This window comes from Dermacentor silvarum, chromosome 7 (genome assembly GCF_013339745.2).
Source record: "Dermacentor silvarum isolate Dsil-2018 chromosome 7, BIME_Dsil_1.4, whole genome shotgun sequence".
NCBI classification, from domain to species: Eukaryota; Metazoa; Arthropoda; class Arachnida; order Ixodida; family Ixodidae; genus Dermacentor; species Dermacentor silvarum.
Window position 1 is genome coordinate 130,269,935 of NC_051160.1, and position 72,089 is coordinate 130,342,023.

Genomic DNA, 72,089 nt, shown 5'->3' on the forward strand with positions numbered 1-72,089 from the left:
GGGTTTAACGTGCCAAAACCACGTTTTTATTACGAGGCCAGCCCGTAGTGGGGGATTTAAAGTTAGCGTTGACCATCTGGGATTCTTGAGCTTGTACTCAATGCAAGGGTACACGAGCGCTCTTGCGTTCCACCTCCTTCGGAATGCGGCCGCCGCAGCCGGGATTGAACGCACGACCTGGTGCCCGACAGCACAGCGTCGCAGTCGCACATATTGGGGGCGAGGACTTACGCAGTCGCCATCTGTCGGAAGCCCCTCGCTTGCGTAGTATCAGGGATAACACGGCGCGCTCCTCATATGTTTGGCTGTCTGCGTAGGAATAAAAAAAAGATGTCGCAGTTTCGCCCGAAAGGCGAAGCATCAATTGCGATAGCAAATTAGCAGAGAGCTATTCGGAGTAGGGATAGTAGTTTTATCGGCTGCATAAACTTGGACACATTCGCTTTCTAACTGAATTGACAAGCGTGGCGTCATCGCGCACAAGCAAACATGAATAGATCACACTGAATGACAGCAGACAACGACTGTCAAAACGCTGGCAGCAAGAGCAGCCGCCGCAGCGGGCGTAAGTATCGTGCGGTCTATCGCTTCAACGGAAACTGATCGGCGAATGCACAGTGCATACAAAGGTCAGAACCGTGTGGAGATAAGAGACGGTGCGGGCGACCGCCACCACAGCCAGTGCGAGCGTATTTGTTGGCAGAGTAGAAGCTGCTCCCCCCCCCCCCTCCCTCCCGCGCTGCCTACCTTCTTTTTTGCTTTCGCGTGGGAGATTGTGTTGCCAGTTCCCCTTGCGCCCGGTTGCAAGATATGCATTTGGTGCCGTAGCACAACGTCGCCCCGCCTCCCTCCCCCCATAACCCCACGGCCTTTCGCGCGACGGTGCCTTTGCTTTCCGCCGTGCGTTCGCTCTCCGTGATAGCGCGCGTACCGCGCGCGCTTTCACTCGCGCATACTGCACGCGGCGACGATTTTATCGCCCTTGGAATCTATACGGAACCTCACGGCGACGGCGACGACGACGGCGACGACGACGGCTGAAATCCGGTTGAACTGTCCATATAATTGCTATCGCAATAAAACACCAAGCGGCAGCCATCCTGGCCATTTCTGTAAGTACCCTACAAACGAGGGAAGTTTCTTAATGTCAAACTGACAATCTTGAGCAAACGTTTTGAATTAGCCGTTCCCTTTCAATTATGGTGACATTGCCAATATCTAGCATCAACGTGTTCATACACGAAATTTTCATGGCATTAACCGGGCAGCTCGCGCGGGCAAGCTTCTGAGTGCGCGCTTTCTGCTACTCGCCGAACATCGCAGCCCTAACACCGCAGCAGAAATAATCCTCGCGGAAGTTCTTGCTACACACCCGAGTTGTAGCCGATGGCTGCTTGACGGTTCCAAGTTGCGCAATCCAAGCCACATGCAGCTTCTTGGCCTGCGGGTACGTGTGGAGGCTGACACCGGACTCCGGTACGTACGCGTCCGGCAGGTGCAGTACCGAGCAATAGCCTACCATGTCGGACGCCCTCAAAGGCAGCTAGTACCTATTATAGTGCTTTCAAGTGCTGTCACGCAGACACGCGAAGCGGGAAAACATCCCCACTTAATCAGAACCGTAGCGCTGGTGGGACGAAACTTTCGTTTTCAGCTCGCTTAGGCGCTTCCGAAGCAGACGATGCGGCCGCTGTGTCCACGTGATCCCTCATACCACTTCACGCCGACGGTGGCGCCAGCTTTTCCAGTGGTGGAGCTCGCCCCCAATATATGAACAAAAAAAACGTAGCACGCGTCTTTCATTGTCCTCTGTTAAAACACTAGCTTATCTAACCCAGGCACATCCCAAGCTCAAGTACGTTCGCGCAATATGGGGCCCACATTTTTCTCACCTGTATGAAGCTCTTGAATCATTTCAGAACCCTGCGGCTACGTTTATTTATTCGCATTTTTTCTTTCTGATTGGCGTAACAAAACTTAAATCACGTGCTAACCCTGTCAGCTTAGAATTTAAGCTTAACACTGTTGGCTTTGTTTGTTCCACAAGTTTTATTACTCACAGTTGGGCCGTTCAGTCATTACGCATACTCATCGCAGTTTCTGTTGCAGAAGTCACTCCAAGCCTGTTTATCTCCAGAGCGCTCGCACTTCTGCCACTCTCCGATCCTTCTTCGTAAAAACAGATAGGGCCTGGAACGACCTGGTTTCCCACGTCGTCCTGCGTTGCCCTTACACTATTTTCAAGAATTGTATGAAAAGTGTTAATTTGTTGAATTGACCCACACCACATGTAATACCCTTGACTTGGGGCCTTTGAGGTAGCAAATAAATAAATAAAATAAATAAATAAACAAATAAATAAATAAATAAATAACTAAATAAATAAATAAATAAATAAATAAATAAATAAATAAATAAATCAAGCTCGCATATATATGTCTCGCACAGCCATGAACGCACTGATAAAATCAGCAACGATATTGATAGTGCTATACTGTCAGAAGTCTTATGTAGAACACTCGGTAACACAGTATAGTATTTCGAAGCTGAGGTCAATCAAGCATAAGAAACAGTACGAGGTGGTGTCTTGCCTTTCCTCATTCTTTTCCCGCAATATAGGTTTGCTTGTTCACAAATATGCGGAAACTAGCACGCTTATTACGGTAATGCGCGCATCAAGACTTCGCAAATTAAGCTTACATTACGCGCTACCACAAAGAAATTACTGCGTTCGAGAAAAAATTCCGTTCAATTAGACGCAGTGTACATTCACTATCTTTTACAAGCTCTTTAGGCAACCTGCTGTATCTTGTATATAGGGAGAATCGTGGAGCATTAAGCGATCTCAAGCCGTAGTCAGGACTGTATCGACAGTAAAAAATTTTTGACCTACCTAATTTATCCTTCCGTATCTTCAGCCTGTAAATCCTCGACAAGCTCAACTCATCAACCATACCTGAATGACTATAACGATGTGAGCAGGAGGGATGGAGGACAATTAAAAGCATCGTGAATAACCGGAGGACATCTCCGGTTGGCTACCCTGTTTTAGGGAAAGGAATGAGGGGTACAGAACATGATAGAAAAGATGAAAAAAAAATACTGTCCCGTTGTAGTGACCATGAAGAACCAGACGTGTAGAATGGCTTAAGACGCAACACGTGGACGACTTCAGGTCATGCGCAGGGCCACTGTGACTGCTAATGCTGTCCGGCACGACGTAACTACCCAGTGGGCCAATACGTCGGATGATCTCGTATGATCCGAAATATTGTGGCAGTAGCTTTTCAATCAGCCCAAGTCAACGAATTATAGTAAAAATTCATACACGGCCGCCGGGCTGGTACTCCACATAGCGTCGTCGAAGGTTGTAGTGTCGGCTGTCCAATATTGGCTGGTTCTTGATATGCAGTCGGGCGAGCTGTCAGCAGTGTTGCCAGGTTTGGCTATATATAGCTAAATTGGGCTACAGGAAAGATATTTTGGCGTCGACTTGGACCAGTTGGCTATGTGGCTATATTTGGGCTACCGAAAATCTGGGACTTGGCTTTGTTTGGGCTATAAGTGGCGCCCTATTCCACGCTCCAGAAGTGGCTCTGATCGGGTAGAAGCAAATCTCGTAGGCTATGCTTTAGCTGGATGAAGCCGACCGCGTGGCTGGGCGTGTGTGCGTGCGCGAAATGACCCTCCCCCCTCCCCTACCCTTCACTCTCTGCGCCCTTATCTGAACCGGTGGCTTTGATCTTTGATGCATATAACTTACACCCCATTTGACCGTTATGCACTTTGTCCCCGGGCAACGGGATGAACCTAGGAGTTGTGGGTTTTTCACAGTACACTGTACTAACATGGCTATGCTCAGCAAGGGAGAGCAATAACATAGGGTCGGGGCCGTCGGGCGATCGTGGCGCCGACATGAAAGAAGGGAAGCACGGGTGGATGACACGCTCCTGTATGTTCATGGTCATGTCTTCTCGGTGAAGTATCGCACCGGGCACAGCTTTCGACCTACTCCACGTTTCTCGCGCGAAGCTTTACTGCCATTTCCCATCTCCTGCTAGATGAATTTTTGTTCGAGATGTATTTCGATAGGTTGGACGTAAGATCGGATCCTCCTCAGAGAGGAGAATCCAAACATGGGGAAGTGGGCAAAGTATGCGAGAACGTATAAAATAAAATTACACCATCTTCCCGAGAGGAACCATGGGCTAATGCGGAGCATCGCGGTCGTTATAACGGCGTTAATTACGTTGTTATTAACGTTGTTAACTTGGTGTTATTACGTTTTTATTACGTGTTAAACTTGCGCTGGTCACCATCACATCGCGTGAACACCGTTATAACGACCGCGATGCTCCGCATCAGCCCATGGATCCTCTCGGGAAGATGGTGTAATTTTATTTGAAGAAGAGTAATGAAATTGCGTAGACGAAGGTGAAACGGTAAACGAATGTCTTTATTGAGCAGCGTCAATTTGAAGTGTGCACTTGCTTTGAGTATGATGGCTTTGTGGTCGGTGAAATGAACTGTGAGTGGATCTCGTAGCAGTGGTTGTATCTTGAAATTGCTGAAGACGTGATCGATGCATGTTCCGTGAATGGTAGTTGGCTGTTGTTTGCGGTCGTCGTGTGATGCGTGTTGTAGCGAGTGGTGTGATGGCATGTACTCAACCATCCAGTCGTTCTGCATGATGTCGACATTAAAGGAGCATGAAAGGTTGTGTGCCTGCGTATTGTTGCTTTCGGTATTCACCCATGGCCTCGTCGATGTTCTCCACGGCTGTGCGTGAGAGGTTGGGTGCGAGGTACATTGTCATGACGTTAACGCCGTAAACGCTAGCGGCACAATGCTCGCCGTTGCTACGTTGGTCAACAGTGGGGCGCAGTTCTACGTCCAGCGCGTTGACGGAACGTTTGTCGGAACGCTTGACGTAGATTTCCACACTGCCCGCAGGTCGTCCAAACCCCTGCGTACGCGCGACCGTACGCGCGACCCGCAATGTCGACGTTCACGCGTTCCACGTCGCCGTAAAGCAGAGCACGTCCACTTTGCTGAGCACCGGATCTCGCTCCATGTCTAACGCATGAGCGCTGAGCGATCTGGTGTTTAGGAGTACTGGCTGCTGCTGTTTGAAGATGTGCCAGACAGTTCGTTGACAGATTCGTTGGCGTCCATTCAGCGCATCGGACGGCGCAGCGTGACTAAACGGAAGCAGCAACTGAGGCAGCGGCGCATGCACCGGGTTTATATAAGCAGCTGGCGCGGAGAGGAGGAGGAGAGAGAGAGGCGCGCATGCGCGCGCTATCGCACAGGTGGCGGATGAAGACACGGAGGGACAAGCGGGTTATTGAACAGATGGCGTGGAGAGGGGGAGAGGAGGAGAGAGGCGTTATCGCACAGCTGGCGTGAAGAGAATGAGGAGAGGTGCGGACGGACGCCGACGCCGACGCCAACGACACCGCGGGACAGGCAGTCGCAATAAGATGCTCCGCATCTAAAAGAATGGGAGCAAGACCCCGAGCCAAAGGTGGGTTCTGGTGCTTTTACTTCTAGATGGTTTGCCCGTAACGTCACGGATGGAGATACTCATTCTGCTATTATCGAAACATGTTTGCCACGATGACATCAGTGCACCACGTCGCATGAACTTCACCCTAGCTTGTGAGGTGTCGCGCTGCTGGCTCGAGGACGCGGGTTTGATTCCCGGCCACGGCGGCCGCATTTCGATCAAGGCGAAATGCAGGAACTACAGTGTAGTTAGATTTAGGTGTACGTTAATGAACCCGAGGTGGCTAAAATTAATCCGGAGTCCCCCATTGCGTCATGCCTGCCTATCATATCGTGGTTTTAGCACGTAAAACCCCAGCAATTATTAGAGAGATTTAGAATAGGGGCCTCAAACGTTTTGGGGCCCCAAAGAGCCCTTTTGCCATTTCGAGCGAGTTACGTTCGGAACGTGCTGGTCGCCGCATACGACCGCGTGCTTCTTACACTGGTGTGCCGTTTTGCGCAGTAATCTTTTAAAGCTTCGCTTGCACGGATTCAGACATCGAGGAGCATCTGTTGTCTGACACTTTATTTTAACGCATGTTCTTGGCGTGATAGAGAGCTAAGATGGCGGCCAGGTCGATGTTAATGGAGAGTACATAGGGTCTAGAGTATATAGAGTCTAGAGTACAGGGTCTATAGGGTATAGAGTATATAGGACCAGCTAACCCGGGCCAAGCTAATTGAAAAAAAATGAGAAAACAAGATAGGACGATGAGACAAATAACACGAGGCATCATAGCGCGAAAGATTTGTTTTAGCTTATAAAAAAGGAAGCCGTGAGCACGTCGCAGATCGCTGGACAGCTGAACTTCTACGCCGTAGGCAGAGATGACGGGAGAGATCGATGATGCTAAACATTATTTTGCGTTCACAAGAGCTAAAAAGTAGAGTTCGTAGTTCATATTACTGTAAATAACTAAAAGTAATGACTCAATACTATCTCTCATAATATAAAAGCACTGATCTCGCCCTCTGCAGCGATTCGCTGGAACTTAAGAGCTTCCGGGCCCAACCAAAAAGCGTTCTGTGCAAGCATTATGTCGCTGTTGGTGATGCCAAGGGTCGACAGTCACTGCGGCACGGACATTTTGTTACGACGGGCTGTGCAAAAGTCGAATGTGAAAATGTATACAAAAATAAAACTGCAAATATTGCCACATGGTGTCGCACAGCGAGGGGACTGAGAAAAGAAGCGAACGAGGCTCTTCTCGGCATCGCGCGTCGACGCTTAGGCTTGCCTGGATTTTTATTCAGCGTGTTTTCTATACGCGACAATTTGGTGGAGGTGCTGGGTAACGATCCCAGTACCTCGCGCTATATATGGCTATATTTGGCTACGACATTTTTTGCACGTTTTTTTTGTGTTTGGCTACATTTGGGCTACAACTTCTCTAGCTTTTGGCTACGCCGCCTCGTCGGACCTGGCAACACTGGCTGTCAGGCTTCTTCGGCGGGCTAGAAATGGGTGGCGACGTCGAGATAGTCTTCGTGGGGGACGAGAAAGATGAGACCTAGGTCCCAAGGGCACAGAAAGTGCTATCTGTGTTAACAAGCACCTGACACGGCAGAACAAGCAGCTCCTTGACGCAGCCATAGCAAAAAAGAAATCCACAACATAAAAAATATGTATGGACGAGTGGAGGAAAAATTCTTGCTCACAAAGGTAAAACTTCTGATGTAATCCGCATAACAAGCACCACTGACTTAGACCTCATCAAGCGAAAAAATGGAGGACAAAATCGTATTCCTTGTCAATGGAAAAAACAGCACCGATGATTAGTGATGCTTGTTCTAGATCTGGTTTTACGAAGGACCTTGGGTTTTAGCAAGGAGTTTTACCTTACTGCATCAGAATATAAAGTCTTAAAAATAAGAAGGAAGAGGTTGATATAATTTTGAGTTCTCTTCATGCTGACCTTGAAGTAATATCGTTCACAGCGACATGGCTGTGTAATATTGACATGTCTCCCGTATTCACCAATTATTCTGCAGTGCAATTGGATCGCGCGGGCAGAGGCGGAGGGTTAGCTATATATCTGAAGCAGCAATATTCCTTTCAAGTACTTGATGATGTTTCTATGAGTAATGGCGACATAGAAGGCCTAGCAATAGAAACGAACTCGTTTCTGCTTACTGTAGTATAGAAACGCCTAACTGGATGCAAGCGCCGCTTTCTAAGCCATTTAAAACAACTTATGCATTATTTTAATGACATAAAACATATTTCATCATGGGATGATGTGAACATTATTATGACTAGGGGAGATTTATATGCGCTTGATATGATAAACCTTGTAGCATCCTATGGATATGAAAATGCCATTTTAGAGCCTACCCGTGATACAACAGTTCCATATCTATCGATGTCTGTATAACAAGCCTAAACAAATACGACTACAACGCCGGCATATTGTGCTGAGGCCTTAGTGATCACCTACCTATTTATATTTGTGCACAAAACGTATTCATTAAAGAAAACCTCCAAATCTCCCGCGATATAGAAGTATTATAGACAAAACTCTACTTAAGTTTAGCGAATTAATTAAACGAGCTGAATGGTCACGTTTGTAAGTGCAAAAAAATCCAGACAAAGCACATGACACTTTTTTAGAGATCTTCGTTGAATGCTACAACACTGCGTTTCCGCTACAACAGTTCAAAATGAGAAAGGGCAAAAATAGAAATCCATGGATAAATAGCGACCTCTTGAAAAGAATCAAGCAAGAAAACACACTTTTTCACAGATTTATAGCTACCAGACATATTACGATATTGCGAGAGTTCAAACAATTTTGGAACATGTTAAATAGCCACACTAGAAAAGCAAAAATATCCTATTATGAAGTAATGTTCTCGCGCATAAAGTCAGATACTGCAAAAATATGGAAGCGAGTTAATTCTTTCACCGGAAGAACAGTGCCATGCAATACATCTAAAGAAATAAAAGTTAATGCTATTATTTTAGAAGGCACGGATCTTGCTAATGCAATTAATCATAACTTCGTGAAGTTGGCGAGGCGTTCATTGAAAAGACACCCATACCCACTGCAATTTTGGTGCAGCCTGCAAATGCATCTGGTTTCTGTACTCGAGAAACCCTTGTGACGTAGGTTCGGTGTCACTCAGAGCATGAGTTTAACTCCAAGTTGAGTTAGCAAACTGTCTGGAATAATTAGAACTAATTAGTTGAGACGAAATTCAAAATAAATCAGACAAAATAGAAAAAATAGTACAGTAAAGAAATTAATGGGTTTCGTTGTGGATATGATATCCCAAAATAAATTTAGTCACAACTTCAGTTACTTAAGAGATTGGAATAATTAGAATTAATTAACTTCTTTGTCCGCATCCTGAGACGTCTGGGGGCGAAATTCAAGATGAATCAGAAAAAAGTACAGTACAAAATTCATGGGTTTCGTTACAGATATGATACCATAGCAAAGTTTAGTTACAGGTTGACTTACTGAACTGTCAGGAACAATTATAATTAATTAAATCACTGAATACGGCACACCAATGCACACAACACCAACATCGAGGTGCGAGTGCCACTAAAGTCAAAGATTAGAGTCGCCTACAATTTTTTTTTACCAGGAAGCTGTTAAGGGCTAGGTTCCAGGAGATCGCGTCCGTGTACACCGGAAGTAGGCAACAATTTTGTCACGTCTCGTTTTGTGTCGTCTTGTTCACTTGGTATATACCAAAATTAGCATGGAAAGGTATGAATGTATGACTAACATGACGGATAGGTCATGACATGAATAACACCACATGCTCGTCAGTTACGTCACAAATAACGCTAATAAAATCATGTGGTACGCAAACCTGCATTGGATATGCCAGTATGAGCCAGGGACAAGAAAGAAAGAAAGAAACAGAGAAAGAAAGAAGGAAATGAAAAAAGAGAGAAAAAAGAAGGAAGGCAAGAAATAATTCAGGTGTAGCTCATACCCGCATTGGATATGTGGGTATTAGCCGCCGAGAGCAGGAGCGGGAGAGATCTCGTCAGCGTCGCGGGTGGACTTGGCGCGGCAAACGCCCTACTTGGCCATCGCGACGGGCGAAAACAAGACGCCGGTGTCCTTGCTCTTTGACGAACATGCCAAAGAAGCTCAATATGGTCAATAATGATAATATATAAATTCGCTATAGCAACATTCACTTCAGCAGACCCAGCATAGAAACATCGTCGCTGGCTTCCATCTTCACAGTAGTGGAAGGGCTCTGAATTTTTTATTGAGTGTTGTGCGTGTATTGGCGACCATTTTTGCTTTCTCTGGAAGACCGACGAATAGGAAACTTCGTAACCATCCACCGTAGTGGGGTGTCTTAAACGAGTGAGAAACAACTGCAATGACGAACTCGGATCTGATGACTAGATGACTATGTAGGGGAATCACGACACTTCAGCGGCTCTGTTGTGTACGCCAGCTTCTTCTGATTCCCCAAATACAGCACGTAAGCAATATTCTGTTGTGCAAGCGATTGATTTTTCTCATTCAAGCACTTTTGCGTGGTTGGAGCAAGCACAAACGAACTACAGTAGCTTTGTGCCTCTGCTTGATGCAAGCTTAGCTTAAAGTAGGGTACGTTCGAAGAATTTGCGGTGATATTATTCTTGATACGCGTTTCAATAATAATTTTTGCAAACTCTCAAAGTCCGGTGTTATACCAGTAACCGGTAACAGAAAACCTGGATGCTCACGAGACCTTGTGCGTCCGGATGTCGAGGTAGGCAGTCAACGGAGGACAACATTCTTACGCTTCTTGGGGCATTTACGAAATCTTCTCGACTGATTGACGCTTGGGCAACAGAGTTATTCTGGTGAACTGTACCAAAGAAGCCATGTCTGTGTTCGTGCCTCAGCGCACCCCTTTCCAGAACCCAGAACCCACCTCCCTACCAAAATTATTTTTCGCTGCTGACCCGAAGTGTTCGGCCGCCCTGCTACCAACAGAGGTTACCTTTGTAACCATCCGCCCGAATAACCTTTCAAAGTGCATTGGCGCGAATTGCACTACCAAATGCCGCTGCTCCATCCTGGTTATACGTTCGTTTTGCACGTCCCATTTAACGAGTAACAACACAACAGGGGGACGGAAGGACGTTCTGTCATGTCTGGTTGTTTTCTCACGTGTTATGGGCTCTTTTACAGCGCAAGAAGTACGATCCAACTAGCCCAGCAACAAGCAGCAATACGCAATTGGGACTCAAATTTGGGATCACAAAGTGACAATGGATGCTTGACAACATTCCAGAAGACGTGCGACATCGGCACTGCAGAGTGTGCATATTAGACGCACAATATAGCGAACCGAAGCCATAAATGTGCGGCAGAGAAGGAATGCCTTCACAAAATTGGGTTTGGCTTACAAGGATACCGCTCATGGCGGAGTAATTTGCGAGTCATTTTTGAACAGAAAAGTGTGCGTCCGTTCTTTGGTCAGAAAGAGCAATTACTAAACCTTCGAACAAAGACTTAGAAGTACGATGTACATTTTGCAGGGATGCCGTAAGAATCGCTAAAGCGCGGGAGTCATCAGCTTTTCTTACGTCGGACTTAATGCTAACTTTGTGGGCTATTTTGCAAATTATGAAAAAGAGACTCAAGGTCCAGCCATAGAAATCTTTAAAGGTAACCTCTCTTGAGCGGAAGGTATTGAGTCGTTCCACAACTTTGCGCTTGAATTTTAAAGAAGTTAAAAGAGAAGTGCTACTGGTGAATGTTGCCTATATCGGTGCCGATATTGTGATGAGGTCGTTTAGCTTGGTTAATTGCGCGTGCTTTAGCGCCTCTTTAGCATCCTTGTCAAGAAGCGTTTTTGAATTGTCCTTATGCCCAGAGACAATGATTTTGCGAACAATCGTTTCGCAATATCTGAGTTCGAAGAGAACTTTCGTAGCGTATTTCTGATCGTGTCCTTCTTTCTTTCTTTGCATGTATATACGCTCTCACAGTGGGCAGGCAGCGTTGTAAATTTTGCAGCTGGGAAAAACGTGAAGAGTTCGCTACAATAGCGGCAACAATAGTACTACATATGTGCTCTATAACTCGCTCTTGACGTGTTTCCTACAGTGCAGACGTATGCTACGAACTCTGGCATAGACGTTTCGCTCCTTTTCTGCAGGCATTGTATGTAAAATATTCCCTTTACTTCGGTGCTCTTGATGTTCTTATAACCGAAGTGTGCTGTCGTCACATCTGCTTCCCGCACCCAGGATGCTGGCTACGTGACATCAAAAACACAGAATACGCAGCCTATATATTTTCATTTACACCATCGTTCTAGCGCCATACCTCTACCTTACAGCGGAGTCTTTCAGGTGAGTATAACGTAATGTTATAACAAATTTCAAAGTGTGAACTTTTTTCTTTGCTACGAAACAGTTTCATAATCTAGAGATGAACCGAACTGTCCGTCTGTTTCTTTTCCAAAATTTCGAATGATTCTTATGAAACAAAATAATGTGTGCATTGATGTGACAACTGAAGAAGTGCTTAGGCACATTCAAGCCTTGAGTTCTAGTCGCTACTGCCCGTCCATCCATTCTACGGCAATCGAGTGCTATGGGCTAGGAAGTGGCATACACGGCTGACAGCGTTCTTGACACTGCGGCAAGCTCACTAGCTTTGCACAGTGGCAGGAACGCTGTCGGTTGTATACTTCGAAGTGTTCGGTGTCGAGTCAGGCGAAATGTTGCGAAGTTGATCATGGGCTCTACTCTCGAAACACATGGTGGTTGCACGGCCGCCTTTATCCGCCATGTTAGCTGTCTAATTGGCGTTCGAGAGGTCACGTGTTTTGACATTTGTGCCGAGAAGTGGAAGGTAAGCAAAACGCAGTTTTGAGTTTCCATCTAGATGACGAAACGTGACGTGGAGCTGCAGACTTTTTCAAGGCAATCTTTTTTTTCGTCCTTGGCAGGTGTATTGCGATGTTAGCGCTTTAAAAATAAGGTGAAAGGTAGTGTGCAGAAGCCTGGGTAATGCCTCTGCAATTTCACGAATGGTGGTGGCGAGCAAAGAAAGCTGCCATGTCAGCTTGCTGATTGGCTGAAGGAATATCCCGTGAGAAGTGTCAAAAGAGGGGCCGTTTCATAAGCGTTAATTTGACGTTGCGTTATGTTATGCTGGGCCGCCATTGCAGATATTTTCCACCACAATGTTTAGGCGATGAGTCGCTCAAGTTATGCTAATGAGCGGCCATATGCAATGGTGACTGAGCGGCATGTGATCGTCGCATTTTGACCGTCGTTTGTGGCGATAAAAATATTTTGTTCACAGCGCGAGCTCATAGCAGTTGCATCCCTCTAGGATGGTGTTGGCGTTTTGGACCATCATTTTTGTAAACGCGTTTACTCTAAATAATATTGGTTGAACATTACAAGCCTTGTTCGACTTATAGCCCTTTATCATTGCTGCGTCCGTATTTTTATCAAGATTGTGGACTTCCTCAAAGGTTATGACAAGGGCGGCTTTTAACTTAGGAAAAAAAATTGGAGGACGCTTAAGCTTCACCTTCAAGAGTGGAACGCGATAGCGTTAATGGGACCCGTTCGTATCGCATTGTTCTTTTAGTCGGTTTCACTGCAACACTGAACGTGGGAAAGCCAGCTTACAAAGACTAAGCTTACACCGATCCCCTTAAGGTCGGTTTCACTTTTAAACAGAAATGAATTGCTGGGAAGAACTTTTTCAAGGGGCAGCATAAGTCGTCTTATATTAAAATGTGAAGGCCCTAGGACCTTTTTATATTATTTTATAAATTGTTTGCTATTGTCCCGACGCGCGCGCGTGACATAAACGCATTAGGCAGGCAAAGTCCCAATTTAACCTGCCGAGGATGCGAGCGCCATCTGGACAAGATTTTCGCAAGTAGCATACCCGAGCGTGCATGGTAGAAATGCTGGCAAAAGGAGTTTGTGTTTGAGTTTCCTCGTAACAGAATTATGTTTTCTCGCACAATCAAATAACAGTCCGACGCCACCATGTCTGTAGGTTGTGGTTAAGTCGTACTTTACCATTTTTTCGACGGATTTCACTGTGAGAAATTCTTTTTTTTTTCACTAACACCTTGCGCCACGCGGAGGGCCTGCGCGGTCGGGGTGGTTCGGTATGATTTTGTCCGCCACGTACGCCGACATCCACGCCGACGTCTTCACCGACACCGGATTTTCTGCGACACGGGGCCCTTAATGCTATCGCGTAAAAGATGTGCCCAAGGCGGCGCCTTGAAGTTTCCTCAGGCGGTGCGAGTAAGCATTGAAGTGGGCGAGAGATTGCAGCACCAGCGCTTGCACCGCGCAAGTGGCTACCCGTGGTGCGCGCAACGCTAACGGAGATATTCGGCCGCTTCTCAGCCAGCCCAGTCGGACTGAGTCACTTGCGTTTCACTAGTTACCGATAATGCGGCGTAGAACGTGCGCTCATCGCCGCTAGTTGGTCGCGTATGCGGTCTGCAGGTAGAAAACAAGCGCACGCATTCCGTTTATCGGAGACAGACATCCTCGCCAATGAAGCGGACGACGGAAGCGAGATACGCTTTTGACGGAATAATCGTACGCTTTGAGCTAGCAGCTTTACAAAGGCGAAGCTTTCTCGCCGAGTTCGAGGGACTTTATTGTGCGTATTCGCCTCTAACGCTGAGCGCGTGTGGCACGGTCTAGGAATGGTGCAGCGAAGTAGTTTAGCGTTTCAAGCTTGGAATTTCTTAAAATAATTACTAGAGGAAATTGTGGCGCTATATGTCTACCGTAGCTGCAAGCAGGGCCATTCAGCCAGCATGGGAATGCTGGTTAGTATATGGATTTGGCCTGAATTTTGTCCGTTTAGCTACAAATGGCTTTGCGCATATTGCAGATTCGCAAGTACGGCGCTGTAAGTAATGAAACAAACAATAACAACATTGTCCAGTGGCCGGATTCGAACACACGCCTCTGATATATGAGTGGCCGGATTCGAACAGAAGCCTGTGATATTGAAACCATTTCGCCGTGGACGCAGGTGGCGACCAGCGACATAGAACACCCTTTTTCGCGGTCAAGCCAGCGTGTTGCAATTTGGCCCCCTCGACAGGCGTTGCCACTCCAATATGTAGCGATTATGTGTATTCGCAGTGTTTATTGCTGTGTGAATTTAGAAACGTATAGAGGGCGTTAGTATTACACGCACACGCACACGCACACACACACACACACACACACACACACACACACACACACACACACACACACACACACGTACGCACGCTTCATGAGGCAATTACACCAAGAATGCTTCGCTTTACGTAGATTTCAACAGGCGTTGAGTCTCCCTGCATTTAAATTTTTAATTGAAGTTGGAAAACTGTTTTTCTTTACAAAGAACGTTAGGTTCAGTGTCTCCATTTAGTTTCGTAGGCATAACGTAAAGTTTGCATCAAGGTACGCAAGCAAAGCGGGGCCATCCCAAGACCCACTAAATGGCACAAGGCCTGCTCATTCCAATCCATGACATCATACTACCTGGCCCGAAATTTCCATTGCCAAGCCTGGCGTTACGCAAGCGGTGACGTCGAAATCACCGCTGCTTATACCCGTGCCACACGGGCGAGGTAAAGCGCACTTTGAGCGAGTGCACTTCGCGGCTAGTGTCATTCGCAGGCTGCCACACGGGAATGTTTAGTGACACTCACTGCAGAGCGCACTCGCCGGCGAGTGCGTTCGGCGAACTCACTTCGCGGCGGCGAAGTGTGTAGCCTCGTTAGCAATGGGTAAAAAATAAGTAGAGTATTATTGAAAGAAGAGTTGGGAGTAATTTTTAATAACATTGTTTTGAACTGCTAACATTACAAGATAATAAAATGTGCCGCCCCGCAGATAACCAACAAGAACAGCAAAAGACTACTCTCGCTCTCGGGCTTTTCACGACCACGCCGGGCAATGGTTGCGCAGTTGTTTGGCGGATCGAGTCGTTCTGACTGTTGCCGGTCAAGTTGCCGTCGTTTCCGGCGCTTGTAAAGGTGGATTGTAAGTGTTGTTTCTAACAATAATAAACTGTTTCGGGGCACACATTTTTATATTAACAAATATATGCTTTCACGTCTGACTCCCGATTGCCATGACCATCAATTTGAAAGCACACTTTTCTTTCTCGTTTAGCAGAGCGCCGTCAAAGTGACACTCAACGCGCTGAAGTGCACTCGCTCAAAGTGCACTTTGCGTTGCCCGTGTGGCACGGGTATTGTTAGGAGCGTCCCCGTTAGATTCTATGCCAGTGGGGCCAGGTAGAATGATGTCATCGGTTGGAGGGAGCGTGCATTGCGCTATCTAGGCCATCCGCATCATTTTGTACGCGTCGCACCTACGTCATGCCTCGAGGAAAATGCCGGAATGCCCAGAACCGAGCCCCGTATTCCGAAAAATGACTATCCGACAACCCAGCTCTAGATTTGCCTGACTGCGCGGAACGACGAGCAATAAGAAGGAAAGGGCTTCGGTACATTGGTTGTGAGGCCAGACATTGGTATCAGACAGCTTCCCGCCAGCTTCTGCTATCGTCTCGGCTTGCCGCTGCTGATAAAGGAGATGCTCGAGATCGGAACGACCGTTGGAGAGCCGAAACAGGAGTGACCGAGACGCAGAAAAAGCTGAAGCCAGAAAAGAGGCAACCGAGAACGGACGCGCGCTGTTCGAGAACGCCATGGCAAAGTTGGTGCAGCCGCTCGAGAAATAGTGCACCGGAAATGGAAAATAACCGTATGAAAACTCCTCATAGCTTCTGTTCGCCGGGTTTGAGCTGAGGGAATGAGAGAATCACTAGACTACGTCAATTTTAAAGCCAGGCTTTCTTCATACTGTGTTGCTAAAGGGGGTAGCTGGTTGCGAGATTTTTCATCCATTTTACCAACGGGAAGAAACGAGACACAAAAAGGAGACGCACACGCCACTTGACTGGGACCATTAACACAAGTACTATAAATGAAAACATTCGCATCACATGTTGTTGAACCGTTATTGCATCGTTACCTGGAGGAAACAAGTACGGATTTTGATGTATTCCCAAAAAATGCGCAGTTTCGCCCGTGAGGCAAAGCATGGATTGTGATATCCACTGAGTAGACAGCTATACGAAGTAAGGATAGTAGTTTTATCGTCCGTATAAACTTGTAAACCTAGGCTTACTAACTAAATTAACAAGCATGGTGCGGCGCGCGCACGAGCAAGCATGAAGAGATAGCTCACTCGATGATCTCGGAAACTCGCTCTCATAAGGCTAGAGTGACGAAGCGCGGCAGGAACAGCAAGCGAATTGACCTTCGCGAACTAAGTGAACCAAGCAGCGAAAACAGCGCATGGCGGGCAGATGGCTTTCAAGACAGGCCCTGGCTAGCGCAGCCGTGCCTACGCAGCAGACGCCGGAGTAGAACGCACCCCCATCAGCGCACTCACACATAGAGCATACGACGCGCTGCGACAATGTTATCGCCCCAGGAATCTATACATAACCTCACGGCGACGGCTACAGCAGAAATGCGCCTGGAGTGTCCTTATAATTGCTATTGCAATAAAATCATAACATTCCGCAGATTATCTAGAACAAAACGGTGCCTCACATTGATGGATGGGGAGATCTTCTATAAGTATAGTGCAATATCGTTAACCTCACTCGGCATGACAGGCTCGACTCGTGCAAAGGCAACTCGACAATTCAAGTTTCTTAGATCACCACCAGAAGCACAAACGGTGGCGAGAAATAAAGTGTGACTCGACAAAGCACTATTTACCGTCAGGGTGAACTGACATGCCTGAAAATGGAACGAAAAAAATTAAGCAAGTATTACACGTTTGTAAAACCTTAAATCGAAAGCCTGATTGCAATCTTGGTATACTCTTTGTCACGATTTAAGATAGGTTTATGAGGAATTGTGTCAACTGTGTGCCAAGTGTGCAAACAGGATTTCGCCTTCGCGTTTCACAAACGTGCAACACTTACTTTTTTTTTGCACCAGCTCCGTCGAAGGTTCGTCCATCAGAGCGCACGACAGAACTCACTGAAATCGCCGCACCAACTGGTAGTCGGCCAGTGCCATCAGCGCTGTCGCAGAGGAAGGGGCAGTATTGGAAAAGTGGCATGAGGAGCTGCATCGTAGTCAGCTGTGGAAGAAGACGACGACGAACGCGCGTGCAGTGGCAAGAGAGCGTCTCTGTGAAGTGTGCAATCCCGCACACACTAGGCACACGTTTGGTTAGGCAGAACCGTAGAGAAGCCGTGTCATCAGGGAAGTCTGCTAGTCTTGCATCACGGGGGTTCGGGTTCGATTCTCACCCAGATCAAAATGCACCACATTTTCTTTTCGGAGCCACTAATTTACTTTGTTTACAGGATCTTCTCTAAGAAATAAGACGTCAATCCGAGCATTTGTTGACGTGTTTCTACTCATGGCGGCGTCGCACGCTAATGCCCCAACATTTTTTTAAGAAGCGCTGATGTTTGCTATATCCTCTTTGCATTTCACTAAGGTCTCAATATCGTTGTCGGTGTCATCACTACTCGCCATGTACAGATCAATGTTGTCCCTGGAGGTATCAATGCAATGACTGTTGCTATTCCTCGAAGTCGTCGCCCCAGTTTATGCCAAGTCAAGAGTACATTCAACGTAATGTGGACCTATGGAGACCTGCAGAAGAACGATGACACCATGTAAACGAGAACATTTGTCAGAAAGTCGAAAGAAAGCAAGAGCAGCGTCCTGCAGAAGAAGGGATTTGTCGTCAAAATCAGCCCGATACTCTGCACCACGTCAGGCAAAAAGGAGAACTAATGATGCCGGTGGCTCACAAGGTTAACATGAGAAGACTTGCCTCCTTTAACTCGATGACCACACCTCGTTCACGCTAGTGGGACGATTGAGTCGATGGTTACTTCTGCAGTGTCTTACTTCACGAACAATGTGAATATCGATAATCCATGGCGTGTCGCGCTGCAACATGTGAGCTTTTAATAAACTTTGCTTTTTTTAGCCACCTGAGATATTGCTTGACAAAGACGTCTTGTCATCATAATTTTCAAGGAACATTTCTTCCACACAAATGGTGTAGGATCCGTGTGAATCTTAGTACATATAGAGGCAAGAAAATGGCAGGGAGACATTGTGCGCGCCAACAGCACGGGTTCAGTTTTTGTGGAAGAAGGAGATGTATGTTATTGCAGATAAACTGCGCTTTGGTTTTGCTTTCAAGCGTTTTAATCCGGAATGCGTGCATTACCGGCTATCAGTTATCTGTTTTGCTTTCTCGAAGCCATCGCAGCAGGTTATGGCAACTCAGGAGTACCTAGAGGCGATGCCTTCCCACCGATGGTTCACTGCATAGAGAGTGTTTCCCATTTTGCAGCCTCGATGCCTAGAAGTCCCATAAGAAGGTTGGTTGGCCAATTGTGTATTTCTCTATTCAAGCAACATGATGCTTGCCGTTGAAAGAGGTTCCCGCAGCCAACGCCATGGTGGTCGAGTGGCGCTGGCTAAGGCTTCCAGGGCTAGATATAATAGACATGCGTAAACAGCTTAGAATGTGTGTGATAGAACGGCCGCCCATTGTCAGTGTTGTGTTAAATGCTAGCTGCTTCGTGTCAGTAAATACCGCTCCTGCTCTTTTCGGCCCTCATAATGCAGTGGCCTGTCTGGATCACATATACTTTACCACATGTGAAGCAAAATTGATCAATTACTTTTACAGCACATTGTTCAAAAATGACAAGTGCCCTTCCACAATCTATTTTTTAATCCTCTGTGATACATGTCGGCAGAAGCTTGACCGTTTTAGAGGAGCGACATGACATTTGGTTGCCATGTTATTAAAATTATGAGCAACCCACTCGGCGCCTTTTCTTTACGTGACTGAAGTACTGTTGCGCGGTTTGCCGGTTTTCCATTCAGTTTCTGATGCATCATAAAAATTATGATACATCGGTGGTAATTATTTGTCTTGATCAGTGGACAGTTGGTGTTTGCGGCCCACCGGCGCTCATTGCACTCTCCCACCTGTTATCGTTGTTGCTCTTCATAGGCGCATCCCTCCTCGGTACTCCGGGCTAGCAGCGAACGCGCTAGCAGTGGCACGAGCGCGTTCGAGCGGGGCCTGAGGTTTTGCCTTACGCACACGAAAACTCCGCGGAACCCTAGCCATAAACAGCTTCGCCGCAATAAATGCCAGTACTTAACTTAGGTAGCCCACCGCCTGCAGCCTACCAACTGCGCAACAAATCTATCATTTGCGGAATGTGTGTACGATTACATTAAGGACGTTCGAAGCAGATCAACGCTATGGTGCGTTTTACAGTTTTTAAGAGAGCAGATGCATTCGGCAGTAAATAGATCCAACAGGCGTGACCATCTTCTAAAGATATCTGCAAATCTAAAAGCTGAAATTTACCACCCTTCGTAAGTTCGTGTGTAAAGGTGGCGTTGTCTCTAAAAGTGTTTAAAACTTAAGCCACTAAAAAGGAAGCCTCTTTGTTAGGCTATGTTATCAGAACACCAACATCATCTACATATGTATAAATCTGAAACAGGTTGTCAATATACAAAACACCCTAAAACCGGAACCAGATCGCATTAGCCACAAAACTGCAACATTTGTACATGCCAAGTTCTTCTCAACGGGACCCTGATATTAAAAAGGAGGCGAATACCACTGCTCGGAAATTATGGGATGCATTTTATGCAAGATACCTTGGATGAGAATGTGTTGCTTCTATTGCTCTATAGTAGCGTCAACTTCATCAACGGGAGGCCTCATCCGCCATTGTCTTCACGTCCTCCTTATACAATCTGTACAACACAGAATTTGATTTTTTAGAATGTTGTGCACGAATATCTCTCTTGATCTGTTTGTAATGATATCATGATGCCTCTGCGCATGCTCCTTATTTTTGGTTGCGTTATGAGTTGGGCTGTGACGTAATAAATATGTCATTTGAGGGTAGAGCACATTCCTTTCTCCATCTTGTTCTGTCTTATTTGCGCAAAAGTTTATTATAAATACGCGCACACTAGGCCGTCAACGTGAAATGGTAAGCTTTAATTTCTATTTTCCTTATGATTTCGTAAATTAAAATTTAACAAAACAGTCAATTTGTTCTATGCTTTCCCTATTTCATTGTCTCTTATCTTCATGCCAAAACGAAAGAATTAAGGGCGAAGAGAAGCTCGAGCGAGAATTTCACACTGCTTTGCTTCTTATTTTCTCCTAAAAATGCGCACCATATGAACTCAATTCATAATTGTGCTCTTCGTAAAGAAATATGCGAGGACTGTTCTTCGGGCAGAGGTGAAACTTCGTACAGCAGTACAAAAAATTTTATAGGCTCTTATAATGTCACCAGGAGCAGAAAAAGTTTTGTGAAGCTGTTCGGCGAAAGCGATAAAACAGACCCTTTCGAACTCTGAGGACAGATGGTTTTTTAAATAAAATGCTTTAAGCTTCTGTCGTTAGCAGTTCTCGCTTTTGTGTTAGACAATGTTAGACAATGTTAGCTGGGGCTATTTTGCATTGTTTAGCTTCGCTCAATGGTAGCAATCTGTTTTAAAAAAGCAAGTCCGTGCTTTAAAGCTGTGAAGCACACAACCTGTAAGAAATATGTTGCGAGTGCTTCGGCCATATTTTAACAAGGACTAACCACATTATAGACAGCTGTTTTTCTGTGAGTTTAGACGAGGACCATCGAAGGGACAAGCAGTCCCTTCGGGCAACGCAGTATTCAGAAAAAAGCAAGTGGTAAGGTTATATGGTGCAGTGTTCCGTCGGATAAATCTGTGAATCAGAGTAAGATATACTAGAGAAAATGAATAAGTATGTTTAGGCAAATAGGATTCTTTTTAAACATTAGAGAGTTTTAGAATAGGGGCCCCAAACGTTTTGGGGCCCCAAAGAAATTGCGTCGACACCACTGCGCATACGCGAGACGCTAAGTGCATTTGAGTTTTGCGTTGGGCACGCTATTTCGAAGATTTAGCGGGAGCCCCAAAAGCAGCCCCAAAAGCTTTGCGTCAACAAACATGGCGGCACCCATCGAAGCGACGGCTCTCCGAGTACCAAATTCTGCTTGATTCGTGGTAACGCGTGAATTTCGTAAGCTAGGAGAAGTGACTGCTGTTATCGCTTTCCCTCAACTAAGGTGGGTAATGAAGATTGATTCATTTGACGCCGCTGATTCCGAATTCGATTGTCGATTTCATGACTCGTAGGCCTAACGTGGATTAGCTTGGCTGATGAAGGTACACGTCAAGTTGTTTACTGAAAATTAGGCGCAACAAATCGCTTGCAGCTAATAGAATAACCTCTCAATTGTAATTTAACGCAAAACTACGAAAGTCAAAATTACTCTTTCTATCATAAAATGGTACAGTTTATTTTAATATTTATAATAGTTTTTCTTTGACACCGTAGTGGCGCTGCAAGCGCAAGGCGCTATTCGGAAATGCAAAGCCTGATCATAAAACTCTTCACTTTTGCATGCCCCAACGCTAACATCCGCAAAGCTCTTTGGGGCACCAAACATTTGGGGCCCCTACTCTATTGTGTGCGTGCTCGTTATGGGGAAACTTTGTTTATTAAAGATAGGTCTAAACTTACTTCTTTCACAAATTTAGCACCCGTGATATTAAGAATTTCATACTATTTTACTGTATTTCTGTATTTGGGCGTCTTGTAGACAGAGAAGACCCAAACTGCCAACCAGAATGCTTGCTTAATTCAATATTCAGTATAACCCTTAACTATTATTAAAGAGCTAACTAATCCTTACAGAATGATCTTAAAATCCACGACACCACAAAGAGCACGTGCAAGAATGTCAAGGTGCCGCTGCCACCCGCACTTCTTTATCCCGTGGTTGCGTTATTTATACTGCACCGCAGGTACGACAGCACTAGTTGTTGTTACAGAAGGCGATTATACCGATCTAGCTTACATAAACACCTTTAATTATCATCCCTTGAATGTGCACGAGGGGTTGATGCTCTATCACGAAATATAGGATGTCCATTTACTGCTGCGAACACGGACTCTCTCACAGATTGTGCTGTTTACATAGTGATGAATTCGAAAGTTTCGTTCCTGACTCTGCCACCACTGCAAAGAAGCAACTTTGTACGCCGAGAAAAAGGTGAAACTGAACAAAAGTTAGCGTTTCGCATATGCTCTACAAAAAAGCGCCAAATGTCACTTGCTTCCTATTCACTTTTCTAGTTCCCTAAACTGAAGTGTGTGGCGCAATATACATAGACCTAGCAGTAGCAGCTTATCAACGCCAAAATGCAGAAACGTGGTATTAATAAATGTATAACATACAGCGTGAATGTTTTATAATGTCCCAGACTCTACGTTCTAATTCTTGTCAATGCTGCGGCAAAACTCTAAACTGCTTCATACATTGCTTCATACATACAACTGCTTCATACATACAAACAATGCATTCGGCACAAAATTGAAGTTTCGACTAATGACAGCACGTCGGTGGCTATGAATTTTCGCGAGCTGATGAATAAATATTTCAAATCAAAATTTATTATCAGTTGTTCTCCCCTTAACACCGTGTTTCTTGTGTAGTCAAGGCGTTGTGGTGTTGTATTTCTTCCCTATTTTGAGGAATGTATATGTTCCACTCGTGGAAAATGTATTTGACTCGCCATGGTTGTTTCGTTGCTATGGTGTTGGGATGCTATGGAATTTCGATGCGAGCGCAATGCGAAAACACCCGTGTACTTAGATTTAGGTGCATGTTAAAAAAACCCAGGTGGCCCAAATTGTCCCGGAGGCCACAACGGCACGTAAAACCCCATTTTAATCGTAATTTTAATATTTAGTTAGGACATCTTCAGGAGAAGTCTGAAATAATTGAGTAGTTTTGTAATCTCTGTTTGTTTACCTCTACCGCAAACGGTAAAAGATACTTATGCATGGGTTCGAAACTTATCCTCTAAAAGAAGTAGCCGCATTAAAAAAATAAAGATTACGTACGCTAGAATTGGCTACCTAATGAACAATTGTAATGCAGGCCGTATTATCGACTGATACAGTTTGCCAGTACGAAACTGCACTTGGGAACGAAAACCTGTGTGAATTTGGCTGTGGAGCTAACGATTTTTATGCCTTTCAAAAAATTTACGGCCTGGAAGCATTCAAGCAAGATGTAGTTTTTATTGAGTTCAGGGAAATGTGATCTAACCAGAGATTGTCAAAGTTCAAAGTGAGAAATTTGCGGTACTCATCGTAGTCAAAACATACTAGGCAAGTAACATACCCGTTGAACATTTTTGTTTCATTTCCAGCGCTTCTAGGTCTAAGCGAGATTTCTTCACATGTTATGGCTTGAATGCCTAAAATCAAAATAGGCGTAGAGTATCTTTTATTAAAAAAACACAGCGGAGAGGAACGGGATGTAAGCAAGGGACCGACATTGGTGTTGTTTCTGCTCAAGTCACGAACTAACCAGCCAAAATGCGGACGCTTCTGTAGGCGACCTTTGGCAGATAAACTAAACAAGTTTAAAACGCAATAAACGGGTCCTTCTATTCGAAATGCCGAGGGCAAGATAATAACCTCTACAGCAAGAGTCATGATCGGGAATATAGACTGTGTGACCGCTATCATAATTTTACCAGATTGGTGCATATCGCTCATACTGGGCTTCGACTGCATACAAGAATACGGCGCCGTGGTTTACATACATGATAGCGTGGTAACTTTCTGCTCTAGTAAGCGCACGACCCAAAGTGCGGATTGACAACGCAGATCCTTACGTGCCGCAGACGAGGTCGTCTGCCTACCGCCGCTGTCATGCAGTCTTGCTTGTGTTAGTTGCGACGCACAGTACAACGAAGATGGAGTAGCCGAACAAATAACTTCGCTTCTGCTCCGTCAAGGTGCTGCCATCCCTCTTGCCATCGTAAGCTTAATAGGTGAACGTCCGGAGTTTCTGGTGACAAATTTCACAAACGAACGAGGGTGCATCATTAAAGGTACCGCCGTAGCATGCCTTGATGAAACAGACCACACTCAAGTCAGCTTTGTCGTTAAAGGGGATGCAATAGCTAATATTGCACGACCTGCAACCGTCATCGATGGCGGTCAAAGTTTAACGCCGATAGAGAGACAAGATCTTCTAGAACTCCTCAACGTCTCGAGTAGGTCAAACGCCGCTGCCTCAGCACCGTATAATCACAGTGGAGAAAGCAAGGCCCATTAGACCGTGTGGCTCAGACAGAACGTGAGGCAATGCAACAGCAGGTCAAGAGGATGCTACACTATGACGTAATATAAGCGTCAAAAAGCTGTTTGACAGCGCCGGTGTTGCTCGCACAGGAGAATGAGGGTAACTTGCGGCTCTGTATTGACTATCCCAAGCTCAATCATGTCACATAGAAAGAGAGAAGTTTATCCGCTGCTGCACATAGGTGATTCTCTCTTCAGGCTACAGCATGCCTGTTACTGCTCGCCAATGGACCTAAAAATGCTTTTATAAAACCGACGAAAGAGTTTGGGCTTGGACACCTGTACGTCGCCAAGGCTTCTCGGAGCCTTGGCAACGTACGTTATACCGCCCCTGCTTCGGATGGTATCAAGTGATGCGGCACCTTAGCGACGTGACCTACGAAGAAATTGCTGACACCTAATCTCGCTCGAACCACCGTCACCATTTGCCTAACAAGGTACAGTGCTCAGCGATTGAAACGCGATAATAAGACAGCATGGCAGCCGGCGTTTTTTTGCGTCACCGGCGATCTCTGGGTGACTGCTGAGGGGGCCGAACGCAGTTACTGTGCATCAAAAAGATCCTCGCTTTAATGTGACACAAATTCGATCATCTCAATGTCACTAAGACCACCGGTGGCGCAACAAAGTGCCGGCCGCCGCGCTGTCCAAGTATCGCGTTTCAATCGCTGAGCGCTGTAGACGTGGTGCGCATGAATCCCTATCTTTCCGAATGAAGTGGACACCCTCTACTGATCAATAGATTTATATTGGGTGCGCATCGTTACGATGCTCGCTCTGGAGGGAGGCCATTGCCGCGTCCTTATCAGCATCGAGCCTCAGTGGCGACGATGAAGACGACGACCCGCTTGAGAGTGCGAGCTGGATACTGCCTTCCTTTATTTTATCTTCTTGTAGAGTAACACGGCACTTCTCGCAAATAAAGCTGCTGGGCTCAGTGAACCGCGACAATATTTTACCAACGCTGGAACATGAAAGGACTAAGAGGCATAAACATAAACATAAAGGACAGCCTCGAAGAGAAAACCATGAGTTTAAAAATGAACTGCAAGGCTACTTGCTTGTGAGCGTGAACGAACCGAGGGAAACACATTTTGAATCATAAATGTCTCCACATGACCGCTGCATTTCTGTCATTTATTATCCGTTGGCACCACATTCATTCCCATTCCCTTCAACAAGTAGTTGAGGTTTATGAAGAAATTTACTTTTCCATCATTGAGCCAAGAGTGTTCCAGGGCTGGCAAACGGGCCGAAGTGTCGGCGAATATCACCGCATCTACTTTTCTTCTATTACCTGTGTTTTGGATTGCATGAAACTTATGACTCAAGCGCTTTGCAAGGCATGCGCAAATTTGCGCGTCTATAGACCCTTTTTTCATCTGCGGTACCCCGATGATGATAATAATGATTTATTGGCATCCCCCTTTGAAACGGGGCGGTGACAAATGGTCACCTAGCCTGCTTGATTTCATCAGGTACGCTACCTATTTTGCTACAACCTCTGTTGGTTTGTTTTGTAGCATCGGGATGCATACAGGTGGATGATCATTTATTCATTCAGGCTTGTTCTTTGGCTCTAATATTATATGAATACCAAGTGCCCCATCGACAAAATTGACGATCGATTCAAGCGCACATCAGTGCTCACTGCTCTTACGTGTGGTCGTTTCTTTTTGCTTATCACATCCTATCGTTCCTGACTAGTTATTTCACCAAGTACTGTGCAAAATATGGCGATGGAATTTGCAACGATTAGCCAGTATTATCACATCAAGTAAATCAATATAATCATCTCTTTCTAACATCTCCCTCACAGAACACGAAAGAAAGATGCTGAACAGCCTTCACAGTTCATTTCTTGCCTTTCGGGAATGCCAAATAGGGAGTACCGAAGTTCCTCTCCATGATGAGCATTTATTAATTGGTTTCGGTATTCTGTAGAAAAGTAAGATGTGCCACGAACGTGCCGAAAGCCCCCGATTGACGAAATAGTCTTTTTTCAGAAAACTTTAGCGTACGTACTTATCACGTACGTGGCTCAAAAGCCATAGTCTGGATCCCATAGAGTAAATCATGAGTTCTAATAATGGCCGGAAAAAACGTTTTAAGCGAAGATTTATAGGCTCACAAGTTTCGGCCGTGATGGTGGTGGCGGTGGTGGTGTCACGCTGTAAAGTTGGTCGATCCTGGCGATAGGACAGAAAGGGTCCAACCTCAATGGCACATACCCCTGGTGTGTGGGCCTTTCCTGGCGATAATACAGAGCGGTTCCCAGCTCAATGGCAGATACCTTTGTGGGCTCAGGGACCTGTAATGCGCCCTTGAACTACCTTTGTCCCACGTGGGAACCAAAATGACAAAATCACCAGCTCTTCCCCTGTCGAGAAAATGGGGGTAAACGAAGCTCATCGTCGGATTCTAGCGTGAGGCCTTCCGAAGCCTGACGAAACGTCACCCTGAGTTTAGGGCAAACAAAGCGGAATGCCTGCGACAGTGTCGTCTTGCCACAAGCTTCGCTGACCCCCATTTTCTCTACAGGAGAGTGCTCTGACTTTTTTGCCTACCATCCCATGGTTTGGCCTGGGCCCGTCTGGGTTTTTCTGCTCACGTGCATTTTGATGACAAGTAAACCAACGAACACCCTCAGCGAGCACCGTGAGGACCGTGATCATGTGTTTATAGAAAAGGTTATCGCTCTTAGGACAGGTAATGTCCGCTTGCAGCTGTAAAAATGTAACAGAGTTGTAATGTGCCGCTCACTTGCCTAGCCCATTTTCATCAACATGCGGTAAAGCATAAGCTCTATTGCAATAATCGAATTTCTAAAGCTCTTCTATTGCATATGTGCAAGAATATATGAAAATAGATTACAAGATCATTCAGTGCTTAAACATGCCAGCACAGTCCGGTTGCACATATTCTCTGTGCATGCGTGCTGTTAGTTTACCGTAAGCACAAACTAACTGCAACCGACATTGCACTTCTTTTCAGACCTGATGTCGGCCCCTGGAGCTTGTTTGATCTTGTGCGTCCTGGCTCGTTTGCTTGAGGACGTGTATAGCGTCGGGAATATTCAAGAGACGTCCGAGAGGCTGAGTCCGGTTCCTTCGAGTGCGGCGTCTGTTACTCCAAACCAGTAAGCTTTCTTTTATTGATCTTATTACCCAGAAATAGTAGCGAGGAAGCAAAAGTAAAGGGGTATTCTGTTATCTTATGAACCATCAGAAAGTTAGCAACACTGATTCCTACTATAGAGGGGCTGTATCAGGTGGGCGCGACTGAAGCCACCAGAAGTTAGCCGCCCTACACCAGAAGTCGGGCGTTAGCGACCTTACAGCTGCACTAGCATCCCCGAGCCCTCGGCGTTCCTTGTGTTTTCGGCATAAACGAGAAACGTGCAATATACCTACTTCACATGTCTGATACCAGGAGGGTAAATAAACTGAGCTTGTTGCTGCACATTTACACGAGAATACTTATGGACAGCGCGCGAAGACGGGAGAAGTCTAGAGAACACGAGCATGTAGCTGCAACAAGGACGCCGCCAAAATAGAGAACTCCGGCTCACGCTAGAACACCGGTTGAAATTGGGCAAAGCTTTAGACATGCGCATTTGACTTGCACAAATTCAGATGTGGGTTGTGGACGAACTTGGTGTCGCAGTAATAAATTTAAGAAAAACGCGGGAGATTCTCTCAACTTTGCTCGTCTTTCTGAATAAACCGTACTGAAGGTGAAACTGAGTCTTCCATTTTGACTCTCAGATGTTGTATGTGCTGCAGAATAAGACTTAAGTAAATTCTGGCGTTTTACATGCCAACACTATGACCTTATTATGACGCACACCACAGTGTGGTGCACCGGATTATAATGGTCAGGTTGGGTTCAGAGAATGACATGACATGACAAGAACTTTATATGAGTCTTGAGGAACTGAGATCTAGGTGAGCCGAAGGCTCCCCTAGATTAATCGGTGACTCCGCCCACGATGGGACCGGGAGACCAAGTCCCGTCGCGATGTCGAGGGCCCTCTGGACAGCCTGGAGATTGATGCTCTTGATGCAATTTGAAGATTGATGCTCTTGAGGGATTCCTCCCATTGCTCTATCGTGATGGGTGGAGAGGCGTTAAGGGCTGGGCTAAACCAGAGCATGTGATCAAAAGAGCATGAGTCATGACCATATTTGGAGCACGACTGTGAGTGGTCAGGGCCTATCCTGTTAAGGGACAGGGGAGTGGGATACGAACGGGTTTGCAGAAGTCGAAGTGTGCTAGCCTGAGGTTTGTTCAGTTTGGGCTGGGGGGGGGGGGTGGAAATGTCCACCTGCCGAGACGATAATGGGAAACAATTTCGTGGTAAGTACATAATAGATCTTTGTGGATGTTGACCTCATTCCAAGCCGGGCTACCCCGACTGCGCGGTACGTGAAATCGCGCGCTATCCGGTGGGCCATGCTCGTTAGGATTACATCCTAGCGTGTTGACTGAGGTATCTATATGGGCTGGGAACCACGAGATGTGGTATCCTCCTTCGCTGCTCTCCCGAGTTCTTTGAAGTGCTTTGTTCACAATATTGTTCGCCCGTTCAGACACGAGTGCGGCCGAGAAGAATTTAAATGCTGTGCGTGAGTCCGAGAAGATGATAGGGGAAACTTTTGCGCTGTGAAAAGCCAGAGCGATCGCCGCTTCCTCCGCCACATGAACAAACTTAGTATAGACAGAAGCTGCATTAAGCAGGTTGCCCTCCGCGTCTACAACCGAGACAGCGAACTTATCCCCACTGTCATATCTGGCAGCATCGACAAAGAGGGCCCCTAGTTTGTTCTGATTCATCTTTTTAAGGATCGACTTGGCTCTCGCGAGTCTTCTACCCTGGTTATATACTGGGTAGATGTTTCGTGGGACGGAGTCAGCCATGATGCGAGTTGCCCCAAATATACGATAAACGAGTGTTTTTGCACACCAACCCCGTTAAAATGCAGCCACCTCAGGCAGGATAGAACCTGAATATATGTAGTATAACGCCATACCCACTCAGTTACTGCGCTGGGTAGTACTATTTAAATACAGAAATACGCAGCGAGAACCACTTCTATCTCGCGCTTCTCACTGACACTCAGCGCCATCTAACCTAGTGATCGTAAAGTCCACGCATGGTGTGCGTTTCATTCTGTTGAGCATCGGAAAAATGTAATGAATGTTTTTTTTTGCGTTGTAGAGCGACACATATCCAGTAGCGCATGCCCAGCTATACAAGTTGGCGTCAAAGAGGTTTATTTGATTGAGGAACATGCCTACTGGCACACTCCCAGTGACTTATCATCATCATCATTATCATCATCAGCCTATATTTTATGTCCACTGCAGGACGAAGGCCTCTCCCTGCGATCTCCAATTACCCCTGTCTTGCGCTAGCTGATTCCAACTTGCGCCTGGAAATTTCCTAACTTCATCAACCCATCTGGTTTTCTGCCGACCTCGACTGCGCTTCCCTTCTCTTGGTATCCATTCTGTAACCCCAATGGTCCACCGGTTATCCATCCTACGCATTACATGGCCTGCGCAGTTCCATTTCTTCCGCTTAATGTCAACTAGAATATCGGCTATCCCCGTTTGTTCTCTGATCCACACCGCTCTCTTCCTGTCTCTTAACGTTAGTCCTAAGATTTTTCGTTCCATCACTTTGTGCGGCCCTTAACTTGTTCTCGAGCTTCTTTGTTAACCTCCAAGTTTCTGCCCCATATGTTAGCACCGGTAGAATGCAATGATTGTACACTTTTCTTTTCAACGACAGTGGTAAGCTCCCAGTCAGGATTTGGTAATGCCTGCCGTATGCACTCCAACCCAATTTTATTCTTCTGTAATTTCTTTCTCGTGATCAGGGTCCCCTGTGAGTAATTGACCTAGATAAACGTACTCCTTTAGAGACTCTAGAGGCTGACTGGCGATCCTGAATTCTTGTTCCCTTGCCAGGCTATTGAACATTATCTTTGTCTTCTGCCCAGTGACTTAGGTTGGTATCAAAGAGGATCACTGCAGAGCAGAACACACCGAGTTGCACATAAGCAGTGCTCCAAGTCGGTGTGAAATGCGCTCATTGAACAGCGGTACATGTGCAGCGCCGCATACCCAGTGACCTAAGTCTGTGCGACGGTAAGTTTTGAACCCTGTTCCCTTCGCACAGCTGCCCGATGTGCTACCCCTTGAACCATGGAGGAGGAAGGAGGAGGAGAGAAAGAGAGAAGGCAGGCGTGCTAACCAGAAGTCTATTTCACAGCCAGAGCGTAAGCGAGTAACCAGCTCTGAATGATCAAGTCTTGCGGTGATCTGGGGAAATATATAAACGTGTACTATAATTGGTAAACGCCTATAGACATGCGGCAGTCATCTGTTATTCTTTAAAGAAACAGATTACACCCATACTCGCAAAGTAGCCTCCAGTTGAAGCTATTCTTGTATTTTACCTAGTGGAGTGTAGCGCTGTCCTTCAACTAAATACACTGCGCCTCAAGTCGATAATTCCGACTATCAATTTTTGAGCGATAGTTACTCCTTCACTGCCACGCATTCAAGCAAGTTAATGCCGACGCAGTTTCGTTACAAAGATTTTCAGTAAGATTCGCACCTGATTCTCATTTAAATGCATTGGCTTTAGATGAGACATGCTGCCATCCACTATCTTTGTCATTCATTTCGTCAGCATTAAGCCGTGTCTCGGAAGTCAGTTTTGTTGTGAATTGGCCTGGTTGGCTACCCTCCTCTGGGGGACGAGACCCTGGACTACCCAGTTACCCAAGGTGGTGGGGAAATGGTGACAGACAGACAGACAGACAGACAGACAGACAGACAGACAGACAGACAGACAGACAGACAGACAGACAGACAGACAGACAGACAGACAGACAGACAGACAGACAGACAGACAGACAGACAGACAGACAGACAGACAGACAGACAGACAGACAGACAGACAGACAGACACAGACAGACAGACAGACAGACAGACAGACAGACAGAGCGACAGACAGACAGACAGACAGACAGACAGACAGACAGACAGACAGACAGACAGACAGACAGACAGACAGACAGACAGACAGACAGACCAGACCGACCGACCGACCGACAGACCGACCGACCGACCGACCGACCGACCGACCGACCGACCGACCGACCGACCGACCGACGGACCGACCGACCGACCGACCGACCGACCGACCGACGGACGGACGGACGGACGGACGGACGGACTTACAGAATTACTTACAAAGTTTCTTACTTAGAGACTTACTTCCCGGTCATGGCGGCCGCATTCGTTCGGATAGGGGCGAAATGCGAAAACACCTCTGTACTTAGATTTAGGTGCACGTTAAACAACCACAGGTGGTCGAAATTGTTCCGGAGTGCTCCACTACGGCGTGCGTCATAATCAGATAGTGCTTTTGGCAAGTAAAACTTCTCAATTTTATTTTGACAGACTTACTTACACACTTACAAGCTTACAGACAGACTTACAGTCTTACTTACAGATAGACTTAGACTTACTTAGAGACAGACTTACGTACCTACGGACAGGCTTACAGACTTATATACTTACAGACAGACTTGCAGATAGACTTAGACTTACTTAGAGACAGACTTACGTACCTACGGACAGGCTTACAGACTTATATACTTACAGACAGACTTGCAGACTTACAGCCTTACTTAAATATACTTAAAGACTTACAGAGTTGCAGACCAACTTACATACTTGCCGACAGGCTTACAGACAGACCTCGGGAAAACGCGTCAAGTACCCCAAGAATGCTAATTGTATTTTAAGTGCGTAGATTGTTCATGGGTAGATTTGGATATCTCATACTAGGGTATTGGGCCCTTGCTAAGATTACCACAGTATTTCGAAGGGTTGTATTATTTGCAGTAGGATATGAGGTTTTACAACGAATCTTCATACCTACAAAAAACTGAATTCGCCGTTTTAATGTTGTATTTATTTCACAGCCAGAGTGTAAGCGAGTAACCAGCTCTGAATGTTATCAAGTCTTGCGGTGATCTGGGTAAATATATAAACGTATCCTATAATTGGTAAACGCCTACATGCGGCAGTCATCTGTTATTCTTTAAAGAAACAGATTACACCCATACTCGCAAAGTAGCCTCCACTTGAAGCTATTCTTATATTTTACCTAGTGGAGTGTAGCGCTGTCCTTCAACTAAATACACTGCGCCTCAAGTCGATAATTCCGACTATCAATATTTGAGCGATAGATACTCCTTCACTGCCACGCATTCAAGCAAGTAAATGCCGACGCAGTTTCGTTACAAAGATTTTCAATAAGATTCGCACCTGATTCTCATTTAAATGCATTGGCTTTAGATGAGAGATGCTGCCATCCACTATCTTTGTCATTCATTTCGTCAGCATTAAGTCCGTGTCTCGGAAGTCAGTTTTGTTGTGAATTGGCCCTAAATAAACCAAAAGGACGAATGAAAAAGGAGAATTAAAAGGGGGTTGTCGAGCGGAGATATGTTTTAAAATATACATTTTATTCGATCAGACTGGCAAGTAAAATGTTATGCGACTGCAAAACGCCAAACGTTACCAGAAGCAAGCGAAACATTTTAGTGCTGCAAAAAATGACTCTGCAGACACTTCGACTTGAATTTATCTTCACAGCCACTCACTAGTTACCGCTCACTAGTTACCACTAGTGCCTATTTTGGTCCCTTTCGCCGCTGTACCTCATATCTCTACATGCTTTACATGCGGGCAGCTTCTTAATTTGACCACATGTCTGACGAGTAGGGAGACGGCGAGGCCCATGCCTAAGAAATTTCTTCTAAGCAAATGCGGTCCGAGTTTGGTCATGCTGTGTGAATTACGCCCCTATATAGACTATCTCTGTCGCGAATGTCGCGGACGCCCGAACACCGGCTAATGAAAAAAAAAACGATTTATAAGTGTTTTATGAATATGTACGGCCCCAGCTTATCTTGAAAAACCTGTTCCCGGCATGAAGATACGAGCAGTATACTGCAATACGGGTTAGGCCACTAAAAGAAATTATACGGCATCATAGATTTCCAGTTGCGTTGACTTGTAAGCGGAGGAGCTTGTCTACATGCTGGACTAGCAGCGGGCGATGCCACACTTACGATGACTTCACCTGCGGCCAGCTCGTTTATCGGTGCAAAGGCACCCAGAAAAATGTGGTGGAAATATTATATTGGGAAACAATAACAGTAAATGTCCTCATTGTTGTTTATGGGCACGCACAATTGCCCATTTAACCGTTGTCGAAGCTCTTGTATGCAACTTGCTGGAAGGAAGAAGTTAGGGCCGGATAAAATATTTTTTTTCAGAGCACAAGGATATTGCAAGGGTATTATATATATATATATATATATATATATATATATTGATAGTGTCACATGGTTTTACCTGCAGTGTCGTCGATTCCCTGCTGTCGCAGTTCCGCAATCATGCAAGTTGCGCACCAAATGCACGTCATCACTCGTGCATTTTTTTATCGTGTTCCTTTTCTACAGAAAGACTAGGCAATGACATTTGCACTGTTCCGGCACGGAATGATTTTTGTGGAATTTTCTTGAAGTTACTAGAATTTGCGATTCCTTTCGCTTGATTCCATTCCTTTCTAGTTAGCAACAACATTTAAAGAGTTACCAATGGGCTGATGACACAGGCGGAGCGCCGTTGATGCTCCGACGAAGCGTGAAAAGGAATGACATTGAAATCGAATTGATACAATATATTGGCCCTGATCACCACGAGCGCATCTGGGCGTCGATTACCCAACCACGTAACCAACGCCTCGTTCTGAAACTCAAGTGCACTCTACGTAGTCTCGTTTTTACAGATGCCTACTCAGGGGGTCACCGGCTTGCAGAAGTATTTAAGGGCAGCGTAGATCACTTCCTATCCTGCAACATGGTCGGTGACAGGTGAGTGCATTTTAGCAGCATTACTATGCCTATGGTACGCTAAGAAAAAACAAATGAAAGTGTGACCGAACGATGAAGTATCTCTATTGCTTTACATAATTTTGAAACATTTCTTTTTCACAATGGCAGAGTTTGCCTGTTTAAATGAATGAAGCAGTGTGGTCCTCTTTTCAAAAATATAATGTACTCAGACAGCCTCAAGGATGCTTAGCCATGCTTTTGCAATAGTATCGTAGAAAACTCCACATCTCACCAAATTTGTTGACAGCCTCGATCTCTGTCAATATTCTTTATCTCCTTCAGGTGACAAAACACCTATTGCATAGAAAATTTTGCACAACGGGCCTAGAAGTCATCTAAAACGAGAACGCATTGATGTCGAAACCGGAGTTTTGTTGCAGGCCAACTTCGAGTGGCATACGTTGTGGCATGCGCTGGTGGCGTCGTTCCTACGCAACGGGTTCAATACTCCCGAATGAGAAGGATGGAAGCTCGTCACAATAATTTTATTCCTCGTACGTGGCTGTTAGGAACGGGTGAGGGCGTCGAATGCGAAAGTGCATTTCTGTTTTAAAAGTGTGTTGAAACAGCGCGAAGCAATGAGGTTAAGACTACAACTACAAGAGGACTAGTGCTACCTTTTGTGGCTATTTTCTAGTCCTCGTTCTTTGGCTTTGCTTCAATGTACCTTCACGATGAAACGACTAACCGAAATCAGGGTCATTACGTGTGCTGAAAACGAATTGAAAAAGCCAACTATGGAGTCCAGCATTACGTAATTATATGGCTTTAAATTTTCAAGTAAAGTAGCATACTTTAAGAGAAGGATGAACCGCTGTATGATGTCTAAACATGTCGCTTGATTAAGGTGAGCTCTCAAATTATTCTCACTGATGACGCTCTGTCAAGCGCAATCGAAGTGCCACCATAATGTTAGCGCTAGTCTTATTTCGTTATATTTTGGCAACAGGAATTTTTCGACTGTAGTGGCACCCATGGGCGGTGTCCAAATTTGGGCTACACTTTGCGAAGGCTTCTTCATGAAAGGGCATTATAGCTTGTTCTTTGAAAAGTTATACAAGCAACTTATAGTGATAAATTGCCGTTATGCTACCTCTAATGAAAACCAAAAAGTATATTAAAATAAATAAGGACACAGCAATGGTGCCTTCGTACCTGCCTGCCATTTCATTACCCCCATAATAGCGACTGCAGAGACAATACGGCCACATTTGCTTCCAATAATAACGCTATGGAAATTTGTGGCTGAAGAGATCACGTGAGCTCCTGTCTTCAATCATAAAGTTTTGCAGGCTGATAGGGCAGTGTTTCTCCATTGGTTGAAATGCGTCAGGTCAGGTCACTTATCGCAGAGAGCTTTTTCTATCAATTATATTTGCGGGATGTAAAACCATGCGTAATGTTTTACCTGCTAAGTGACAGTACGGTTTTGTACACGTTACACAAGGGATCGCAGCTTATTGTAACATTGGCAAAACCGGTGTATATATTTCGTTTTGCCAAAGCAGTGTGATGGCTACCACCATTAACGGTATTTGCCGAACACAGTAATGATTCTTGATTTCTGCTTTTTCCGCAGGCAGCTAATCAAGCGAGTCCTTTCATTTATTCCCATCCGTCTAGTGCATCGAGTAAACAAGCACCAAATGGACCACGTAGTGCACCAGTGTACACAGCGGCCGCGCAACGTTGAAGGCTCCTATTTCGCGCAACTTTTGGACAAGCGACTTCAAGGAATCCTAACATTTCCAGGTAATCGTACTGATAGTGTATTGGCCACGGTATTTCTCATGGAAGAGACATACCTGGGCTGGCGGTGGTTTTTGATTTATTAGTGCGAAGCGCAGTGCAAAGAGAGATATGCGTGATAAAAATAAAAAGAAATGACAGGATAATTGTGGGTGGGACAAACGTTCTCCTTTGTCAGAAAGTTGAGGGTGAATTGCCTGCGTCACTGTACGAAGGTGAAGACTGCATGTTGTTATCATGCTTGGATCTAAAGTGTTTTTCGCTCTGCAGCTCCTCACTATGACCTACCGTATCAAAAAACTACGTGCTACAAAAATTCCCCGTATTGCAATATTTGAGATTATTATGTTGAAAGCTTCTTGTTATAGCGTAACATGGGAAAGGGAAGAGGAGAATTGTAGTGCCAATATCGGCAAAAGATAAGGCAATTGTGATTCAATCGGTGGCCTCAGCCCGGTAGAGTCGATAATATGTCCGGAAAAATGTTTTTCTGTGGGCAAGATCTGTGGACTTAACCAGACGCTTATAGTATGGGAGATTGTAGAAATATAGGCAGAATAATAGATTTTGTTGCAGTACTGATTAGATTTTTCATAGTTTTCAATAAAGCACTTGTGGATACTCATTTTTTTTTCACCAGAAAAAAATAAAGAATTGAATCCTTAACAGCAGTTCATTCATGTAGGCTCGAAACAACGACGACATACACTACACTGCTATAGATTGAGGCTATGTTGGCGAATTGATAACCCCTGGAAAAGCGTTACAATATAGAATAAACTTTTTATTGTAGATATGGATTTCGTCTAGCATAGAATAGATTATCTAGATTTTTCTATGGTTCGTCCTGGACGGGTAAGCTCGTCGTTCGTTGACAAAATGGAGAGCACAGCAATGAAATCAAATGATACGTTACATAACATCTGATCTAAAAACTGTACATGAAGTGTTCATGCACAGTATTGGTCATTCACAGGGGTATAATATTTTAATTGTACAACCGAGTGTGAATCCATTGAACGACACGCTGGCGACAGTATTTAAAAGTAAGAATGATTAAAATTTGTTTGCAGTGGAGTACACACAGCGAAATAAGAATAATTTTAATGATGATAATCAGAGGCTCTTCAAAAAGACGTGTCAGAAGGTGGGTAAGACTGACTTGAACAACTTGAAACAGTAGCATTTTCATTTTAAGGGCTCCAAGAGGGAGCAGAATTTTTAATTCTTAATGACATCTACAAGGATCGAACCGTTGCTTGATAGTGAAAAAAGAGCAATTATATTCAACGTTCTCTCGTAGGAACATGTAAATTGGTCTGAAATAAAGGTTTTAGGGGACATAATCATGGTCATAAATTATGCGCTAATAAGCAAACCACACAAGATAGCAGCAGCACGAAGCATATTTTTTGCAGAGCTTAACAGTTTTCTTACAGAGCCACAAAAATTGATAATCTGATGAACAGCTTTTTTGATGCGTTGTCAGATACTCACGTAAAAACAATGGCATCGTATGAAATGATTATACTGCACTTCAAGTTTTGGTCAAATTCCCAATTTTCATGTTCTTGGGAAGTCTCGAAAAGTAAGATTTCAACAAGAAGTATTTTGTAAACTGACCTCTGGTGTACCTAAGAATTCCCAAATCAAGCTGCGCCATTTGCGCTTTTCGGCAAGTGCGGATATCTAATTTTCAAATTACAGCTGTAGTAAAGACTCAGGGGCCTGGTTATCTAATATTGCAGTGCATGGTTATCTAATATCGGTCTGGTTATCTAACACTGCCCTCCGAAGTCTACGCTGCTTTAACAATGCTTAAAACATCGGCACATACTCAGAAGTTTGTCATGTTTTGATACTAAGTTGAAATAATAAAGAAAATTAAAGTAACTTTTGCAGTTGTACGTGCCATAACCACAATCTGAATATGAGACGAACATTTTGGTTATTTTGAGGGCATTTGCTTCTTTAACGTTCTCCCAGAGCACGGTACACCAGTCAGCCCCGGCCGGGACCGTTGAATACGTCACCGTGGTCTCAGCAGCAAAATGCTATAGCCAGTGAGCAATCCCGGTGGCTTGTCGACTAATAACAAGTGCAACTATGTTTTTTCCCTCAACAGGTCACCTGTGTCTATGAGCCTTTAGAAAAAGTATATACAACTCATTATGAGAAGTCCTACTCGTCGAGTTGAATTTTAGCTCGAACAAGAGCCTGCGATCGATTTATTACCGAGTTTCAAGAGAAGTTTAACTTCCAATCTTATCACTGGCGTTTTGAATGCCACCACGCGATGCCACTAAAAAGTTCTAGCTCATGCTAATATAAAACAAAGAGGATGTGATGGTGATGCTTATATGTTAGGGAAACCGAGACAAGGTATGTTTGGGAGTCTTAAGGAATTTATGGCTTGGACATTATGCCAGAATATTTAGGCAGTCAATGTACTTGGCCGTGCGAGAGCGTAACAATGTTGGCAGTAAATTTATTGTACGTTGTTGTTCAGCAGAAAGCACGAGCAGGACAATTTTATGTGTTGTAAGATATTCTTCTGAGGCACAATTTTGGTAACACTGCAACTCCACAGTGTTCCGCAGTGACTCTCCGCAAGTGATTGTTGTTAAAGGGAAGCTCAATTACATCCGAACACTACAAATTCGGCGGATCTCATGCTCAAGTCGGAATCGTTGTCAGTTGTGGCTTTTTTATCTTAGCGTAATTGTTAAGTGTAAAGAACATCTAACGACAATGACAGGAATGTTCATACAAAATGACGCAAATGGAGTATAATTTCAGTCTCTTCTCTGCAGCGGACTTCAATGTTCCGCTGCCGACTTTCTGGACAATGCCCTTTCGGGGCATTGTCCAAGAAAGGCATTGTCCTGCCAGTGACCCGAAGCGAGTCACGGTGCTCGCTTAATTGCAAACGATTTCGTACAGCTTGAACAAGATAGGAAATAAAGTAAATGTTAAAAGTAGTTTTTTCTGCTCCGGAGAAATTATCAATGCTGTGCAGGCGTCTGAATGATCATGCCACCGACGAAAAAGTTTCACTCCTAACCATATAGGAGGCGGTTTGTAGCATGCGCAGTGGGTGTGGTTTTGATTTCCCCGAATTGCGGAGAGGAGTGCGTCGGTCAAACGGGCAAATGTTTAAATGAGCGATTGAAAGAGAATTTTTACATTGTTCACACAGACCTTCAAGGTCATCTTGGTGTTCACTGCAGAGACTGCGGTTGTGTGCCTGAATTTATTAAATGTGTCGTAATTTCCAAACACCGAGAACAGCTTACCCATGAGATTAAAGAGGCTGACAAGATACAGTGGCTTGGTGACCTTTGCATCAACATGCCATATTTTGCCCTCACCAAAAACGAAATCAAGTATATGGCTTTCATGGGATAGGGTATAATGAGAAGCGTGACATCATGAAAAACATTTTATTTTTTTCGGTTCATGTCTAAAGTATATATTTCAGGCAGTTTCTTAAATAAAGCTAAGTTCAAGTTAGCTCTGTGTTGTGTCCTTTCTTCAGTACTCGTATTTTTGCTGCACAGTCATGTCGATATTGGATCATCAACTCGTCCAAGCTTCCAATTTATCACGTACCAACATAGACACTGGTGGCTCGTACCCATTTGCATATAACCAGTGCTCAAAGTGGTCTATATCGGATGCGCGAACTATTTGAGAACTTAATCATGACTTCAAGATCCGTGGGGATATGTAAGTCGAGAGCCGAAATATTCGTTATAAATTTTTACACTCTTCCTGTTACCAGAGTTTCAATAGGTTGTTATATGAAACCCCCATTGACTCAATTATTGACTTATTTCGACCTTGATAGTGGTAACACACTCGGATTATAAATTTCATGTTAATGCTGAGCACTACTTCCACAATATCAGCTTTCAGGGATTTTTTAACGTTGTACAGTGACTGGTTAGTCCCCCGTCTTCGCAACGCTGTTCATACGTATCAGCGTAGTAGGTTGATATTGAGAACAGGTTGAAGTCACTTTGAAGATAACGCGGCCGCAGATGTTGACAGTCAGCCATTCCTGGATTGCGCAGGCCCACTGCGAAAACTAAAATCCATTACTTTGGAGTGGTGCGTAATGCGTCATGTGCTTCGTTCTTGATTCTGCCACTTCAAACTCGTCGGGAATGGTCATAATTGCCTTTTCAAGGTTCTCACTCCTCATGGCCTCCACCTGCTGGTGAAACGCAACCGCCTGAATGTCATCTGGTCGCTGGCAGTGGTTATTTCTCTTTCTCTCCGATGATAATTGGCCTCACTGCAAAAAGAGAGCATCTGTCGACATTCAAGAAGGTGGCCATCTTGAAGTCACTGTGATTTACGTGTGTGGCGATTAAGAGAGTGCACGGCTTTATCTTCGGTTTCAAACTGAAAGCTCATACGTTGGACGTGTGGTGAATAGGTGACAGACGGGTTATTAAAGACGAAATTAAGGCGCCTAGACAAATGGAATAAGAATGTAGGTATCTACGGCGATTCAAACCCGTGTCCTATCGGAGATTAGAACCCGATATTTGGGCACCTACCGAGTGGCCCAAGTTGTGGGTACACGGCAAGAGAGCACCCGAAAGGCGGGGGGAAGAACCCAATCCAGCTTCGCATTTAAAACTGAGGAGGACAATAGTTGTCCCGGCGTGATATGTGTGGTGAGGTAAATCGCTAACCTTAAGAGGAAGCGTTACCAAGGGAGCTCCTCTCTAAAGGGACGGGAACGCCGTTTTCAGGGCATGCAATGCTACGGAACGTGATGACCGTTGTGGCATTTTAAGGACAAGAAGATTCAATCATAACTGCATAAGCAGATTGTTAATTTATTCTATCATTTTCTTGAGAAGTATTCTTAAAAATGGGAAAATAAGAAAAGGGAGACGGGGATCAAGGTAGAACTACATAATTTAGGAATAAAAAATGGTATCACAATTCCGTAGACGGCACCAAAGGTCACATCTAATGCAAAGGAAATTGATCTATTTTATGCTGTTCTGTAATGCACCATTGATTTGCGAGTAGAACGCTTGGAAAACTCTCTTAGACGATGTAATAATTTCATGTGAGCTGTAATCTCATTTGTTCAATTGATATGCCATATCAGCTACCATGAAACCATAAGAGCTGTATGAAACACAGAGTTGCCTTTCTCTGTGTTTCGTACTGAGTTTGGACTTGTAAACTTTTTAGACTTTCATTTATGTTGCCGACGTGTGGCAATTTCGTAAACCATTTGAGCCACTAAATTGAAATTGTGCCAACGGTAGCTAAAAAGTTCCTTTTCTTTAAAATTGAACGTATACGAAAATTGAACGTATATATATAGAGCGGTATTTGTTTTTCTTTAAAATTGAACGTATATATATATATATATATATATATATATATATATATATATATATATATATATATACCGCGGTATTTGTTAAGCGGTTTTCTTCAGAGCACATTTGCGCTTTGCATGTATTATAATAAGTAAATTGGAGTTTGTTCCGAGGTAAAACCTCCTCTAGCTCATCGAGCTAGAGGAAGTTTTTAAAAGTTACGCGAAATTCCTATTGCGCTTTAAGGCATGTGAAAATACCCCGCCACAGGGACCAAGTGGTGTGGCGCCGGTAACGTGGCCAAAAACTACAAGGACCTAGGAGAGGCCCCAGATGCAGACGCATGCTGCCGCGACCACGACTTCGCTACGGAGAGCATACCACCCCACAAGTCAAGTCATGGCCTGCAGAACAAGCTTTTTTATACAATGTGAGCTCACTTTGTCCGGAATTTGTGCCATGGAAAGTGGCGCCTCCCACAACTAAGCGGGATTCGAATGTGCATTTGTTAAGAAGTGAGCGTCTTCTCTCAACAAGTACGTTGGCCACACTGCTTGTGGCGCCCGTATGGGAGATGAGAAGCACAGAGAATGTGTAAAGAGAAATTGAAGGACGCTTAAGCTTCGCCTTTAAGAGTAGAATGCGATATCGTTATCGGGACCCGTTCGCATCCCATCGTTCGCATACAAGTAGGCTTCATTCACTGCAACACTGAACGTGGAAAAGCCAGCTTACAAAGACCAAGCTTACACATATCCTCTTAAAGTCGGCTTCACTTTTAAACAGAAATGCATTGCTGGAAATACGTTTTCCCAGGGGCAATATAAGTGGTCTTATATTAGAATGTGAGGGCCCTAGGAGCTTTTTTATTGTTTGAATAATTGTTTGCTATTGCGCCGACGCGCGCACGTGTCCAAAACAAATTAGAAGGCGAAGTGCCAATTTGACTGGCCTAGGATACGAGCTACACCTGGATATCATTTTCGCAAGTAACCGAACGCGCGGCTGTAGGTCTGGTAGAAATGCTGGAAAAGGGGTTTGTGTTTGAGTTTCCTCGTAGCAGAATTAGGTTTTCTCGTGCATTCAAATTAAAATCCGACGCCGATTGGTAAACAATCCGACGGCGAATCCAACGCCTAATGGTAAAGTCATTCTTAGCCATTTTTCTGACAGATTTCACTTTGAGAAATTCAATTTTTGTTCACCAAAAGCTTCGACCACGTGGAGGGCCTGTGCGGTAGGAGTAGTTGGGGATGATTTTCTTTGCAACTCGCTGACATCGCACGCTGACGCCGGATTTTCTGCGACACGGGCCCCTAGCGCTATCGCGTTAATATGTAAGGACGGCATGTGGCAGATGCCTGTTTGCTAACCTACACCTGGGAGAGAGAAAAAGGGAAAAGAAAGTTAAAAAGCAAGAAGAGTCAGTGAGCGTACACCCAAGGAGGAACTTTCACTCACAAGTTTGAAAAGTATAACGAGCACAAAATAAACATGATGAGGCGGGAGACAGGACCGGTGCTCATATACAACTGAGTTTCTTTGAAACCGTAAACAGCCTCATCATTTGGTTTAGCATAACTGCGTCACCTGAACTGGTCATACAGACATTTTGATTAAATAGTTAACTGGAATCATTCATACGATTCAATGATTTCATCCGGTGCGCCTTCACTTTTAACATGTTTTCCAACACAGTGAATCTCTATAATCACGTGACGGTTACCACATATATTAATTGTGAGCCCATGCCCCATATCCTTCTTCTCTTTCACTGTTAATTTTGTACTCATTTAAATCTTTCAAATATCTGGTAACTCGACCAATAACGAACATTGTTAAGACGCACTTCCCTGACATTTATTGACAAGCGCTTCTATTGACCAGTTGTTTTGAAGGAATGCAATAGCATTTTGGTGGCCTTGTGTATGCCATAGTTCTTCGGTCAAGGTTCCTGGACGTTTGCCTTTGATAGCGGTATGTCATCTAAGCAGCTTATACATACTTTAGTACTTTAAATACCATGACTGCGATTTCGCGTCTATTCCTGTCGCCCAGGTGGATATCTAATTATGCATTCGACTACACGTTAGTCAAGTAATCACTATGCAATTCTTTCAGAAAAACAAATACTTTCAGGTTTCAATGGCTGAATAAATCCTTAATGGGTCGATCAGTTGATGGGGTTCTAGTAATGGAAGAGGAGTTTAATTTCTTGACATATCCACGGCCGAGGGAAAATAGCAGCTTTTAGCAAAATGTTCACGCGTTGATGTTCACGCACTGGTGGAGAACTCAGCGATAGTACATAATTATTTACGTCACTTGAGACAGCGATTTCAAACTGACGATATCTTGAACAGTGGGACAAATGTTTACCGCATAGCTTCAACCTTGAAATGTGCTTGTTATTTACAATAAAAAAATCATGTATTTACTTGAACTTGAAGCGCAATTGTGAAACGTCCAGTGCGAGGACATTGTGTCCTTTGATGCCTTCTGCGGCCATGGACATGACACCTATGCGCAAAAAATGGCTTAATTCTCCAAGCCAGAATAACAATGAATTTTCGATGGTGCAAGGACATGTGGCGCAAAATTAGATTTATTGCAATAAGATGGAAACTGACTATGCAATATTTTGGTCCAACCAAACAAGCTGGCATATGAAGACAGCGTAAATTAGGGAAGTCTGCATGTTGATCTTTGCTTATTTACAATTTTAGCGTACTAACGACATCCCTATGTTTACTGTACGCGTACCGAACCGTGAAATGACATTTACCACATAAGCTTTTCGGTTTTTTGTAATATGGTACCCGATCACACGGGTTTTCCTCGGACCCTTCACTGCATATTAAATTAGAACTTGCAACAGCTCTCTCTGCATAATTGACATATTTGCTTGTCCGCGAATTACGCCACATCGGTAAGCGTGGGCTGATGTCTTTACGCACAGACCTTGCGCTATCCCAATATGTTTTGTTATAAGGGTGCAAAAGCGGACTGGTAGTGCCAAATACAAGTAAACCGATTCATAAATTCAGTTATATTTCCTTATTAGACAATAATATAAATATTCTTCAAAATTATAGTAGAATTTAATGTTGAAAACATGGCAGTAGTCTGTATTGTGAAAAAAGACCATTGGTAATTCATACCCTGGTGTTCTAATGAAGTCACACCAGCCCATTTACGTTTTCTCGTGTATGTAGCACAACGTGTAGCAATGACAGCATCAGGATTTAAAACACTAATGCGCCATCGTTTTAAAGGTGGGAAAACAAACCATGAAGAGAACAAGCGATTACGTCACCAACAAACCTGGCAGCAAACATGCAGGCATGAGAAAAACTTCACCCCAATTCGCTGTTGCTAAAAATATTACGGCAGAACAATTGACATATTGTAACGTACTTGTTTCCTGAACAAACCACTTACCTAAATTATCCCGTACATATGTACAACCAGTACATTTATTATTTCATGTCTTCCTGTAGTACAATAATTTATCGGTTTGCTATATTTCGTTGACAACCGAAGTATCTTTGCAGCGATGATACATTTCGTATATTCGTAGTACAATACAATCGTCCACTGTCGGTTAAAAGCTGGCACTTACACCATTCAACATGGGTCGGCCACATGGACATGTCATTGCGCTATGTTATTGAAGTGCGTTGAACCGCTGGCCCATGCACAAATATGGAAATGTGGATGTGAAATTTTGGAAATCAATGTCAATCGAATCAAACTTCCATGTTCAAGGTTCACCTGCTCATACACCGCAAGTGTTTTATTAAGAACGTTTATATTCCAAAAGTGAGATAATGCACTCAATGTATAATCATCCCACAATATGCCATTTTACGAGAGCTTTAGCACCTAATTTACGCGAAGTCATTCTTGCTTTACAGGACGAGATGCGACGCAGATAAACTGTTGTTCAACTGTCTCGCGAAAGCTACAAGTGTTACTGCTCTTTCTGTCGGTGTCACCTATTTTGACATACTTAGGACGAAGTGCTACATGTTCGGTCGTCCAACAAAATGCGTCGACAAAGAAAGGTGAGATTACCATTGAACACGTTATTGTGACTCGGCTTTCTAAACTGTTGCCTCTATTGGGGAGTGCGAACTCTATGTACTGCATACTACGCATACTATGTAGTGATTTTTGTGGCGATAGAGTTGTCAGCTGAATAGGAGATTCGCAGCGTCAAATAATTTCAGAAATTTGGAATACTATAAATTTCGGTAATGAGAAGAGAGAGATGGAAAATGATAAATGAAAGGCAGGGAGGTTAACCAGGACTGAGCCCGGTTGGCTACCCTACACGGGGGAAGAGAAAAGGGGAGAGAAAAATTAGGAGAAGAAGAGAAAGTCCACTGTGGATATCGTCGACGTGGCAATATATCACTGGCTCTATATCACTGGCAGTCACTGAGTCTGGATCACAGATGGTTACTCAGTCGGGTAGTTTTTAAAAAGGTCATTCGCTATCAAAACGGGCTTTGGTAGGCGTGAGAAGAGGATAACTCCTCCTTCCTTGTTCTTTCTCTTTGACACTCTTTTGATAAACTTTACAACTCCAGCCTATCTTGCCCGATGGATGCCATTTCCTCCTCAATTACATGTTGAAATTGTGACCTGTGAGACCGAGACTGATTCTACCATAGACAAGCGCAACGACATTGATTCTGCACTTAAATTTGATTGGCTTGCAGTCACAGCAAGCACTATCCCGTCGGGAACACCATTTTTGTGATGATGGGTTCGTGCATGACTTTTCAGCCGAGTTGTTGTCTCGGTGTTAGAGATACGCAATACAAGCTGTAACTTACAACTACAAAAACCCTTGGTTTAAAAATACTGAGACGTGACAAAGGATTTAGGCAGAAAACTGGCCGAGCATTGACTGCGCATTTTAATAAATTTTACAACAGAAAAGATATGATGATATCACACAAAGAAGTCAACGTTTCTCATCGACAAAATCATAGCAGCCAGGACATGTTAGGCATCAACAAAGAGTCCACTATTTCCAAACACCAAAACAATTTGGAGTTTTAGGGAAGAGTTGACCAGTAATCGCTTTCTGGTGGCCTGAAGAGTATGCACAGGGAGATCATGACCATACTGCGGCATAATCACATCACGGAAGAGACATAACTTTTTGTCAGCGAGGAGATAAAGTGGTACTTGAAAACATTACACGCTAATAATTTGTCATGTGACAAAATAACGAACATTTACGCCTACTCCCGAGTTCCGAAACACTAAAAAATTTGCAAGGGGTTGATTTGCAACTGCGTGTGTCATGACGTTTGTATTGTTGTAGGAACTTGTCAGATTTTTTTGTAGCTACCTGGAATATCAAATTATTATCGCCAAATTTTACGGTGCCCATCTTATAATTACCCTTCTTTTTTATGAATTTATCTTGTTGGGGCTACGTTTGGCTATGCATCACAGAATACTCCTGTGCAGTTCACTAGCAGCGAGGTACTGTTTATTTGGCTGGTTTATTAAGACCATATATCAGTCTCTTGTAGGTTATATTGTCGCGGTTCCACGCATAGAGAACGCGTCAATGTGTTGCAGGAAACAAATTGTTGTCTATGCAGGTTTGTTGATTATTGTGCAAATAAGCAATTGACCATTTGCAGTAATAACTCATAAAGCATGAATGGTACATACCATTCATGTTGTATACCTACTTCGAGCACTTTTCTCGAAAATACCATGGATCATGCAGGACAATTGGGTCTGTTCAGGGAGATTACCTGAAGCAGCAGGCATGGTTCGCACGACAAATCGCAATGTCCAGCTGGATAATTATATATATTCATTGATTAACTTTAATTTTAAAATTTACTTTAGCACCGATATCCAAACGCAAAATTGAAGCCGTGGAGTACTGAAGTGATGTCTGCTTAGAAGAAATCTTATGATTAGCGCCACTTTTTGAGAGGATACTCTTCTCAAAAATCTACTAAAGAATGTAATTGCGCTCAAGTTGAGATCATCCGGTACTTGACGCACGCTTCTGGGAAAAATTTAACTCGAACCTCAATGTATTTCGCAGCGCACTTCCAGGTCGGATTTCACCTAAGTGGAGCTAGTCAGGATTTCAGCAAAGCAAGCAGAAGGTCACAACAATTCGCTACAATTTCGCAGTTGCAACATACGCACTTTGGTTCATTTAGTCATATAAAGCAAGAAGTTAATGACTGAACGTTTCACAATAACCTCATAAACATTGCGAGCTTTGTTTAGGAAAGTTTTGCCTCTACAAGAAATGCACCTGATAAGTGGTAAAGCTCTGTCTGTCGCAGGCTAATTTTAAAGAAGCTGTTCAATGTAAAAACAATAATGCCAAGAAACAGAAAACTGAATGTTACAACTCATTTTGCAGGTTGCGAACGCCAAATCTGAAGGGACCGTGCAAGAAATTCAAGGTAGACATTTTGAAGCTTAAGAAATGGCGAATTTACGACCCACCTAACTTCTTTGCGGCCTTCTTTAAGGCGAAAGCAAGAAGGAAGAACGCAGGCGTGTTATGGACTTCTGAAGAGTAAAATATAAGGAATGAAATATTCTCATCGTGGGAAAGCACTCATAGAAAAGACCATAAGACATAACCTACACAAGCACACCAAATACTACGCATTGATGATGTGTTATCGCTTGTTCATCAGCGTTAACTTAGAAAAAAAACGTTATTCTTTACATGCCCCGCCGTTTGTACAGCTTCATTTTCATTAGCGTTATCCTGCACACCTGTGCGTTTTGTATTCACCGATAAATTCAAAACTAAGTGATGGACCTTTCCTTAAATATACAGCGAGCGTTTTTGAAACGCAATAAAAAACGTGGGCAGCTTGCACTACTAGTGCAAGGCTTGTTTTACTAGGCTTCGCTATGTCTTGCTAGGAAATTCCAATGGCTGCTAGGCACGGTATTCCGATTCGGCTCGCAGCCGATGCGCAGATTCTCGCTTGACAGCGCTATGCGCTTCAAGATGAGAGGCTGCTTCTTCGGGAGTCCGGATCTGCTTTGGTCGTCCCATGTCAAGGCTACATGTGCTCGGCACAGAGTCAACGAGAGTTCTGCCGCCGTCGTGGTGGCTCCGAGCTTTATCTCCCCGGTGACGTCACGGCCAAGCTGCGCCTCCACACTTGACGTGGCGTGGCTGGTCATAACCTGCCGAGCTGCTGCCGACGTCACCCGCGTTTCCCCGGAACGAACGCGGGAAACGGGGAACGCGGGCGGCGTCAGCAGCAGCTCTGCGCGTTGCCTCGTTGTTGCTGCTACAACTTCTTTCTCTCTCTATCTCGCTTTCATTTTCTCTTTCCCTCTCCCGAGCATTGGCTCGCCATGCTCATGCTTTCCTTCCCGCTCCTTAAAGGGCAACTCCGCTGATTTTTCAATGTCAACGGATGTCGATGAAATTCACTGGGTAGGTTACTGTGCACACTTCCGTCATGTCCCAAGAAAAACAGGTTTGAGAATTGCACAGATATTTTAGAAATGAATTTAATTAACTTCCTCGAACACGCTACCTCACCTCCTCCTCAATTACAGGCCACATTGTGAGTGACGTCAGAAATGGTCCACGCGGAGCATGCCGGGATCATGCAGACGACAGCGACGAGAGCGTGGAGGCACGGCCATTACATAAAAAAAGTCGCAGTTTCACCCGAAAGGCGAAGCATCAATTGCGACAGCAAATTAGTAGAGGGCTATACGAAGTAAGGATAGTAGTTTAATCAGCTGTATAAACTTGGACATGTAGCAGCAGCAGCAGTAACGCGCAGAACTTTTGTCGACGCCGGCAACGTTTTGCCCGCGTTCGCACCGAACGCGCGCGGCATTGGTGACTGTTGCCAGTGTCTCTGGTGGCGGCTCGGGGGTTTTAGACGAGATCAGAACGGGGCACTCGTCGAGCAGCGTCCGAAGTCTTGACTACCTTCTCACCTCGCAACGTTTTTATATAAATACGCATTTGGTGCCACCACGGCCTTTCGCGCGTCAGAAGAAGTCGCGTTTGCTCTACATATGTGGTGATTGTAAAGGAGGAAAGAGACGCTTAATTCTTCAGCCCTTCAGGGAGCACGGCGCAGGACGCGCGTTTGTTCTCCGCCGTGCGTTCACTCCCGGTGAAAGCGCGCGTCCCTCGCGCCATTTCACTCGCACATACAGCGTCCGGCGCGCGGCGACGATTTCATCCCCATTGACGTCATACGGAGCCTCACGGCGACAGCGACGGCGACGACGACGGCGACGGCAGAAATCTGCTTCGGAGTGTCCATATAATTGCTATCACAATAAAAGGCACCTTTTTATGTAGCTGCCGTGGTGGAGAAGACGACGATCGTGAGCTAGTGCTTGGCATGAGAAGTTGCTGTCGCGAGAAGTTGCGTTCCCTGTGGACGCGGGCAAGTGATGGGGTGATGGTAAATGATGTTGCGTTGTTGGCTGCACGAACTTCAGCCCTCGCCATCCGCACACACAGTTTGAGCCGATGCCGATCGCGTTCAGCCGAGGCAGCGCCTAGAGGAAGCTCTGGCCGAGGTTAAGCCTATAACACAGTCGCCGAGTTCGTGCGCCTACTGCTGGCGGACCTGCGCGACTGACCTGAAGCTAATTAAGCCATTAGGATAAAGAAAACTGCTTATGTAGTTCAGTTTTGACCATACGGATGTGGAATAAGCTATTCCTTATTTCGTACAGTGCACACGCAAAAAGCTTGAAGGGACGACACGACGCGCTATCAACAACCGTACGTTGCCGTTCTCGAAGGCACCCAGTCGCACTCGCCGGCGCTTCCCTAAATTAAATCTGACTACGTACATGGGTTTATTTTTACGTCATAATTGTTCTGCTGACTCATTATTTAGCTTCCAAAGTGCACTGTTTGCCTCATATACCCTAAATTGGCCGCAAGCGGAGACCTCTTCAATACCACAGCGTAAAGAACCGCCGCGCGCGCTCAGCTGCCAACAGTGTCACATCGGTGTTTCCGCATGAAAACTATGCGTTCTCTAAATGAACGATGATACGCTCAAAGTTCTCGTCTGTATCTGCTTATGAGATACATTGTGTGCATGAAGAGAATACGACGAACGATAAGTAGGTAGCCTAACAACGCTTCCGTATACTACGGCCTCCCGCTCGCTGTTTTCGAAGGTCGCTCATATCAGCGCAACTCAGATGCAACGCGCAACGGTGCTTACATGCACAAAATCGGCGTGTTTTGCTATGTTCTGACATTATTGATGGCACTGATGAGCGGATGGAATTAAATCTAAAGCGAACGACGAGTGGTTGCTGTACCTGTCAGTGTAAACAAATGCACCGGATCGCTGTTTTTGACTGTCAGCTGCGTGCTGGCGGGATACAAATGCGGAAAGTCGTCCTCCACATCTTACAGTGTGGATACCAAGAGTTTTTCTGAGAAGGAGTAAAACACCTAAAAAAGCAAGCAACACGTATAAAACCAGTGGTTATGGCTACGCTCGGTCTCCATGTGGCAGCGCGATATGCTGCGCATAGGCGCTGACTCTCGTGGTGGCGGGTCGAATGCGAACGGCGATCCGTGGCTATTGAATTCGTCAGAATCAAAGCTGTCACTGTTCCGAATAGGTGGTGTGCAGCTTACAATGTCACCCGAAGGTCCGGCGCGGTCACGAATAAGCTGAGCGGCTGCTCTTTGCTGGTTGCGTTCGCCCCACGGGCGAGACCGGCATGCGTTGCGCGCGTTCCCCGCCGGAGATACACTCGTGACGTCACACGAAGAGGTTTGCTCGGCTGCTTGGTCAAGTTTCGATTTCGTTTTGCGCTTTTTGCATATTTAAAATTTGCGGGACAATTCTCCTATCAGACGCGTCACTGGAGGGTCTCGGGAGCCTAAATATTTCATTACCTTGACATCGTAAGAACATCGCTGGAGTTGCCCTTTAAAGTCCCATGTCAAGGCCACATGTGCACTCCACGGAGAGGAGGGGAATCACACGGAGAGGAGGGGAATCGCACGCCGCTCCGCGAGGTGGTTGCTAGGCAACACGCGGTTTCTTCGTCGTTCAGCAAGGTTTTGTGTACACGCTCCACAGACTGACAGTCGGCCTAAACAGCTCCGCTGGTAAAAGGATGGCACACTTGTGCGATAATCCACAATCAGAACGCGATTTTAAACGAAGTTCTATGGAGCTTCTGTATTTCATAATTTTATAGCAACTGTACTTCATAGTAATTTATAAGGTAAATTATTTAAGTAGGAACTTTATAGTAACTGCAATAAAACCAAACCCTTAAAAAGGTATTGTCCACATAACCTAGAAATTCCAACTCAGGGGCATTAGTTCTCCCAAGACACCGAAAATACTTGCCTATAAATCTCTTAAAGCTTCTGAGCCGTGAAATTGGGAATTTACTGAAAACGTGGCAATTACTGATACACTTGAAATTTTGTACGTGCATCAGCCATAAAGCCATCAGCCAGCACCGATGCAAGCTTTAACAGCAAGAAAAATGCATCCCATTCGGTGCCCCTCGACGCGATACTATGACAACCTGTGCCTATCCCAAATGCAGTAATGCTGCAATTACGCTTCGTTATCGATTCCCTAAGCGATAGATGTAAATCCGTTTTTGCTGCAGCATTCAAATATTGCAAAGACGTCAAATTCAAAAGTGCTATCCACAAATAATAGAATCGTTAACTAAAGAAAGCAGAGAAGAGCACGTCTTCTCCGTACAGTTAGCTCTGCTGACCGCTCTTCAAGTCGCCCCAAGGTTTCTTCGTTAGCACGGGCGAGTACCCCTCAGTAACGCGAGCTACAGTGTCATAATCAACGCCGTCGTTCTGCATACTTTTAAACGCATTTTCGCCTCTGTCAGTAGAATATACACACTTCTACTTTGACGCTGATTCGTCTACCTAAAGTAGTGAATGCTGTGTACATGGAATTCTTCTCGAACAAGACCGAGAAAAAACGCACTATAGCTGACTTCGATGACAATCAGTACCAACGCTGCTGAAGGTTCCTATTCTAACGAAACACGCGGTGGCTGTCCTTTTTCTTAACAACAGTTTAGAATAAATGTCAGAGTAGAACGTGTGTTGTAGATTGTGTTTATAGTTATTATTAGTTAGTTATTAGTTAGTTCTATTATTAGTTATTAGTTAGTATTATTCATTGCCTTATAACTGTTTAGGCCTTTGCGGCGTTATTATGCTTGATTTCAACGCTTCGAAGGGTGATCCTTGGGCGGTTTACGTACATTCTACTTTAATCTCTTGGCCTATAACACATGTAGTGTCTAGAGACGCTTCTAAAGACTTCTTTCTTTCGACTAGTGAGTGTAATCACTAGGCTAGGACTAGTCACAAGTCACTAGCTCACGACGCATTTCCGTCGAAATGCGCTACGGCACGTACTCCTGCCTCATAGTTGTGTAAACATATATATATATTGAACGAGAAGAAAGGGAATCGAGGGGTCCCAATTTTTATTAGTCATATCTAAGAAGCCAACAAACACGGACACAACGGAGAACATAGGGGAAATTATTTGTACTTACTAACTGAATTAAAGAAATTATAAATTAATGAAAATGGATGAAAAAACAACTGGCCGCAGGTGGGGAACGAATCCACTTCTTCGCATTATGCGTGCGATGCTCTCGCCATTGAGCTACCGCGGCGACGTTTTCCCAGCCACTTTCTGGGGTCTTTATGTCTTACAACTAGAATTAACCCTGAGAGTGTTAGCCAGCGCCACCACTCACAAACTTGGACATTTTCATTTAAATTATTTTTATCATTTCTCTAATTCAATTGGTAAGTACAAATAATTTCCCCTACGTTATCCTTGGTGTCACTGTTTGTTGACTTCTTATGATATATATCTATATATGCATATATAAATAAAACATTCTCACTGAAAGTCCTTGCTGGGTTCGAAAGGAGAACGGAGGGACCGGGAGGCTAGTTCCATAAAGTTCCCCTTATCGTCAGGTGCAGGCCAGGGCTTGAACTGTAGCGGCGTCCTGCGCCAGTCGGAAAACCCAGAGCTGGTCTTTTGGGCATTCGCTGAGCAATATAGCCTCCCACTGCTCAGGGGTATTTATTTCAGTATTTGGTTTATGCCATGTCTGATATCGTTTGGAGCTGACGGGCATGCCCATATAATCGGATGGAGGGCTGCACGTAGTTTATTGCATGTCTTACAGGGCGATGAGTGTGCTTCTGTGTGTATTCGGTGCATGAGTAGTGGTGTAGGGAAGGTGCTTGCTTGTAGAAGTCTGCACGTAGTTGCTGGATGTTTGTGTAATGATTTGTCAGGAGTAGAGTATTTGTAGCGAGCATTTCGATAATATTCGAGGATTTCTCCGTCAGTTCGACATATATCTTTCTCCGTAAATTGCTCGAATAATATTAGATCTCCCATTTCTTCGTATTGGGAAACTGTTCTTTCTTGATCTTTTTCTGGTTCTGGGGGGCGTCGTTATGTTTGGTTCTCTTCGGAGACTTGTTGTCCGGAGAGAGATGGGCGACGCAAGCACCGTGGGCAGCGATATTTCTAAATACGCCTGTATGGCCTGGCGTCCAGATCAGTCGAACTGTTCTTGTGCGGGTAGGATTTGTTCCAATGAGAATTCGTTATGAATGAGCTGGTATTGTCACGAGACCGTTACCCAAGCACGCGCACGAGGACGCAGCGAAAGGAAAACGATGATGGCGTGGCTGAGCTATTGCGTGGATTTCGGCAGATCACCTGTTGTACATAGGCTACTCTAAATACATATTTCTCCTGTCGCCCTCCTTGTCACAATATAAGTCCCTTGGTGAAATTTATTAGGGCAGCTTTGCAGTCGGTGCTAATGCTACTGCAGCTTTGTCCCCTTCTTCTGTGTGTTTGGGAAGTATGGAGCTAGTTGCTGTGATATCCATTTTTGTGCCCGTAACAGCTGCCAGGGTCATGGCTGGTTGTGACGGATACCATGCAGCATCAACATAGGCCACATATGTTCAGCGTCTTTGAACACTTTGTTGAGTCTTTGTGCTGTTGCTTTCCGATGCTCTGCGTTATGGTTTGGGTGCATGTTCTAGGGGTGTTCCTGGTGTCCGGTAGAATAGCTCTCTTTTCTAGAATTCGCGTCTTGTATTGTATTGCCAGCTTGTTTAGTGTGGTACGTCCTGTCTTCGTGTGTGCTTGGCGTTCATGAACGTGAAGAAAGGGAACCGAGGGGCCCGATTTTTATTAATCATATCATAAGAAGCCAACAAACAATGACACCAAGGACAGCATAGGGGAAATTATTTGTACTTGCTAATTGAATTAAAGAAAGCATCAATGAATGGAAATGGAAATGCATGAAAAACAACTGACCGCAGGGGGTGAACGATCCCACGTCTTCCCAGTACGCCTGAGATGTTCCTACTATTGAGCAGGCGTTCATAGTGTGATGTTCTCTGTGCTTCTATAATTTCGCCCAGTGTATTGTGTAAACCTAGGCCTTATAGTTTTTCGTTTGCTGTGCTTGGAGGAAGGTGCAATGATTGTTTTCATGCTTTCCTTATCATTATGTCAATAATGTGTTTGTCGGTATGCGTGAAACTTAAAAATGGCGCTGTATACGCTATATGGGAGATGACATAGGCTTGTACCAGTCGAATTATATTGCTCTCTTTCATGTCCGTGTGTCTGGTAGCAATGCTAGAAATAAGCCAACACACCTGTACCGTGTGTGCCTTTAGCGTTGCATTGTTGTGGCGTTTTTTTTGTCACTTTGTATATTCAATCCTCGTAGCCTTAGGCATGAAACCTGGGGTACGGGTATAACTTTGATTTCCAAGGCAATTCCTTGTTGGTTAGAGGTTCGCGATTTTCTTTGATATTTTGGTTTGATCAGCTTTGGTTTGATTTCGCCGGGGAACAAGAGAGTCCTCTCGGCTCGACGTACGTCGTGACTCTATTTATTGCTTCCTGAAGGTTCTCCTGGATTTCGCCATCGCTGCCCCCGGTCACCCATAGCGTTATATCATCCGCATATAAGCTGCGGTGTAGGCGCGGTACGTTCTCGAGTCTTCCGGGAGCCCAGTAAGTGCAATGTTGAATAAGATGGGTGATAGCACCGGTCCTTGAGAGTGCCTTTATAAGTACTAATAAATTACTGATTATTATTATTTACAGAGTAGAAGTTGAGATCGCTGGTACTAATTTGTTGTTCAATCTTCTTTGCTGTATAAGCCATAGCATATAATGGCACATATCCATTTGGCGAAGGAGGTGGTAGCCCAAAATGATGAATATCAACGTAGCTGTTTGATGTTGTGAACTTTTACATTAAAAGGCAGGCGTGCTTTAGGGATACTTACGAGGCGAAAGTATTTGTACATGTTTCATGTGATACATTACTTGACTCCAGTAAACTTTTGGTATGCTCATGGTTCCTTACTTGGGCGCTATAACGTAAAATGATTCCAAACTGTTTTGATTCCAATTTCTGCAATCAGCTTCCGCGATTGGTCAAAACATTTTCGGGCCACTCCCAACTTCGCCTGTCTGTCACGCGACGTCATGAAAACCGTGATAGCTCCCCGTCTGATATAACGAGTACACACTGATTATGCATGATTAAACCGCACAAAAGAAAAATAATCATTCCTGATTCAACGCCTTTTCACCATTAGCCCTCTGCTATTGGCCCAATGTTTTCTGGCTACGCCCACATCGCCTGTCTGTCACGCGTCCTGACAAAACCGCGAAAACTCACCACGTCAGAGTGACGAGTAGGCGAAAAAAATGCATTAATATGCCGAAGAAAACTGAAAAATTTTCTGAATAGCCACAGACTGCCCCGTTCCGAAAGGAATAGAAGATGGCTGCCCGCCGATCGCTCAGGCCCTCGCTACTCCCACCTGCCGGTGAACATGTATTTATTTGCGCATGATAAACCTTTTTGTGTGGCAGTAAAAACCTTATCCAGCCCTTTCGACATGCATACGACATCGCTCTTCCAACTCTTCATTGCTGAGGATCCGTTTTAGCGGCATTCTTATCCTTCCGTTGCACGCCACCGCGATTTTCGACGAGCCACCGGAAGCTAAGTAAGGCGAAGCGGACCGATTGGAGGAGCCGGCACCACCCTCTTCATGCGGTTATTTATTTTCACTGTGCTGGCTCGGCCCCATCGAAACCCTCTTCGTTAGAGCTTGCTCCTCGCCTCTTGACAGCCAATTAGATAAGAAAACCGCTGAGTGTAGACAATGTTATTGGTTTTGAAAGCGAACAAAGGTGACCTCCTATAAACGAGGAGAGTGTTTGATTGGGTTGTTCAGACAACGCTGCGTGTCACTGCCCGATGCTTGCGTCGGTGGTTACGTAAATTTGACGTCAAGAGTTTAGAATCAAAACAGTTTGGAATCATTTTACGTTATAACGCCCCTTGTCCGTCAACAAAAGCGCTATAGACCCGCCGTGGTTGCTTAGAGGCTACGGTGTTGGGGTGCTAAGCTCGAGGTCGCGGGGTATGTCGTGGCCACGGTGGCCGCATTCCGATTGGGGCGAAATGCCAAAACACCTGTGTTCATAGATTTAGGTGCACGGTAAAGAACCCCAGGTGGTTCAGATTATTCCAGGATTCCCCCACTACGACTTGCCTCATAATCAGATCGTGGTTTTAGCACCTAAAGCGCCATTATTCAACTTTTTGTGGAAGTGCTATACAAGCCGGTTTCTATATATCTGTGAAACATATCTGCAAGAGGATCCCAGAAAAGGCTGGAAATTGAGTCTGCTTGGATTCAACACCGGGACGCGCGAGCAACCATGGGTGTTCGTTGGTGTTCGTTCGCTAGCAAGTGAGCTGATGCATTTCCGCTCTTTAGGTGTAGTCAGACCAGAATCTGACCTTCCTTTGTCAACCGATCCATCTTGTGAGTGGTCAAAAAAATCCGTCGACCAGTGCAAGCGGCTACGGGAGATGATCCTGTGAAACGATGGCCCATTAGCCGAAATGCCTTTTCAGCTGCATAAGGGCTCGCCCGCGGAAGCCTGGAGCAGCTTCGCACTAAATGAACACGTGCACACAAAGGAATGGTGGACCTACGTGCCTGTGACGAAGTGCGCGTCACTTGAGGCATACAACGACGCAACTGAATCGCAACCACCTAGGGTCAAGTGCTCGACATCCCAAGATGGAAGCCAGCCCAGTATTCACCGCATGCTCTGGGACTGCCCAGATGTCTAAGTCGTCTGTAACGACAATCGTGACACTGCCAGCACTCTGGAGGAGTGAACGTTCCCGCCCGCGGCGGTGGCCAGGACTGTCCTATGATCTGCGTGAAACATTGTCCTGGAGACTGGCGTGGCCTGCCGGGTGAATGCCTTCAGGAGCGGAGCGAGGCCTGCCATCGCCACTGAGGACAGTGAAGTCTTTTGCACGCCTCGTCTTCGCCAGCTTCTCTTCTCTGTAGCTGTACGTCTCCCCCCCCCCCCTCCGAGCATATAAACACAATCATCTGTTCGTAAAAAATTATCTTTCCATGTACATTACACCCGGAGAAATACTGGCTGACGGACCAACCGATGAACACGAAACCTAATTGATCTAGGCAAAAAGAAGCTTCGCTTTTAAAGCGAGCGCCAGTGTTTGAAGAATTTTGCATCCTTAAGCCTTTACTTTCCAGGGGTTACTGTTTTCTCTTGCTTTCTCCGAACGTAGGCGAATATTACATTCAGAAGTAAGCGATGCAAGGTAGATTTATTCTGAAATCAAGGAGACCAGTGAATTCTAGTCAGGGTAATTAGAATTGCAATTTGTAGTTTTTGCATTATTTATAGCACTATTTGCAATTGCTACATCTGGACGACGCTTTTGGTGTAGCGGTACTTTAACCTTTTATACAGTCGCAGAATGTACTTTTAAAACTCATCAAACTGTGCGATGACGACAGACATTTCACGACAATGACATATCAATGATCAAATGACGATGATGACAGAACAAGGGTGATGAGAGTAACACGATAATGACGCGATAATGACAACCGCAACGACACAAAGACGGTAAGACCACGAAACTTGGTTGACATGTATCTCGTGCAGCCAAGAGCTGCCTTTGTGAGAAGAACAATGAGAGAGACGGCTTCTCTGAAAGCCACGTTGGGCGTTTTTTGTTCAATATCACCCATTTAAGAACACTTAGAAACAGATTAATTTGTTGACTCAGGGCGTTTATTTCACAAGGCAATACTAGATTTATGGCACACGCCATAACAGAGGATTCCGAATTATTCTTCAAATTGAGGTCTTTTACCGCGCACCTAAAGCGAAGTGCGCAGGCGTTGCTACTTTTTGCCCCCTCACTGCCGCCACGCTGTGCCTGCTGAGTCACCGTTGCGGGTGGCTCTAAGTTAGGTTGGTGGGCCGGGTTATCAGGTCGGGAGACGGCGCTCAGTTTAATGAAGACAGTGCACCTCGATAAAACGGATAGCAGCTGACTTGTTCGGTTCAGATTTACATGTTTGCAAGCGCTAGCGGATCGAATTGAGTGAGCGCTGAGTTCGGCTGACTCAGCTTGATTATAGAGGGTACATTGGCCCAGCCCGACACATACGCAACGTGCATGCGAACGCGTCGGGTCGGCGGTTTCCAAGCCATCAGCAATGAGCGGGATGCACCGTGCAGGCTGCCGCAGGAACCTAGACCCGTTAAGCATATGAGCCAATATAGACGCAGTCACGTCGGGCTGTCATAGCCCAACTGCGCACTCGAACCGCTGTTGTCGAGTTATTGTACAAACCCGCCGCGGTGGCTCAGTCAGCTAAGGTGTTAAGCTGCTGAGCACGAGATCGCGGGATCGAATCCCGGCCGCGACGGCCGCGTTTCGAAGGAGGCGAAATGCAAAACGCCCGTGTTCTTGCGTTGTAGAGCACGTTAAAGAACCTCAGGTGTAAAAATTAATCCGGAGCCCTCCACTACGGCGTGCCTCGTAATCAAAACTGGCTTTGGTGCGTAAAACCCCAGAAAGAAGTTATTGCACATGTAGCCATGGTTCATGCTGAGTATCGTAGAAGTATTGTAGTAATGGGGCTCCCGGTGAAATGGGAAGCTGCCACTCTGTATATTACTATCTATCTATCTATCTATCTATCTATCTATCTATCTATCTATCTATCTATCTATCTATCTATCTATCTATCTATCTATCTATCTATCTATCCAGCTAGCTAGCTAGCTTCTTTACACGAGTCTTCTCAGTGACTCATGTTGTCTAGTAGTTTTGGCCACTATGTGCTGGCGATCGTTTTGCCGAGCAGACAACATGCGCCAACATGCGCCCTAACAAAGAACCTACCGTCCATAATTGCGTAACATAAACGCCATTAAAATCTCTACCAATGTGGAACTTCCCATCACCAAAGGACATATGCACCACAACTTGAATGCTAATCGTATTAACGTAGGTAATCAACCCCAAAGCATGCGTTCTGTCTGCATTATGTTGATTTAGAACAACAACAGATAGGCGTATCTCTGACTTACGCTGAAATAATGACACCGAAGATACGCACATCTGTGGATTAGGCTTCAGTACGTAGGTAATCAATCCTATGCATGGACTGAGGCCCCACTCTGCGTTCGTTGTTAGGCGGATCCTGTCCGAACTGTTACTGGTATCACTTTCGGAATGGCCAATACCTGCCCAAGCGGTGAGAGGCGAAGATTGTGATGTGTTACGTCCCTGTAGAGGAACAAGATTCGCGTAGTGGAATAATCAGAATGTCGGGGCTTCTATCAGTACACCTTCTTAAGCATTTCCTACAAAATGTTTTAAATATTTACACTGTGTCTTTGCACATGAGATAAGGTGTGGTAAACAACTGCCATATGGAAAGTAAACTAATGGTTTTTTATCAATGCCGACATGAAGAAAGGTGCCTGGGCACGAAGAACTTCCACGGTCCTTGGCAATGATCGAACAAGGCCTAACAGCGCTGTGTTGAAGAGTGTGGGGCTTAATACTCCGCCTTGTGGCACCCCTTTGCTTGTTAAATGGTGGGATGTCATTCCAGCCTCTGTAAGCACGAAGAAGGATCTATCGTCCTATTAGCTATCAATCCAGTGCAGGGCAGGGCCACCAGCGCCCACATAGTTCAAAGCATCGATGATTTCTTGGTGTGCAACATTATCATATGCGCCTTTGACATCAAGAAACGTCGCCACCGTTATTCGTTTCATGCTCTTTTGATGCTCAACAGGTGTTACGAAATCAAATACGTTATCTATCGATGACCGATCGCACCGGAAGCCCGCCATTGCATTCGGATAGACCTCATTATGTTCTAAGTGCCATTCAAGGCGCGTAAACACCATTTTTAGATGCGAGAGCATCTTATTCTCGGTGCAGTGCCCGTTCTGCGGCGTCCGCAACCATACTGCGCATGCGCAACTCTCCCTCGTTCTCCTCTCCTACGCAGGTGTACGCTCTCCTCCTCCCCTCTCCCCCTCTCCCCCACAGGTGCGGCGCAGAAAATTATTGCATATAGCTCTCACTCGCTCCCTCTCTCTCTAAGGGTACGCCGGTAGGCGGCGCAAGTGTCGCGGTGCAGTATAAAGCGCGCGTTCGCTGTGCTTCCGTCATTCTCTCTCTGTGCAACGATGTGCGAAACGCCATGAACAACGTCAACGTCGGCGCTAGTTGCAGCGGCAGCGCCACCGCCATGGAGCAGAGGAAGGCTCGGGAAGCCGAATGTAAACGTCAACGTCGGCAAGCGGACCCCGAACTTCGGGCCAGGGAAGCCGAACGTAAACGTCAACGTCGGCAGGAAACTTCTACGGAAGCAACACGGGCTCGGCAAGCCGAAGCGGAACGTCAGCGTTATCAAGCCGGGTCTTCGCAAATTTCAAACTCGACCCTCTGCAGCAAGACCCATTGACGCTACACTCCACCGGCCACAAAGCCATCGTCTTCAAGATACCGCGCGCACCGACGCTAGGAATCACGTACCATCTCTAAATAAAGACGCAACAATCCCGTACAAGCGTCTCCTCTCTTCTCAATACATTCTCTCACTCTAACTTTCATTGGGTTGTGTTGCCAAGTGAAGCGAAACGGCAACTCGATGCGCACCTCCCGCGATGCTTTCGCATCCCACCATGGTTGCCCGTAGGGTGAGATGTGATTTTTTCCATTAGTTTCCTAACGCAACTGGCAAGAGCGATGGGGCGGTACGATGCCAAGTTTAATGGAGATTTAGAGCTCTGAAGTAAAGGTACTAGGTGGCTGACCTTTCACTCACAAGGAATCAATCTTGACGCCAGGAATCGTTGTATCTCTCCAAAAGTACACGGCAGGCTTTTTGGTCAAGGTTTACAAGTATGATATAAGAGAGGCTAGGCGGATCCAAAAGAAAATCCAGCGCCGGATCGATTCGTTACAATCTAAAAAGTGGGAATCCTTTTGCGAGTCTTTGGATCCTCGTAAGCCTCTGTTATATATAGAGAGAACTCTGTGTGGTCTACAGTTGTCTCCGCAACAGCGCCACCCTTTCAAGTCTTTTCCCCTGCATCAAGGTCGACGTGAGATTGACGTTGCTGAGGATTGCTCCGCAAGAATTGCTGGCTTGCCGACACTACCTGTATTAATATCACGTGATGTTGCGGCCTCCCAGAACTCTCGCACGGATCTCATGTTCTCTATGGAGGAGCTAGAAGCTGCGCTGGCGACTTGAAGGAAGTCATCATCGCCTGGTCCCGACGGAGTCACATACAAGCGTGCGAAAATGGTGCGACAAACTGGCCGGGTCTGCATAGCTGTACTACAACGATTCGTTCCAAAAAGCAAAGCTGTCTAATCTGATGTCTTAGAATACAGCTGCTTCTGTGCACAAATCTGTGAAATTGGAACACGGATACGCCTTGACATATTTTGCCACCTGGCGTTCAAATTCTGACGCAAAGGAAAAGCGCACAGTGAATGTGAGTAATATTCTTCACATAACATTAAAACTAACGAAATATGTATCTTTATTTGTAGTTATCCATGGTGGCGAAAGATCGCACGGAGTGTTCATGTGATTGATATTGCAATAACAGGGGCCAAGCGTCTCAACGCAATGGCCTGCGCAGGGACAATTGCTAAGCATGTTCTATTCCGCCACCTGGGTCATGCGCCCATGGTCTAATGGTTAGAGCATTTTGCCTTTGTGCTAGGGATCCTCTGTTCAAATCCTGTCGTCGGTAAGTTTTATGTTTATTTCATATATATGAAATGAAATTTCGTTCACCAGCCGAAACGTCAGCAAAATATACTGTGCAAATTCAACGTACCTCGCACTCCCTTTTCCTGCTTGATAGTACTGGGGCCAGCGTAATTTCCTTAGACACAACTGTTCACCCACAATGGCACCCGCAACGACTACGTTAAAGCACATCAGCCTGAAGAATCCCAGGACGGAAACGTCCACAGTCGTCATCGGTCGAAGTACTCGTATTTGTAGCAGTACTTAATTCTGGTTCACAACGAACACCGGCTTTCGTTTCGCAAGTTAGCGCGAAACGCTCAATTTTGTACTAGGAACTGCAAACACTCTGATGCTTCTGGTTGGTGCCAATGACATGGTGTCAATGAACGAAGCAGCATTCAAGCGGTACCGATCTCTGCTTTATCTGATTATGAGGACCATGCCGAACATCTCTGGAATTTATGCGACGCTCTTCCTTTCCGTTGTATCAACCGTCGCAGTGGAAACCGCAACCTTTCCTTCGTCCGACTCTGCAACCGGGAGGCCAGCTATTTCAATGGACTGCTACGTGGATTCTGCAGTCGCTCAAAAAAAGTATTCTTCGTGGACCACCGCTTTTAATACCCACCCCTAAGCCGTGTACAGGATGCCGACAACCTTCATCCAAGTTTCGAAGGTGTCGCGATCATGGCTAGCCAAATTCGATAACCTTGCTGTAAGCACCCTGATAACGACGTCACTGTGGCGTGAATTCGCGTCGTGCAACCCATGGCATGGTGCCACCCAGACTTCTCCTAAAACATTCTACTGTCCACCTTCACCAAACGCCCCCACACGGCTCTCCGTCTCAAACCGTCACAGCTTTCGTGAAGAAAGTACACATACAACTCCGCCTGTAGGTCGTCGCTACCTTTCCCGCAAAAATTTCACTCGAGACAACGCCGCAAACTGATTATCGCTCCCCGATAACTCTGTTGTACATATTCCTTTTCGAACATTCTTAAAAGTTAAAAATACTGATGAGAAAGGCTTCCATTCTCAGTTGCATGTCACCACATCGTCATCGTATTTAAGCGCTTCTGTAGTCCCAAAAGGCTTACAGCTAAGACTGAAACCGGCCACCTCAGAACTTTCGCTTTAAACAAAGCAAAGCGGCAACAGGTGTTAAATAACGCCTCATCAGAGTTACTGCGTGTAGTTGTCGATCACAACAAGTTACATGTGTTACGTCTTCATGGCGAAGAAAGGCGCCTCACTGCAGTCGGGGGACTCGGAATTGGAATACTTGGCAGCCTACAAACTTAGTACGAAGAAAAACTTATGCGCGCTCAAACGCAATAACATTAATCGTGACGGCGTTGCCCCTTCTGAATGTATTGCTAATGCAAATAATGTTCCAGTTGAACCATAATTTATAAGCAAGCCCACTGAAACGAGCAACAATGTTCTAAAAATTTCCGCGGTTACTCTTCCCGGTGCTCATATGACTGCCTTATCGTAGGGTCTTTATTTTTGCCCAGCCTCAGGCGGATTCAGTGAATTTCAGCTTTTAACAGACCTAGACAACTTTGCTCAAAACATGCGCTTTAAAGAGCGCTTTCATGACCGTCAAATTCCTAGAGACACTATAGACTTCCTATATATGCCCCCATACGAGCACTGGACACCACCGCCGCAACGTGATAAACGTCTAGATAAGTACATCAATGCTGCGCATTGTGATATATTCGAGCCGTACAAGACCCGTGTTTCTTACCGACCGAATCTGACGAAGGAAGAAAAAACAGTGCCAGAACAATTAGTCAATAACCAGGACATTGGTATTAAATGTGCAGATAAGGGAGCAGCAATTCTTCGCCTTAAAAAGCCGGAATATATATATATATATATATATATATATATATATGTATATACATTAAGAACATCACGGCGACCAGTGGCCCGAGGGGCACATACCCCGTAGCACATGTCAGACCACATCTTTAAGCTGTACAATCTCCGGGATCGACCCACGGTAAGACGCTAGAAACATACCCGATACGGAAACGTGGTCGTAACTCGCAACGAAAGACTGTCTTTAAAAACTGGGACATCCCCACTTCACTGTGGCTCTAGCCAGAACGAAAGACATCGTTTCGGAACAAGATCTCTCCTGGTCAATGAAACTTGTAGTGTCATATACGTCAAATTTGCATTTCACTAATCTCCCTCCAGGGGGCTCTCACTGTATTATCTGAGTCTCTGAGTCTTGTTTGACTCTTCGCATATTTCTGCTTACCTTTCACGGCCACACTTGGAGTATATTTTCTTTCCGCGCCGGCTGCGAACTCTTTAACATAAGGAGGCTTGAGGTCGTACATGTCCAGACTGCTGAATTTATAAGTAAGGTCGTAGCCGCCTGCCAATCGACTTGCGATTTAGCCAAGAAATGAAACTGTAAATTGACTTTTCCTCTAACTTAATGAACACGGTTTATTAGTAATCACTCTGTTGTGGTTCCTGCTGTGTCCTGTGCGGTGTTGTCGCAATACTTTCTTTACTAAGTTAAGAGTTAAACGACCATTGATTTCTGTTTGGCAATATTTTGTCAGGCGGCACATTGCTCTGTTGCTATTTTGTCTTTTTCGTCGCTATTCGAGACAAAAGGGGAGCCAACACTGAACTGTCTGGATATTCCTATTATGTGGTTGTACAGTGCCCCCGCAGAATTTTCAATTTTTGCGAAGCGTTCACAGCTGGTGAAAACACGAAACGTTCGCAACTATCGGGACAACAATGGCAGTACTGTCATAGATGCTGAGTAACGCACTGGCAACGTGTTGCACACATTGAATATTTGCGTGCAACAGCCTTGACACGTGTATTTCGCTCCTTTTCTATTGGTACGTTTTACGTTGTCGCTGCTCCAGTGCGGCCGACGAGTTCAAAACTTCAGTACCCGTTAGTTAGTCACTTTGCATCGTGGACGTAGGACGACAGCTGCATGTCGTTAAAAGCAAGTAGCGCGTAAGCTTTATTTTCTGGCTACAGCATTCGTCCAGCGCCTTCAGTGAACCCTATTACACGTCCCTTATGGTGAGTAGATGTATTGCTACGCTGTGTATGAAATATTGAAGCCACTTTTCTAAACCATTTAGCGGCAGAACGATGAGTCGGACTAGCTGAACGGAAAAACATAGACACATGCACGCGCTATCACACGAAGCGTTGCGGTGCATAATCTGTTCGTAATTACAGTCCACATTAAAACCGCGATGGGCGCGCACGATTGTTGTATGAATAGCTACGGGAAGCAGCATACTCATTTGGGCTGTTGGGTATATGGTGTAAACAGCCCATTTTTTTAAATAGCGTAACACAGGACGAAGACAAGGCGCATGACAGAGCGCTGTGCCCGCTTTTTTTTTGACCGCGCTTTGTATTGTTCCTTTTTTGGCCGGTGTCATAGTGTTAAAATACTTGCTAAAAACACCGTAATGCAACACGTGTTGGGGAATTATTGAAGGTGCAGACATTCCAGAAGATGGTGTGTAAATCTCATGCTATATTGATCAAGATTATTGGCTTACGGGAAATACAGCGAGGTCAACCTAGGCTGGACTTGTTTTGCCTATTACGCTAGGCGAGGTCGGGCCGAAAGGTAAAAACAAGGGTGATGATGAGCCTAGAGAGGAGGAGGCGCCTTTCCATGAATGGATGTGCATACACGTCTAACAATCCCTTCTATGGCTGTCTCATGCAATCTCCTCTTTCTTGAACAATGTGAACATGGATATGCCAGAACATCCCGAAATTTTCAGTGAAGATTTAGTATACTGACCCTGATGTGTATTTTACGTTGCTTCGATCGCATAGTTTTGACCAGACGTATACATCAACTTATTATTTCTTATTCATCATCATCGTCATCAGCCTATATTTATGTTTCTACTTTTCTTGTGGAGAACCAAGGTTGCCGTGGAATCCTGGTAGATATTAGGAAAGATATTCACGTATGCCTCCTGCACTCTTTGAATACGCAATGCCTCTATCACTGCTGGTATCTCTACTGAATCAAATGCTTTTTCATAATCTATGACAGCCATATAGAGAGGTTGATTGTACTCGGCAGATTTCTCTATTACCTGACTGATGACATGGATATGATTCATCGCAGAATATGCCTTCCTGAAGCCATCCTGTTCTCTTGGTCGGCTGAAGTCAAGTGTTGCCCTGATCTATTGGAAATTATCTTGGTGCATATTTTGTACAATACTGAAAGCAAGCTAATGTGCCTATAATTCTTCAATTCTTTAACGCCTGCCTTCTTATAGATGAGTGTAATGTTGGCGTTCTTCCAGCTTGCTGGGACACTTGAAGTCGTGAGGCATTGCGTATAAAGGGCCGCAAGCTTTTCAAACATGATATCTCCTACATCTTTGATTAAGTCGACTATTATCCCATCTTCTCCAGCAACTTTTCCCCTGGTCATGTCTTTCAAGGCCCTTCTAAATTCATCACTTAGTTGTGGTTTTTAGATTGCCGTAGTTGTGCTGTTTCTAGATTGCCAGATAAGGCAATCTACGGCAACCCACGGCAACCCACGTGGTTTCACGTGGGTTTCTACGTGGCATCTACGGCAATCCACGTGAAAGGGGTCTTGTCTAATTAGGCATTGCCAGCTTTGCGGGCAATTACGAATTGCGCAACACCCCTATTCATATGTGTTCACAATTGCATCCACTTAAGTCATGTGATATTCATCTTGAAACTGCAGCGCGCACACAAAAAACGAGGACAATATGGACTAAAATAAAATGAGTTGCGAGTCAGCGCCTGTCTGTTACCTTTGCCTTAGTGTCCTCGTTTCTTGTGTGCGTGCTGCAGTTTCAAGATGAATAGCTACCAACTTGCCCAACTTTCAGTACTTTTGCAATTTATATGGTATTTTCGAGGACGGAGTCGGCGCTCTAGCTCCCTGTACAGCTCCGTCTGCCAGCAGGCACAGAATGTCAACCTTCAATTGTATGTCATCACAGGGTTGGCAAGTTGCTTACGAACAGCTGTTCTACACTTATGGCACCAGTGGACAGCTCTGCTTGCGAGAAGTGCTGTTGGCAGAAACCGACCATGCAAATGCTTTCGTTTGCTGATATCAATGGTGAAAACCAAAATACCCCTCTACCACGGCGAGAAAACTGGAGCATGGCTAATTGTTCAATCAGAGGATTCAAGTACAAAATGCCAAACAACATCACCACGCTGATGGTCTTGAAAAGAAAGCGGATAGCAAAAGCATACGGGAGGTCGCATCGCTGTTTATATCCGTGTTGCTTGCACTCTTCGCTCACTAGCGAGCTAAAACTAAGCGATCTCCAGCCCAAGTTCACTCCCAATAACCCCAAAATATTCTCGTGAGCGGTTGTGTTGCCCTGCGATTTCGATTTTCCAATATCGTCACAGTTTGATAAGAAAAAATGTCGCCGATGATTACAATACACCCAATGCGAAATTTGAGCGCAGCTGTATACGTGTTTTCATTTGGCGATATATTGACTGGCGCCGACAATGTCTTGTGCGGCACATTTCAAACGGATCGAAGTGTCGCGCGACTGCCTCGCTAATTGGGAGATCACGATAGGCGGCGCGTGGGTGACGCATGAGCGCGATTCACAGAAGTCACCGCAGACAGACCTCCGCTCATGCAGCGCTTTGTTTCCGCACAGATGAAGATGACGATTATTTATTGGCATCCTCTTTGAAACATGGCAGTGACAAATAGTCACCTGACCTGTTTGATTTTATCGGGTATGCTATACGTGTTCTTTATCTAGCATGTATGTAGACATCTCCTTAACCTCTTTATTTCCCTTCAAAATTTTGCGCGCTAGTCTGGCGCCATCTCGTAGCCATCGTTGCCGCAAAGCCCGTCTTGCGCGGCCCTATGCTTTTCTTCTCACGCTTTCGCCATACCCTCCTCCTCCGCTTTCCTCCTCGCACTCTCTTCGCTATCGCCGTCCTTCATCTCCCGCTGCGCCACGTTCGTTTTCATCCTCCGCTGTGATTGTACGCTTGGTGACGGGGGACAACGCCGCCCTGAACGCTCGCCGCAAGAACGGGTGCCTAAGAGCTGCGCTCTAAAATATAAACCATTCTGAAACAATGTTAAGCTGCACTGCCATGAACATTGTCATTTTGTGCAATGACATTCGTTGTCTGCTTAGAGAATATATGCTCGCAAGCAGTGCGTACTCTGTTGCTACCAATTTACAGCGCAAGGGCCAAAATGTATCTTTAACTATTTTCTTGCTTGTTATAACTGTGTGATGACTGTGATTTTGTACTGTAACCTGGGTAGAGTTTGAAAAGTTTCAAACATTTCAAGCCGCGAATGTGCGTCTTATCGGCGGACATCTTCCTCTCCAAACGCGTGAACACTGCCGATGAAGGCTAAAGCCTGAGAGGAACGACTTCTAGCTGTCATTATTCGTATTGCTTTAGCATAATAATTGGAAAAGGTCTGCTGTGCGTCCAAGGCCCAATAATTAGTCGTGGTTGCTATTCTTCCCACTTAGCTGACATGGATCTTTCGAGTACGTAAGTAGCATGTTTTCACTGGTCAAAAGTAATATGTGCAGACGATATGAAGTTTGAGCTATCGTGTCTTGGTACTTCGATCTTATTACTTCTTTTGGAAATTTTGCACTGGTGACCGGTTCCGCACAACTTTACCATTCTTTCCGGCGTTGACACAGTTTCCTTAGCCAGACAGCCATTTGCGTAATGAAGAGGGGAGGTGAAAAAGCTAATTAAGTGTTCCTTTAAAATACCTTTACAGGCGAAGCTAGGCACAACTCTGTGCTGATGATGTAGCACAATAAGAACTATAAAGATGATAATATTCACAATTCAAGAACAAATTTCCAACAGGCGCTCGGGCGACGGTCAGGCTCGACGTTTTTATCTTTGTTTTTTTTTCACCGGTAACTTGAACTGTGTCAACACAATGTGTAATTGTGTTTTTCGCAGCAGACGTCTGCTTTTGAGATCAAGTAAATGCATTGGGACTCAAAATATAATTCTTTTTTTAACACAAACTTGCAAATAGCTATCGCCGCACACCTGAGCAGCATCATGAGTTTGGCGAGAGAGTTTTTGTCGGTGAAAGCGAAAAAGGAGTGTTGTTCTGAACTGGACACAGACACGATGCCATTGTGTACAAAACGCTCGAGAAAATGCAGGGAACATCAGGTGTTTTCTAAAACACAAAACAAGCGAACAGAGAAACCACTGAACAATTGTTGTGCGAAATGGTTGTGGTGTGGAAAATTTCCCATTTCTGACTTCTCCAAAGCTAGCCGCGGCTATATTGCACTCTTCATCTTGACTTTGGAATAGGAAACTTTTGTCGAAGCGAAAGTAAGTGTTTGTAGGTTATAAACAAAGAACGCAGCAAATTTTCCAGCTGTTTCTCTAATCTTTCAATATATCCAAGACCACTAAGTTGTGCTATCCGGCTAAAACAGGGCCCTGGAAGGGGTCATGACTGGCCTCACAAAAGTACATCAGAGAAAAAAAATTGATAATTGTGCAATACAGTGGATGATATGCTTAAACCTTCATTTTTTTTCAACGAACATGATATACATATTGCTTCTTTCAGCAACCAACTATAGATCTTTGGTCAACATCACAAATATCTCCAGGACTTCACTAAAGCGAGCAAGCTTTATACCCAGTGCTGCAGCGATAGCCTGATGAGGTAAGAATGATGACGTATTATGCTAATCATCTGAAATCGCCCGAATAGCTTTGTTGGTGTTACGTTTAGACGGCTATTGGCAATGACTGAATTGAATCGAGGTGTCCGTTTCAAGCGACATCAACGTGGGGAAATTAAAAATTACGATTGCCCTCGCAGCAGTAGTTTCGAATCGAAACTTTCTGTGCTTGCCAAACCGAAACACGGAGACTGGGAAGTACGTGCCGCGACACCGTGGAGTTCCCGTCTCTGGGAAATGTCTCGCAATCACGGGAATGTCACTTAATCGACGTTGCTCAGCCATGGCACGTGTGCAAATTCGTTGTGTGGACATTAGGCACCGTATATCGCACTGCTCGAGAGGCAGATGTGAATTGGAGTAGTGCTTAGTCTTCTGTGAAACAGATACGGTACGTGGAAGTTTGTGGAAGTCTTTTGAATTGGGGAAAGTGTCTAGAATTGTAGCACGAGTAACGACTTCCGACAACAAGTGCTTTTCGTAATATTAATCGGAGAGCAACTTGGGAAAACCAACATTATGCCATCTCTTATTCTATAAAGATCACGCCAGTATATCGGCAAGAACAAGTAAAACGACGCTTGAAATGGTAGGTGATTTATCGGTGTATCGTCGCCGGAGAAATAGCATGCAATTTTTTCATAAGTAATGTTTTGTATATGATTGTGATGAAATATAATGTGTGTAGTGATGATGTTTGATTGGTGATGAGACTGTAATGAGGTTTGGGCCCAGGACCACTCACCAAGGAACGCAATCGACCACTCGAGTGCACACAAACACAGAATATATATTAACAGCACAAAACGTACAGACTTCACGATGGACATGTAGTTAAGTTATGCTAACGCATGCAGTCCCGAAGCTGCTACTATAGAGTGCCCTGTCATATAATATAATGTCTCTCGCCGTGCGTTCCCTTTGCGTGAAGTCCGTTGACGCGTAGAGGCCGATGTCGGTCCCGAAGGGTCGGCTGACGGCTGGACGACGTCACCATGGGCCTACCCACGGCATCATGGAATCTGCAGTGGCAGCAGCGACGGTAGCAGACACAGCCGTGGTAGCCGTGCAACAGCTCTCGCTACTGCTCTCGCCTCCGCACGGCAGGCTGGTCGTGACAGTGGCCCGGGAAAGCGACCACCTCGCCTGGCTCCCTGGACCGGTTGTTCAGC

The 72,089-nt window shown here is 45.1% G+C and overlaps 1 protein-coding gene across 1 annotated transcript; it reads left to right on the forward strand.

Annotated features, from left to right (window-relative positions):
- The first annotated feature begins 27,807 nt into the window (after positions 1–27,807).
- LOC119458439 (acidic phospholipase A2 PA4-like) lies at positions 27,808–48,528 on the forward strand. The gene is made up of 6 exons (XM_049670060.1): positions 27,808–27,944; positions 34,676–34,774; positions 36,375–36,547; positions 42,169–42,328; positions 45,816–45,965; positions 48,317–48,528. Exons 2-6 carry the CDS (start codon positions 34,761–34,763, stop codon positions 48,477–48,479), a joined length of 660 nt encoding a protein of 219 aa, XP_049526017.1. The 5' UTR covers positions 27,808–27,944; positions 34,676–34,760; the 3' UTR covers positions 48,480–48,528.
- Positions 48,529–72,089: the final 23,561 nt, after the last annotated feature.

Excerpts from the sequence above, each read along its gene's own strand:
- LOC119458439 (XM_049670060.1), top strand. Across the intron at positions 42,329-45,815 it reads AACAAGCTTTTTTATACAAT|GACGAGATGCGACGCAGATA; the intron begins GTGAGCTCACTT and ends CTTGCTTTACAG. Across the intron at positions 45,966-48,316 it reads AAATGCGTCGACAAAGAAAG|GTTGCGAACGCCAAATCTGA; the intron begins GTGAGATTACCA and ends CTCATTTTGCAG.